The sequence below is a fragment of the Notolepis coatsorum genome (assembly GCF_963971535.1).
Source record: "Notolepis coatsorum genome assembly, chromosome: 13".
NCBI classification, from domain to species: Eukaryota; Metazoa; Chordata; class Actinopteri; order Aulopiformes; family Paralepididae; genus Notolepis; species Notolepis coatsorum.
Genome location: NC_140177.1, coordinates 8,275,586 through 8,347,674, shown reverse-complemented (window position 1 = coordinate 8,347,674; position 72,089 = coordinate 8,275,586). Strand labels below are relative to the sequence as shown.

General features: G+C 46.3%; 2 protein-coding genes across 2 annotated transcripts; one reads left to right on the top strand and one right to left on the bottom strand.

Annotated features, from left to right (window-relative positions):
• Positions 1 to 7,624: 7,624 nt before the first annotated feature.
• On the top strand, positions 7,625 to 21,775 carry LOC311238755 (NACHT, LRR and PYD domains-containing protein 3-like). The gene is made up of 9 exons (XM_084326933.1): positions 7,625 to 7,676; positions 9,237 to 10,842; positions 10,995 to 11,291; positions 11,433 to 11,606; positions 17,335 to 17,508; positions 18,744 to 18,917; positions 20,402 to 20,575; positions 20,661 to 20,707; positions 20,971 to 21,775. Exons 1-9 carry the CDS (start codon positions 7,634 to 7,636, stop codon positions 21,510 to 21,512), a joined length of 3,231 nt encoding a protein of 1,076 aa, XP_084183059.1. The 5' UTR covers positions 7,625 to 7,633; the 3' UTR covers positions 21,513 to 21,775.
• A 22,408-nt stretch (positions 21,776 to 44,183) lies between these two features.
• Positions 44,184 to 64,134, bottom strand: asb4 (ankyrin repeat and SOCS box containing 4; the record flags this gene model as incomplete). The annotated part of the gene is made up of 6 exons (XM_084327083.1): positions 44,184 to 44,372; positions 45,746 to 45,859; positions 47,390 to 47,637; positions 49,455 to 49,697; positions 51,834 to 52,133; positions 63,780 to 64,134. The coding sequence occupies 6 exons, from the start codon at positions 64,132 to 64,134 to the stop codon at positions 44,184 to 44,186; spliced, it is 1,449 nt and encodes a 482-aa protein (XP_084183209.1).
• Between the last annotated feature and the right edge of the window lie 7,955 nt (positions 64,135 to 72,089).

Here is a 72,089-nt window from a genome sequence, read left to right as displayed (position 1 = left end):
CAGCCGCTTCTTTTCACCCGACAGCGAGGAGTTTCACTCGGAGAACGTAACGCGTGCGGAGGTTCACGCTATTTCCCCCAGATCCCCTCCTGGCTGAACAGGCGCCCGACCAACAGTAGGAGTCGCTGTTGCAACGACCAGGACTCATATCCACACCGGCTTCCCACCCGTGAACACGCCAATTGTGTTCGTAGGGACGACTGACCCAGCCCGAGGTACCGCTGACGGCTGGATTCGAACCCAAAGTCTCTGCAGTGGTAGACAAGTGCTTAGATCTTTACACTACTCCGCAGTGATGTCATCCAGCATGACTTATCCATAAACAAGACACAGATGGTCTCCTAAGGGGTTTGAAAAAGATGTTTGTGTGTTGAACAAGAACATACTATCTGACTATACCAGATATGAGCCAAGTGTATCCAATTATTGTAGGCTTAATATTAGGCTTCAAAGACTTTGTACCACCGTCACAGAAACTGGGTGCAAATGCCGCTTAATATTATTTTTCAATCATTCATTTATTTTCATTTCATTAACTTTTATTTAAATTTAAACGAGGATCTCTTCCAAGAGTGGCAGCAGTACATCAGTTTCATGCAGTACACACATATGCACACTAGAGGTCGCCGTTTGTCAGGCACTACTACCTTTAAGTTCAAATCTGATGATTTGTGAAGAGCGTGGCTTCGTCGTGGAGAGGGGCGTTTCTCATCCTGCAAGACACTGCTCTCTGCAGGGAAGGACTGCATCACGGGATGAAGAGGAGCCCTGCAAACCTGCCATTAGATTCAAATGTATTGTCAATGAAAAGAAGTTTGGCAGCCAACCAGAGTGCAAATGTAACAGTAAAGTGCTATAATAATATACAATGTACAGGTGATTAAACTGGGTATAAAATATATAAATGAGTACTACTGAGTAATTATTCTGCAATCTGTTAATAAAGTAATCAATCAATCTGGCCCTGTGACGGTCACGTGTACCCATTCTGCAATCTGTTAATACAGTTTTCAATCAATCAATCAATCAATCAATCAATCAATCAATCAATCAATCAATCAATCAATCAATCAATCAATCAATCCCGCAGTGCAATACTTCAATTCAGCCATTGGGTGGGACGGTCACGTGACCCAAATCAGCCAATGGGAGCGAGGGACTGGAGAGTGTGTGTCCGCAAAGTGTCGCGGTCCTGAGAGTGTCGGTGCTGTGGTCCTGCAGCTGGATACTATTGGAGGGGGGCGTAATAGCGCGGGGTCAGTGGCCAATCAGAGCAACGCGGAAGGGCTTGTAAGGATTCAAAACGACAGAGAGAGACCTGTCGGACTTCATGTGTGTGGAACGTTAGTCAACAACATTAACAACAGAGACCCTAAAGAACCGAAACAGACGCACAGTCCTCGAGAGAACGGGCTCCTGGTTTACTGTCCCGCTCGTTGTAACCAGTAGTTAGGAGGACGCTCCCCTGTACTCTACCACGGCAGGTAATGTGGACAGTTTGGGGTTTGGTTTGGTTGCTACTGTTATTGCTTTGTACACGTTGCTGTGTGTTTGTGAAAATACCAATGACTAATTTCAATGTAAAAGCGAGTTGCTTGGTTGGATTATAGCATTATTATTTATCAGTAGAAACGGGGGGTAACCACTGCGCTCAGACGGGTGCGCAGTCTAACATTAATTAAGTTGCAAAAAAGGAGGTAGGGACGCACTCTGGGAATATCGTTGTTTTTATTTTTATGCACAAGTTGTATAATGACGCACAAAACGCTTTCAGCCGTCCGGCCTTCATCAGTGTGCAAATGACAATTGTGACAAACAAACAAACCTTAACTAGGCCGCACGTGACAACACACAGGTGGGAACAATCAGCATCAGCCAACAGGCTAGGGTGACGTCATGATCAGTAGCAGGGCTAGATCGACAGGTAGATATCATCACAGTATCACATAAATGCGTATGATGGCTTGTATGAAACGACAAATTAATACATATTACAATACAATATTTACAGACCTGTATGGAATAAAAAAGACAGTACATTGGGGGTATCAGGTTGTTAGACCGTTCATTAAACGGTGTACTAGTTTTTTGTTTATACAGTAGATAACTTAGGATAGTTTTCACCAACAGATTTGTAAATTTTATATTGTATTGACATGGGCTCAAATCTATGTATTCCATCTGGGAATGAAGAGTCTATTTTGGCTCCATTCCTTTAGGTGCTATCCTAAGTGATCTACTGTATGAGGAAAAAACGAGTACACTGATTAATGAACGGTCTAACAACCTGATACCCCCAATATACAACAACAGACAGACAGCCGGTTTCAATCACTGAGCCGTCTGTCTGTTGTTGTGTGCCTCTCTCTCCATACAGTACCAGCAGCTGCAGGTCTGACGAGCACAGAGAAAAATATTCCTCTTCTCCCCCACTACTCCTCCAACGGGTATTCAAGATATCTGGCCTCGTGCGGATCTCACAGCTGTGCCCGCACAGTGCAATACTCCAATTCAGCCATTGGGTGGGTGGCGCTGCTGAGCGGTCCTCAGAGCGCCGCTGGCTCTGCGGCTCTGCAGTTGCATGCTATTGCGTTCAGACTCCGTTGGCAATCTGCGCATGCGTATGGGGAGTAGGTGCTGAAGAGGGGACTTAGCTCGGCCGATTTAGTTCTGATCGATTTGGAATTGTTTGCGCCGTGTTCAGGAGACTCGGGCGCATAAAAGTCTATTGGATCATGTCTCCAGCACCCCCACAGCCGTAGCTGCAACCACTTACATCACGGCTCTCATCCCCATTCATTAATTTGCCCCCCCCCCCCCGCTATCTCCTCCCTGATTTCAGAATCCCGGAAGTGTTGCAGTGGTCTATACAGTACGGCTCAATCAGGGTCCCCCATTTTCAATTCATAGTGACATTTATGACATACACAACATGCATGACATTTATGACATAATAGTACTGTTACATTTGTGACATACGATAATATGCAAATATATACAGTACAGTACAGGGGGTTTGGATGGTGGCCAGTTTCAAATTGCAGCCTCCCGTAGGTGCTCTTTAAGAGCGATTTTGAATGTGGGTAGGGATTCACATCTTTTTACGGCTGTGGGTAGGGCGTTCCACATTGTTGTGGCATAATTGCGAAACGTGTTTAGTCCCTCGTTTGAGCCGAATCTGGGTTGCACATGATTTGTGGAGCTCCCTCTGGTTTTGTGGGCGTGGTATTCACTGACCTTTGGGAAGTATTTAGACATGTAGTACATGGGTACCTTAAGAACCTTGATGTAAGTGGTTGTACTAGCTACCATAGATGATCCAATATACTTTCATAATAATCTCCTGAACACTGAGATACCAATCTCAAGTCGATCGGCACTTTCTCTATTGGATCATGTCTCCAGCACCCCCACAGCCGTAGCTACAACCACTTACGTCAAGGCTCTCATCCCCATTCATTCATTTTCACCCCCACTCATGATTTCAGAAGTGTTGCCGTGCTCTATACAGGCATCACGTGACCAGTTCTATACAGGCATCACGTGACCAGTTCTATACAGGCATCACGTGACCAGTTCTATACAGGCATCACGTGACCAGTTCTATACAGGCATCACGTGACCAGTTCTATACAGGCATCACGTGACCAGTTCTATACAGGCGTCATGTGACCAGTTCTATACAGGCATCACGTGACCAGTTCTATACAGGCATCACGTGACCAGTTCTATACAGGCATCACGTGACCAGCTCTATACAGGCATCACGTGACCAGTTCTATACAGGCATCACGTGACCAGTTCTATACAGGCATCACGTGACCAGTTCTATACAGGCATCACGTGACCAGTTCTATACAGGCATCATGTGACCAGTTCTATACAGACATCATGTGACCAGCTCTATACAGGCATCACGTGACCAGTTCTATACAGGCATCACGTGACCAGTTCTATACAGGCATCACGTGACCAGTTCTATACAGGCATCACGTGACCAGCTCTATACAGGCATCACGTGACCAGTTCTATACAGACATCATGTGACCAGCTCTATACAGGCATCACGTGACCAGTTCTATACAGGCATCATGTGACCAGTTCTATACAGGCATCATGTGACCAGCTCTATACAGGCATCACGTGACCAGTTCTATACAGGCGTCACGTGACCAGTTCTATACAGGCATCACGTGACCAGTTCTATACAGGCATCATGTGACCAGTTCTACAGGCATCACGTGACCAGTTCTATACAGGCATCATGTGACCAGTTCTATACAGGCATCACGTGACCAGCTCTATACAGGCATCACGTGACCAGTTCTATACAGGCATCATGTGACCAGTTCTATACAGGCATCACGTGACCAGTTCTATACAGGCATCACGTGACCAGTTCTATACAGGCATCATGTGACCAGTTCTATACATGCATCACGTGACCAGTTCTATACAGGCATCACGTGACCAGTTCTATACAGGCATCATGTGACCAGTTCTATACAGGCATCACGTGACCAGTTCTATACAGGCATCACGTGACCAGCTCTATACAGGCATCATGTGACCAGTTCTATACAGGCGTCACGTGACCAGTTCTATACAGGCATCACGTGACCAGCTCTATACAGGCATCATGTGACCAGTTCTATACAGGCATCATGTGACCAGTTCTATACAGGCATCACGTGACCAGCTCTATACAGGCATCACGTGACCAGTTCTATACAGGCATCATGTGACCAGTTCTATACAGGCATCACGTGACCAGTTCTATACAGGCATCACGTGACCAGTTCTATACAGGCATCACGTGACCAGTTCTATACAGGCATCACGTGACCAGTTCTATACAGGCGTCATGTGACCAGTTCTATACAGGCGTCATGTGACCAGTTCTATACAGGCATCACGTGACCAGTTCTATACAGGCATCACGTGACCAGTTCTATACAGGCATCATGTGACCAGTTCTATACAGGCATCACGTGACCAGTTCTATACAGGCATCATGTGACCAGTTCTATACAGGCATCATGTGACCAGTTCTATACAGGCATCACGTGACCAGTTCTATACAGGCATCATGTGACCAGTTCTATACAGGCATCACGTGACCAGTTCTATACAGGCATCACGTGACCAGTTCTATACAGGCATCATGTGACCAGTTCTATACAGGCATCACGTGACCAGTTCTATACAGGCATCATGTGACCAGTTCTATACAGGCATCACGTGACCAGTTCTATACAGGCATCACGTGACCAGTTCTATACAGGCATCACGTGACCAGTTCTATACAGGCGTCACGTGACCAGTTCTATACAGGCATCACGTGACCAGTTCTATACAGGCATCACGTGACCAGTTCTATACAGGCATCATGTGACCAGTTCTATACAGGCGTCACGTGAACAGTTCTATACAGGCATCATGTGACCAGTTCTATACAGGCATCATGTGACCAGTTCTATACAGGCATCACGTGACCAGTTCTATACAGGCATCACGTGACCAGTTCTATACAGGCATCACGTGACCAGTTCTATACAGGCATCACGTGACCAGTTCTATACAGGCATCACGTGACCAGTTATATACAGGCATCACGTGACCAGCTCTATACAGACATCACGTGACCAGTTCATACAGGCGTCACGTGACCAGTTCTATACAGGCATCACGTGACCAGTTCTATACAGGCATCACGTGACCAGTTATATACAGGCGTCACGTGACCAGTTCTATACAGGCATCATGTGACCAGTTCTATACAGGCATCACGTGACCAGTTCTATACAGGCATCATGTGACCAGTTCTATACAGGCATCACGTGACCAGTTCTATACAGGCATCACGTGACCAGTTCTATAGGCATCATGTGACCAGTTCTATACAGGCATCACGTGACCAGTTCTATACAGGCATCATGTGACCAGTTCTATACAGGCATCACGTGACCAGTTCTATACAGGCATCACGTGACCAGTTCTATACAGGCGTCACGTGACCAGTTCTATACAGGCATCACGTGACCAGTTCTATACAGGCATCACGTGACCAGTTCTATACAGGCATCACGTGACCAGTTCTATACAGACATCACGTGACCAGTTCTATACAGGCATCACGTGACCAGTTCTATACAGGCATCACGTGACCAGTTCTATACAGGCATCATGTGACCAGTTCTATACAGGCATCATGTGACCAGTTCTATACAGGCATCACGTGACCAGTTCTATACAGGCATCACGTGACCAGTTCTATACAGGCATCACGTGACCAGTTCTATACAGGCATCATGTGACCAGTTCTATACAGGCATCACGTGACCAGCTCTATACAGGCGTCACGTGACCAGTTCTAATACAGGCGTCACGTGACCAGTTCTAATACAGGCATCACGTGACCAGTTCTATACAGGCGTCACGTGACCAGTTCTAATACAGGCATCACGTGACCAGTCCTATACAGGCATCACGTGACCAGTTCTATACAGGCGTCACGTGACCAGTTCTATACAGGCATCACGTGACCAGTTCTATACAGGCATCACGTGACCAGTTCGCCCAGAGTAGTTTCTTTGTTGTAAATGCAAAATGGGGGAGAATAATTTACTGTTTTTGTTTTTGTAAAAAAATATATACTTGTTCTATTGATAAAAATAGTCCTGATTGATTAAAGGGAAAAGTCATATATTTGTGGTTATTTGGCCACAGGCGTCACCTGGGGTGGATTTAGGATTGTAGGAGATCCGGGGCTTAGCCCAGATGGGGAATGAAATGCACACACGGCAGCGTGCAGGGAAACATTTAGCTGAGACACCACAACCGTTAACTTAAGAGGTTAACTTACCACCACCGTAAAGCGGACAAAGGGCACTACAGAACACTTATAAATCCACACACTTTAATGAAGCAAACAAATGCCTTAATAATCAAACTTTATTTGTATAGAACCTTTCATACAAGAGTTGCAGCTCAAAGTGCTTCACAGCAGTAAAAAAAGACAGGCATAAAATTGGCACAAAATTGGCCGATCAAAGAGCAATGCACAACGTGCAGACATAAAATAAGCATAGATTAGTTGATTAATCTAAACCATTAATTTACCAGAAAAATCAACAACAATTGATTATATTAGCAATTTAATATTTCAAAATGTTTAATGAGTAACACAGCCTAGGGTGTACTAGGCAATGGAGTCAGAGTTCAGAGTTTGTATGGTTGCAGACGAGCGCAAAGTGCCCATAGTGTGTATCTGTTCTATCTGTGATCGTCTGTCTTTGTTCAGGTTCCATCAGGAGAGACCAGTCTCCCCTGTACCCAGCTGTGTGTTCATAAAGAGAGACCAGTCTCCCCTGTACCCAGCTGTGTTCAGGTTCCATCAGGAGAGACCAGTCTCCCCTGTACCCAGCTGTGTTCATAAAGAGTGACTGGTCCATCAGGAGAGACCAGTCTCCCCTGTACCCAGCTGTGTTCATAAAGAGTGACTGGTCCATCAGGAGAGACCAGTCTCCCCTGTACCCAGCTGTGTTCATAAAGAGTGACTGGTCCATCAGGTTCCATCAGGAGAGACCAGTCTCCCCTGTACCCAGCTGTGTTCATAAAGAGTGACTGGTCCATGGATAAACCAACTTCAAAGATGGACACCAGTCACAAGAGAGGTCAGATCTCATGACATATTCAGTCTCAGTTCCAGATGTATTTCTATAAGGGACCAGTGCTCTGTATTCTGTACTGTTTACCATGTCTGTTTTCTGAGTTTCACATCTGTGATTGAATTGACACTTTCCTCAGATGTTGTTGATATAGTGTATTAGTAGTAGGGGTGTAACGGTACGTGTATTCGTCACGTGAATTTACGGTATGGGCGTTACGGTACATTCAGGCATACGAAGAATACGTCTCATACCACTAGGTGAAACTAGGGTTGCACATTTGACAAATGTATGCTCAATGGGCCTCATTCAACATTACTCTTATTATTTTTCTTATATTCTTGCTTACCTGTCTGTTAAGATAACAATAAGAAAAGCCACCGCCACATTCATCAAGCCGTTCTTAACGTCGAAATCTGTGCGTACCCAGGAGATTTGCATGGTGAATCCCACTCTTTCTTAAACTCAAAAGCGCGTTTGCGCTAAATTAATTTGCATACAGACACGCCCACCATCTCCTTATAAGGCGAATGAGGCTGGTGTAAAACAGCCGAGTTTCGCCATCTGATCCCGGTCTGATATATTTAACAGGAAGCGCTTTGCGATCTCAAAATGAATGTGTTCCTGTGGGTCGCTCATCGCGTGTGTTAATCTGATGACCAATAAAGACTTGTACTTATACGTATACGTACTGTATAGTGCGAAATAAATCGGTCAAAAGTAGGCTTTGTCAATACTGAACGACTGGCTGCGCGCTTGTCAAGAACCAATCGCGGCGCACAGTATACTGATATATATATGCCGCTGATCCATATGCTCTCTCCTTTCAGAGAGATGTCACCTCTCTCTGAAATGTCCGTGGAGAGATGTCATCTCTCTCTGAAATGTCCGTGGCTAAAACTATGCGCTCAGAACTTTAGGTGTGGAGACAACTTTAGGTGTGGAGTGGAGCAGAGTTTTGATTGAACATTTTATTAACGGATTGCAGAATTGGTACAATACAGTACAGCTCAATTTGTTCTTGCCTGAGAAAAAAGCAACAATAAGAAAACTTAGCTGAATCCCAGGTAAGAACAAAGTAAGAGGAAACCCCCGGTGACATAACTCCCACTTCTCCATTACAACAATAACTGTGAACCGGACTTGCATTGCTGCACTATACACTATTTCATCCATTGCAAGTCAAAAATGAAAACCGATTTATGTATAATTTAAGCAAATTCCACACCATTCCGCGATAATTTAGAATTCTGTGAAATCCTCCGTGATTCTGCGATCGCGGATTTCATAGGGCCCTACTTTACACCTGTATCACTGTACATTATAATAAAACACGAGATACTTGTGCCCTAATGATGACGATAAATTAACGCTCAATTAACGACCGAATTCAGTCGTATACATTCAAAACATTCTTGGTAAATGTATATATTCCCCAGTTAGACATGGACATTTCCAGTCGTTATTCTGATAAAACTAGATTAGTTAATGTAGGTATAAAATGCTTAGCACTCAAATCTACCATATAATTCATTAATTGATGTCCTGTTTTCTATCTTCATTCAGAAACTCTCAAATCTAGCTTGAAGACGAGGTTCCAGTGTTTGTTTGAGGGAATCGCTAAAGAAGGAAACCCAACCCTTCTGAATCAGATGTACGCAGAGCTCGACATCTCAAGGGGAGGGAGTGGAGAGGTCAACACTGAACATGAGGTCACACAGATCCAAGCAGCATCCAGGAAACCAGTGAGCCCAGAAACGCTGATTAAAAGTAAAGACATCTTTACAGCCTTATGTGGACAGGATAAAGCAAACCGAACAGTGATGACAAAGGGAGTGGCTGGCATTGGTAAAACAGTCTTAACACAGAAGGTCACTCTGGACTGGGCTGAAGGAAAAGCCCACCAGCATGTACACTTCATGTTTCCGTTCACGTTCAGAGAGCTGAACCCACTGAAGGGGAGACAATACAGCTTGGTGGAACTTCTTCATCACTTCTCCTTGGAAACCGAACAAGCAGGAATCAGCAGCTACGATGAATTCACAGTTGCGTTCATCTTTGATGGTCTGGATGAGTGTCGACTTCCTCTAGACTTCCACCACAATGAGGTCTGGACTGATGTCACAAAGCCAACCTCAGTGGACGTGCTGCTGACAAACCTAATCAAGGGTCATCTGCTTCCCTCTGCTCTCATCTGGATAACTTCCCGACCTGCAGCAGCCAATCGGATTCCTCCTGAGTGTGTTGACGTGGTAACGGAGGTACGAGGGTTCACTGACCCACAGAAGGAGGAGTACTTCAGGAAGAGATTCAGAGATGAGAAGCTGGCCAGCAGAATCATCTCGCACATCAAGACATCATGGAACCTCCACTTCATGTGCCACATCCCAGTCTTCTGTTGGATCACTGCTACAGTTCTGGAGAACATGCTGAGAACAGATGAGAGAAGAGAGCTGCCAAAGACCATGACTGAGATGTACGTCCACTTCCTGGTGTTTAAGTCCATACAGAGGAATAAGAAGTACCATGGGAGAGTTGAGACGGATCCACACTGGAATGAAGAGAGCCCTCCGACTCAGATCATTCTGTCTCTGGGAAAACTGGCGTTTGAACAGCTGGAGAAAGGCCACACGATCTTCTCTGAAGCAGACCTGACAGAGTGTGGCATTGATGTCAGAGCAGCCTCAGTGTACACACAGATCTTCAGAGAAGAGAGAGGGCTGCACCAGGAGAAGGTGTTCAGCTTTCGGCATCTGAGCATTCGGCAGTTTCTAGCTGCTCTTCATGTCTTTGTCTTATTCATGACCAGTGGTGTCAATCTAGTGTCTGAACCAGAGTCAACCTCCTGGTGGTCGAAGCTGGTAAAGCACACATCTGCTGTGAACAACTGCTGTAAACACCTGTACCGGTTCCTCTGCTTCCTGCTGGGTGATGTCTCACTGGATGACTCACTGGAGACCAATGACATGTATGACGGCTCTCTAGTGAACGAGATGCAACAGTACCTGTGCTCAGGAAGGCTCCCCACTGAAGAACTCTCCCCTGCTCAGTGGTCAGCTCTGGTCTTTGTGTTGCTGACATCAAAAGAGGAGCTGGACGAGGTCGAATACTCTGCTTCAGAGGAGCCTATTCTGAGGCTGCTGCCAGTGGTCAAAGCCTCCAATATATCTCTGTGGGTACATTTATGTTATTAATACATTGTATTCTCTTAATGCTTTTTATTATTATTATTATTATTATTATTATTATTATTATTATTATTATTATGTATTAAGAAATAATACACCACTTTTCAACAATTAATTGTATCTATTGCATATCCAGACTTGACTGTAACCTCTCGGAGAGATGCTGTGGAGCTCTGGCCTCAGTTCTCAGCTCCAAGTCCTCCCACCTGAGAGAGCTGGACCTGAGTTACAACACCCTGCAGGTTTCAGCGGTGAAGCTGCTCTCTGACTGTAGACTCTCAGAGAGATGCTGTGGAGCTCTGGCCTCAGTTCTCAGCTCCAAGTTCTCCCACCTGAGAGAGCTGGACCTGAGTAACAACACCCTGCAGGATTCAGCGGTGAAGCTGCTCTCTGCTGGACTGGGGAGTCCACACTGTAGACTGCAGACTCTCAGGTTAGTGTTCCTGGACCAGTTCAACAGACAACCATTTAAAAACATATAAAAACATCAGATTAAAAAGAAATATGTACATTTGGTGTGTTTGTTAAATATGTACATTTGGTGTGTTGGTTAAATATTATTACCCGTGTGTAGGCTGTCAGGCTGTCGGGTCATAGAGGAAGACTGTGCTTCTCTGGTCTCAGCTCTGAGCTCTAACCCCTCCCACCTGAGAGAGCTGGATCTGAGCTATAATCACCCAGGAGACTCTGGAGTGAAGCTGCTCTCTGCTGGTCTGGAGGATCCACACTGGAGACTGGATACTCTCAGGTAGGATGTGGTACTTTAGGGGTTAATGGAAAATATGCGCTCCTAACTCTCACCCCCTCTCTTCGTGAACTGTCGATGTGAAAAGGTGAATGAAACTACATAAGAACACTCCTATTAGCGCCACACCCCCGTGAGCACGCCCATGACCTAAAGTGACAGTACAACTAATAATGCACCATAAATATAATACTGAATGAGAATACTCAGACCTCCATTGCGGCGCCTACAGGGACTATGGTGTTGAACGCTGAGCTATAGTCAATGAACAACAGTCTCACATAGCCCCCCTTCTGACAGTCTAGGTGAGAGAGGGTGCTGTGCAGTACTTGGGAGACCGCATCGTCAGTGGACCTGTTTGCCTGTATACAAATTGCATAGGGTCCATATCACTGGGGAGGGAGGCACAAATGTGATCATTGACCAGCCTCTCAAAACATTTCATGGCCACAGAGGTGAGTGCCACCGGTCTGTAGTCATTAAGACCTGTTAGGGAGGATTTCTTTGGTACCGGGATAATGGTAGACATCTTGAAACAGGCAGGGACCACGGATTCCGCCAGGGATAGATTAAATATGGTGGTGAACACTGGGGCTAGCTGGTTAGCACAGGACTTAAGTATACGTCCTGTTATCCCATCTGGGCCAGCTGCCTTTCTGGTGTTCACCCGCATAAATGCTCTTCTCGCACTGTTCCGTCAATGAGAGAGTGCCCCCGCGGATGCCCCCCCTCCACGACGGACGGCGCGTCAGTGGCGTTGTTAGCCGGTGAGCTAGCATCGCTACTGTCTGCACCAAACCGACGTAAAAGGAGTTGAGCTGGTCCGCGAGAGGCGTCGGCACTGCCTTTGTAGTCAGTTATCGTCCGTAGCCCTCGCCATAAGCCTCTTGTGTCATTCTGTGCCATTTGTGCCTCCATCTTGTCAGCGTATGACCTCTTAGCAAGATTTGCAACCTTGCGCAGAGTATAGACTGTAGCCTTATACTACTCCATAGCCTTATACTACTCCATGTTTCCTAACTCTCTGCCCAGGTTGTAAGCAGTGGTGCGAGTTTTCAGAGCCGCTCGGATAGTACTGTCAACCAACGGTTTCTGGTTTGGGAAAACCTGCACCTTCTTTGTGGGGACGATATTATCAGCTAGTGTTGCTATAAAGCTAACGACAGCATCCGCAAACTTGCTGACGCCACTGGAGCTAGACTGAAACATACCCCAGTCGATGTCATCAAGTGCGTCCTGTAGCGCTGCCTCTGATTTGTCGGACCACATCTTTACCTCATGTGACACGAGAGTGTCACGTGATCTCTGCCTGTAAGCAGGAATGAGCAAGATGGAGTTGTGATCCGATGTGCTTGTGGCTCCCGCTAATCGCGGAGCCGGTGTTGCCTTGTACCCGGCTCTGAACGGGGTGTAGCAATGATCCAGCGTATTTCCTCCCCTGGTGGAGCAAGCGATGTGCTGAAAAAAGGTTGGCATCACTTTCTTCGCCTGATTGAAATCGCCGGCTACTATCATGGCTGCGTCCGTGTGTTTGATCTGGTGGATGTTGAGATGCCCCTGTAGCTCCGCCAGGGCCCTGGCGGTATTCCCTTGTGGAGGGATGTACACCGCCGTCATGATAATGGCGGTGAATTCTCGGGGGAGATGAAACGGTCGACATTGAATGGACGGATGTTCCAGGTCCGGGGAGCATGAACTGGAGAGTATCTTAATCTCCTTTGGGCTTACCCAGCCGCTGTTTGTGAGGAGACGGACACCCCCTCCAGAGCTCTTACCGGAGGTTACTGTACGATCCGCTCGGAAGACGGAGAAGGAGTCCGAAGGAGAGACGCGGTGATCCGGAGTCGCTGGTTTCAGCCATGTCTCCGTGAAGCACATGATGTTAGTCTCTCACCTCTCGCTGGAATCGAACCCTCGCCCGAAGATCGTCCATCTTATTTTCCAGTGAACGTACATTTGCCAGTAAAATGGAATGAATCGCTGGTCGGTAAGCAGAACTTTTTAGCCTAATTCTGATTTCGCTCCTCCTTCCCCTGTGTTCCTTGCTTGTCCCACCGCCGCCTTTGTCCCGCCTGATCTCCGATGGCCAATCTTGGCATAAAGTGTCTCTTAACTCCTTCAGTCCGGAGTTTAGGTCCATAAGTGACTGGCGGTCGTATGACGTCCCCGCCAGTGTAGTTTTCAAGTTCAAGTTCTTTAATAGTTGTCATACAGAAGTACAGAATACTTTCATACAAAATGCTTCTTACTGTTACGCTCCAGAGACTGTGCTAGACAAGATAGTATCAAATAACATAATAACATAATATAGCATGAATTTAGAAGAAGAAAATGAGGTCACAGTGTTCGGTATAGACATATGTACAATGTTCTGAGTTACCATATAATATACAATACACAATACTATGCAGTGTACTAATGTACAGTACTATCTAGTGCAAAGCAGAAATGGGATGAGGTACAATTTACAGTAAGGTGTACGAGTTGTAGTGCAATCCTTCATCCATAAATATAAAGTGTGGGGAGTGGGTGCTACAGTGTGTTTGTTTAAAGTGGGTGTGTGCTATAAAGTGTGTGGAGTGGGTGCTACAGTGTGTTTGTTTAAAGTGAGTGTGTGCGTGTGGATGTGTGTGCTATGTGCGTTTGGTGGTTGTTGTGTAGTGTTCATTCATTGTTCGTTTAGCAGCCTGATGGCCTGGGGATAGAAGCTAGTCTAGAGTCTTTCTGTGCTCGCCTTGAGACTCCGGTATCGCTTGCCTGACCGCAGCAGTTCAAAGAGGCAGTTGTTCGGGTGACTGGAGTCTTTAATGATTCTCTTAGCCTTGCCCTTGCAACGCTTGTAGTAAATGTTCTGGAGGGTGGGGAGCCCCCCTCCAATTGTGCGTTCGGCTGAACGTGTCACTCTTTGTAGTCTGCTTCGGTCTTTTGCAGTGCTATTCCCAAACCAGGAGGTGATGTTGCCGGTCAAGATGCTCTCTATTGTACATGAGTAGAAGTTCTTAAGGATCTTCTGGCTGACTTGGAACTTCCTTAGGCGCCTGAGGAAGTAGAGGCGTTGTCGTGCCTTCTTCACCACACTGTTAATGTGTGTGGTCCATGTCAAGTCCTCGGATATGTAGGCTCCGAGGTACTTGAAGCTGTTGACTCTCTCAACCGGTGCCCCGTCGATGCTGAGGGGGCTGTAGTCCTTGACCCCCGACCTCCTGAAGTCCACAATCATCTCCTTTGTTTTGCTGACGTTCAGGGAGAGGCTGTTTTCCTGGCACCATCCCGCCAGGACCTTGACCTCTTCCAGGTAGGCCCTCTCGTCGTTGGCAGAGATCAGGCCCACCACCACTGTGTCGTCAGCAAATTTGACGATTGTATTGCTACTCCGCTGAGCCACACAGTCGTGTGTGTACAGGGAGTAGAGGAGGGGACTCAGAACACAGCCCTGGGGGGCCCCTATGTTGAGGGTGATGGATGAGGAGGTGCAGTTGCCTGCTCTCACCACCTGGGGTCTGCCAGTCAGGAAGTCCAAGACCCACTGGCAGAGGTCATAGCCCAAGCCCAGGTCCCTGAGCTTGGCTATGAGTATGGAGGGGACTATGGTATTGAATGCCGAGCTGTAGTCGATGAATAGCATTCTCACATAGTTCCCCTGCCTCTTGTCCAGGTGTGATGCTGCTGTGTGCAGCACATGGGATATGGCGTCCTCCGTGGACCTGTTGGGGCGGTATGCAAATTGCAGGGGGTCCATGTTGATGGGGAGGGAGGAGCAGATGTAGCCCTTTACTAGCTTCTCAAAGCACTTCATGGCTATGGAGGTGAGAGCTACAGGGCGGTAGTCGTTGAGGCAAGCAGGCTTGGATTTTTTGGGTACAGGGATAATAGTGGACTTCTTCAGGCAGGTGGGGATGACAGCCTGTTCTAAGGACAGGTTAAATATGTCAGTGAATACTGGGGCCAGTTGGTCGGCACAGACTTTTAGGACGCGGCCGGGGATGCCGTCCGGACCTGCTGCCTTCCTGATATTCACTTTTTTAAAGGTCCGCCTCACCTCATGCTCTGTTACCCTGAACACTGCGCCTCCATCAGCAGCCGACCCCCCCCCCCCCCCCCATTGCCGAGGCTTGTGAGCTGGTGTTGTTATTACCAGCATCAAACCTCGCATAGAAGGTATTGAGGTCGTTTGCTAAGGAGATGTCACTGTTCAGTTTGAGGGAGGCGCCTTTGTAGTCTGTCATTGTTTTGAGCCCCTGCCACATAGCTCTAGAGTCAGCTTGTTCAAACTGGAGTTCAATTTTATCCCTGTAGCGCCGTTTGGCCTCTGACACTGTCCTCCTTACGTTGTGTCGCGCCACCTTGTGGTCATTCATGTTGCCTGCCACTAGGCCGTCATTGTATGCTTTGGTGCGCTCTCTCAGAGCTTCACGGACGGATTTGTCTACCCAGGGTTTTTGATTTGGGTAAACTTTCATTTTGGTAGTGGGGATTGTTTCTTTCACCCTAGTACAAACATAGTCCAGCACTGTCTCCGTGTAGGCATTAATGTTATCTGTGTCGCGGAACACAATCCAGTCTGTGTGGTGAAACACTGACCGGATCGTCTCTTCTGACGTCAGATCCCATTTCTGCACCTCTCGCGAGACTACGGGAGTACTTTTAATTCTCTGTTTGTACTTTGGTGAAAGAAAAATTGACGCGTGATCTGATTTACCAAAGCCACTATCAGAATGAGCCTTGTAGCCACCTTTAAATTGCGTGTAACAGTGATCTAGGATGTTACCGCCTCTGGTGTTGCAAGTCACATGCTGATAGAAGTCAGGCAATACCTTTCTCAGATTGGCGCTATTGAAATCTCCCAGTACTAAAATGGCGGCGTTAACGTTAGCCACTTGTATTCTATTTACCTCGTCGTGTAGTCTGGAGAGCGCAACCTTGTTGCTGGCTTGCGGTGGAATATACACTCCGATCAGGACGATCGCCGTTAACTCCCTCGGGAGGAAGAAAGGACGACACTTGATGGTTATATATTCCAGTTCTGGGGAGCAGTGGTTGGATAATTCCTTCACGTTCGTTGGATCACTCCAATTTTTGTTAAACATGAAGGCAATACCTCCTCCACGTTGTTTACCGGACTCTGATGACCGATCCTTGCGATGGATAAAGAAGTGATCCGCTGGTTGAATTGCGTGATCTGGAACCTCCGGTGTGAGCCATGTTTCGGTGAAGCAAAGGACATTGCAGTCCCTAACGTCTCTTTGATATTGAATCCTTGCTCGGATGTCATCCAGTTTATTGTCTATTGATTGTACATTGGCTAGCAATATACTGGGCAGTGGTGTGCGGTGGCGTCTGGATCTCAGCCTGTTACGGATCCCAGCCCTCTTTCCTCGTCGTCTTTTCCTGGGCTCTGGGAACAAAGGGTCTGGTCCTAATCTCCGGAGAATTTCTTCAGGCCATTGATGCGGTTCGGAAAGCTGATCCAGCGAGTAATCCAGTTGGTAAGTTTCCCGTAATCCAATGTCTATGAGTGACTGACGGTCATATACATTAAATGCACCAACAGTTGGTACGCACAAAACTCTAAACTATAAATATTAACAAAAGTAAACACAGTCTCGAAACATAACAAAGTATGCACAATCTTTGCAGAGCAAAACCGACGGCGACTGACCTGGGTCGCGCCATCTCAGTATTTGTAGCCATATTCTATTATATTCTCTACTGTTCTATTAATCTTCTTCAGGTTGAAACAAAACCGCCTCTCGGAGAGATGCTGTGGAGCTCTGGCCTCAGTTCTCAGCTCCAAGTCCTCCAGCCTGAGAGAGCTGGACCTGAGTAACAACGACCTGCAGGATCCAGGGGTGAAGCTGCTCTCTGCTGGACTGGGGAGTCCACACTGTAGACTGGAGACTCTCAGGTCAGTGTTCCTGGACCAGTTTAACAGACAACCATTTAAAAACATATTTAAAAAATAATATCAGATGAATAAGAAATATGTACATTTGGTGTGTTGGTTAAATACTAGTACCCGTGTGTGTGTGTGTGTGTATATATATATATGTGTCTGTGTGCAGGGTTTCCCCTATATGCATTCAGCAGCTGCTGAATTAGGACCGCCGCTGCTATGAACTAGATGTCGCTGTGGGCCCTGTATGCCAGCGCTTTAATGAATGGGGCTACATGCCGGTGTTTGCAGGGCTAAAACTATATTAAATATCATGGCTATGGATATAAAACTATTGCCCATTTGACATCGAGTATCTATTGTTCAATTTGTGAAAAATAAATATTTTTTTCATCCATACATTCCTGTTTTATACTGTGGTGAATATGAGTATAGTTTTAGAGTAATTCTGTGTAATCCCAGGAAACGCCGCTGAGCAGCGTTTAGTGCATTTCACTAAAAACCGTGCCATTCCTCACCTGGATCAACAATCGATCTGAAATCAACGCTATATTATCGGTATTATGTTTCATCATGCATGCATGAAAGGGTGGGGGGGGGGGGGGGGGGGTTCTATGCTTCGATCGTCACCAACGGCATACGCTGTGGAGTAACGTTACAGGACACACGGATCACAATGAAGGCATGCTCGGATCAACGCAAGATTGATACCATATAGCACTTACCTTGACTAGGATGTACTGCAAAAAGAATATTCCAATTATCTGATCGCCATTCCAAGTATTGATGTCGATCGTGTTGCCAACATAATCCACCAAATAACATGCATCGGCGGTGCTTGATTCTCCCCAATCCATGTGTTATAAACGTTACTATTGCCCGACTAGGAAAACCCGGACCGGACTTTTTAGATCGACGTACAGGCTGAGCCAGAGAGATTCCAAGGATGTGCAATACTGGCCGAAAGGCGTTAGGCGGCGGTATTGGACGCTTGCGATCTCAGACCCATTCCCAATGATAACATCAGGCTGGAGGGATGGATTATGAATGGAAATAGCGAATAAAAGAAATAACGACCAAAACCCGACTTTTCTCGGGTTTGGCGCTCAAGCGATGGCGAGTTAACCCGACTTATCTCGGGTCTGGCGTCCAATGTGTTAATGCATTGTATTCTCTTAATGCTTATGTATTAAGAAATAAATAATATCACTTTTCAATATAATTAATTGTATCTATTGCATATCCAGACTTGGTGACTGTAACCTCTCGGAGAGATGCTGTGGAGCTCTGGCCTCAGTTCTCAGCTCCAAGTCCTCCCACCTGAGAGAGCTGGACCTGAGTAACAACGACCTGCAGGATTCAGGGGTGAAGCTGCTCTCTGCTGGACTGGGGAGTCCACACTGTAGACTGCAGACTCTCAGGTCAGTGTTCCTGGACCAGTTCAACAGACAACCATTTAAAAACATCAGATTAAAAAGAAATATGTACATTTGGTGTGTTGGTTGAATAATAGTACCTGTTACAAAGGATCAGATTAAACCGAATATATATATTTATTTATTTATTGATATATATTGCATAGTATTTGTATATCGTTTGATATTCCTTGTATATTCCTTGTACATATACACGGAATATCCCTTTAGCCCAGACCATAATATTTCATTCTCCTATTGGACAGCGGTCCACAGGCGCCAGAGCCGTGCCTCCAGAGTCAGGTTCAAGGCCACCGACAAGACATGTCTGAACATGCCCGGCCTTGCCCAGGGCTACGAGACAGAAATGAGGTTGGCACTAGTTTGTTCACCGTGCGTATAAATACGGCGCAGGTGAATACAGAAGCACTTAGTCTTACTTAGTCAGAAGTCAAGAGTTACCCAATAAGTTGAAGCCTCACCCACGATACAACGTGCGGTGAAGTATGGCCTGTTTGGCCCCAGAATAGAGCATTGAGACCACGTGCGAATTAATAACTGAATTGTCAGAGTTTGGCGCTATACCGTCGAGTGCGACATATTTCTATTAAGTCAGTAATAGTCTATTTGTGTATAGTGTATCGTGCGGCTAAAGTTCTACAGTGACCAGCATCACCAACGCTTCCTCGTATTAGCTAGAGTTCTTATCCAGGCTGGGCTGCTTTCATGGCGCTTTCACCCGAGGAGACCTAGACGAGAACCGTGTGGACATGTACACTGGATTAATCTACCCGACGACTACATAGCCCTTTGCGGCTGGATTATATTTGCTTTGGTCCTGTGATTTATGGAGCGGAGAATCGCCGACGCTTACACGTGTTGGATTTACCCCGCGAGGAGCCAAGTCGAGTCGGCGCCTCAGAGAGCCTGAGGCCGGCTAGCTTTCTTCACTGTGGAGCTACAGTCTACGGAGAACAGCTGTATTCGTCTGTGGATCAAGAGGCTATTGCACCGTCTCCTGTACTTGGAGTCTCCTTAGTCATCGTTGACCAGACTCTACTACCGACAGATCCTCTACCCCTGCTGGCTTACAACCAGGGGGACCCTTCCAGTATCTCCCGCTCTATATTACTAGTGTACCATAGATATAATTCCCTAAGATTCAGGTTGTATAATTACCTCCTGCGTAACCAGAGAATGGACATTCATTGTTGATTTGCCTACGCACATTCCTTTGCCTTATAAGCGCATCCAAAGTATAATAGAGAAGTATATTATGTACCTTTTGCTGCAATAAATACTTGATTATACCTTTGTGTGGAACCGATTCAATGTGGGAAGTGTTCATCATATTTATATATCATGTACTGTATGGCCAGTAATTAAAGTACATAAAGCGGTAGTGGTTTAATGATACCATACTTATCAATACAGTCAGGGAATTGTACCCCTCAGTTACAGTACCGGTGTATCTGAATGTGTGTGTGTAGGCTGTCAGGCTGTCTGGTCACAGAGGAAGGCTGTGCTTCTCTGGTCTCAGCTCTGAGCTCCAACCCCTCCCACCTGAGAGAGCTGGATCTGAGCTACAATCACCCAGGAGACTCGGCAGTGAAGCTGTTCTCTGCTGGTCTGGAGGATCCACACTGGAGACTGGAGACTCTCAGGTAGGATGTGGTACTTTAGGGGTTAATGGATGGTTCTGTGTGTGTATGTGTGTCTCAAGGTCTCTTGTGTCTACCTCTCTTAAAGTGTTGACCATGGTGGAGAGTGTTGGTTGAAACCAGGGCTCAGGAAATGTAAGTTGAGCTGGTTCTTCACATTTACAGACTGAGCTCAGTTGATCAATTATACAATAATAGAAACGGGTTTATTCAGTTGATTAAGTTAAAGCTGCATTAACTGTTTTTGAAACGAGGACCATGTAGACTCAACCACATGCAAATGATCTTCTACATGATCCTCGTGTCAGAAACGGTTGATGCAACTTTAAACATTCTAATGTGAATGAAGATTATTATGATGTGTTGTGTGATAAATCGTGTCATGTTCTCTCCATCAGATGCCTGTGAACTCACACTGGACCCAAACACGGCACACAGCCACCTCTCTCTGTCTGAGAGGAACAGAACAGTAACATGGGGCCAGAGTCAGTCGTATCCTGATCACCCAGAGAGATTTGACTCCTACTGGCTACAGGTGTTGTGTAGAGAGGGTCTGACTGGACGCTGTTACTGGGAGGTAGAGTGCAAAGGATGTGTTTATATAGGAGTTACATATCGAGGCATCGGAAGGAAAGGAGCTTTCTGTTTTCGTGAGAATGACATTGGATTTAATGAGAAGTCCTGGTGTCTGGATTGTCATGATGATTTTGATGGATACACTGCCTTGCACAACTCGCGAGGCACAGACATACCTGCCCCCCCCTCTGGCTCCACCAGAGTAGCAGTGTATCTGGACTGTCCTGCTGGCACTCTGTCCTTCTACACAGTCTCCTCACTGACCCACCTACACACCTTCCACTGCACATTCACTGAGCCCCTCTACCCTGGGTTTAGGGTTTTCGGTGAAGGCTCCTCTGTGACCCTGTGTCAGATAGACTAGAGAAGCAGCCGTGGTGGTGGATACAGGGAGTAGTTAGAAGCGGGGGTAGCTACCGGGAGCGCTCTGGATCATACAGCTATGCTGCACACGAGAAACTCTCCCCGATTCAAGATCATCCATTGACTGGCTGTATTTAAAAGATGTGCTCCCTTAGGAAATGTCCATGTGTTGTTGACCCGATTCTCTTTGTAGTTCTATTATGTTGCAGCTCAAGCATCGTGCAAATGTAGCCATAGTTTTGGCCATTCATTGACAAACTATGTTTAAACACAAGTTGAAGATTTTTTTCCCTACTTTGAGGGCAATTGTTCACACAGCTCTTTTTTTCTAACCTCACACCTATTAACTAAGTACAATATCTGATTTGATTGGTGCCATTAAATGAGAAATTGTAAAACTCTGAAATCGGAATTTATCTAGCTGCTTTTTCTTTCTTGATCAGCCAGGATTTTGAAGCACCAGTCCTACCTTGCACAGTTTCTTTTTTTAATTATCTTTTCCCCTGTTTTTCTCCCATCCCAATGTTAGTCGTTATGCTAATTTCCAATCCCCTTCCTGGTCGTTGCGCACTCTACCCCCTACCTTGCACTGTTGAGCAGCTCCTGTTTCCCCTGGATGTAGGGGAAGTTCAATAGGGCTGTTTTACTTTTGTTTGAGTTATCCTCATTTTAATGCTTGTCCAACCTACCTCCTGCCAAGTTATTGAATGAGAAATCCATTTAGTAGCTCAAACAGGCTTTTGGGCTTCGTAGTACATTCCTAAGTGTTGCTAGGCAGCAATGCCTCAGCCACGTAATTTTTTAATCTTAAATATAGATGAGCAGAGGGTCCTGTGTATTCAGTTTCCCAAAAGTGAATTCCTTCCAGACTGGTGAACTACACGCCTAATGTGGTCGGCTGTTCAATGTGTTCTTTTGCTTTGCTCAACGTCTGCATTTTAAATGTGCTGTTAGAATGGACTGAACTGAACGTGTATACGTGATCAACGTCCAACTTCTCTCACAGATTATAAAACTCTTGAGAGCATTTTTGTACTTTCTGTTCTTTGTATCAACATTAAAGTTTATTTTTTATATTCGGTCATTGAGCCTACTAAACGATTCATGGAAAATAAAGTCTCAACACTGTTTGATTTACAATGTTACTTACTCTTAGCTGCCAGAGTCGTTCCCTTCCTGCTGACTTGTTTTTGTGGATAAAAGCGTCGGCTAAATGTAGGAGTGCAGTTCTCGACTATTGTCTCTTGCCTGTAGTTGACGTCTAACAGCCAGACCTGTAGAGTAGCTTCCTGTGTCAGTGCCCCCCCCCCCCACACACAGGAAAGTGAGAATATTGATGTGCATATATGTAAAAGGATTTACTAAAACTTATTTTTTTACTTTCTAAATAATGTAAGCCCATTAATAAAGCCATTTTAAAATTGTAGAGCTGCCTTGGATCTCAACTTTTCTTCTATATTGAGTTTACTACTTATTTTAAGACATATATTTTGAAAATGTAATAAATTAGATGTTTACAGTGTATTGACAGAATCCAGTTATTGTTGTTCAGCTGAGTGTTCATGATATTTGTGATTGACTGATTAAAATATATTTTCTTTCAACCTTTGTTTTATTTGGTATTTTTCACCCAAGTATCTCTTTATTTCTAGAATAGTTTCCCATAATTACACGTTTAAAATAACAGAATGAACATAACGTTTACCTACTCATAGCTGGATGTGAAGTTTATGTGAATACATACCAGAGGTGGGACCAAGTGTTTACACTCGAGTCTCAAGCAAGTCACAAGTCTGAAACGTTGGGTTTCCAGTAGGGATGCTCGATATTGGCTTTTTTACCGATATTCCGATATTGTCCAACTCTTAATTTCGATACCGATACCGATATCAACCGATACCGATATATGCAGGGTTTCCCCCCAAAAAAACGGAATAATTTCAGGTAATTAATAATTTCACTGGATGCATTCAAAAGGCTTTCTAAATGTAAGCATTATCTGTGCAAAATATGATAATTAAAAAAGTAAAAATTAACATTACATATCTCTTGTTGTTGAATTAAACCAACATGCATACTTTTGACAATAAATAAAATAAGAATTGGTTCTTACTTGCTTGCCTGGGTAAATAAAGGTTAAATAAATGTAAACATTTTTTTTTTTTACCGATATTTTCCGAAATGAATGAATGAATGAGAACTTTATTCAACAGATTGCAGAATGGGTACAATACAGTACGGCTCAATACATACAATTGTTAAGGGGATGCAGACCTGAGAAAGACGTTTGTCTTGTTTCCATCAGGGTCCCCCATTTTCAATTCATATAGACATTTATGACATACACAACATACATGACATTTATGGCATAGGGACATATAGGTATTTAGTACTGATACATTTGTGACATAGGCGGTATTCAAATATACAGTACTGTTACCCCTAGATCCTGACAGAGTATATACATATGATGGGGAGGGGACTGTACATTAGGAGGGGGTGGGTGGGTGGGAGGGAAATATACATACGGCGGGGAGGGAATATATACATCCGGTGGGGAGGAGTCTATTAGGAGGTGGTGGGGGTTTTGGGCATTTACGGTGGCCAGTTTCGAATTGCAGCCTCCCGTAGGTGCTCTTTAAGGGCGGTTTTGAATGTGGGCAGGGATTCACATTCCTTTACAGCTTTGGGTAGGGCATTCCACATTGTTGTGGCATAATTGCAAAACGTGTTTAGTCCCTTGTTTGAGCCGAATCTGGGTTTAACATGATTTGTTGAGCTTCCTCTGGTGTAGTGGTTGTGGTATTCACTGACCTTTGGGAAGTATTTTGACATGTACATGGGCACCCCGGTCGTATAGTGTATCTTGTAGACCAGGCCCATTGCAAGTTGCTGTACTCTGTCGTCTACTCTAAGCCATCCTAGGTTGGCAAAGTGGGCAGGGGTGAGGTGGGTTCTGGGGTTCAGGTCAAGTAGTAGTCTGACCAGTTTGTTTTGTGATGTTTGTAATTTTGTTTTAAGCGCCTTTGAGGTGCTTTGGAACCATGAGGTGCACGCATAGTCATAGTACCCTTGAATGAGTGCTCCTGCCAGAGTCTTCAGGGTATTCTTGTTTACCAGAGAGGAGATCCGGTACAAGAATCTAGTTCGTTGGTTGACTTTTTTTATTACATTGGATGCCATTTTGTCACAGGAAAGATTTGCCTCTAGGATGGAACCCAGGTAGGTAATTTCGTCTTTCCTTGTGACAATATTGTCACCCACTGTAACTGAGAATCCGTCGGTCTTGCTGAGTTTGTTATTTGAACCGAAGAGAATGGACTCTGTTTTGCCCATGTGTAATGATAGTTTGTTATCAGCGAGCCATATGCAGATTTTGCCTAGTTCCGTGCTGAGGGTTTTTTCAACCTGCAATTTGTTCTTGTCAGAGACCAGCAGGGCTGAGTCGTCCGCAAACAGGAATAAGTTGCAGTCACAGGCTGACGACATGTCATTTGCATAAATTACTGCCGATATCGGCCGATAATATCGGTCGGCCGATAATATCGGACATCCCTAGTTTCCAGTCCTAAACAAGTCCTAATGCATTCTTTACAAATGTAATGCCATTTTCCAAACGGTAAGGTAAATTTGTATAGCGCTTTACAGGCAGTAAAAGGTTAATCAAAATAACATAACTACAATATGTTACACGTTACATCACATATAATATCAATTGAAAACTTGTAAAAAATACTTTACAATAAGTTAATTAAAAACAACCACATACACAAATGTTACACCAAATACATGATCAATTATAGGCCTGACTATATCGAAAGGTTTTAAGACTCCGTTTAAAGGACTCCACACTATCGGCAGACCTCATTCCACAGTTTAGGTGCTACGGCTGAAAGAGCCCGGTCACCTTTGGTCTTAAGTTTGGTCCGGGGGACAACGAGCACCCCTTGGTCTGAGGAGCGGAGAGCCCCACTGGGGCAGTAGGGGGTCATGATGAGCTCACTAATGTAGCTTGGAGCTTCACCCTTTAAAGCCTTGTAGGTGGTGAGCGCCATTTTAAAGCCAACAGAGTAATAGTTAGTTAGTATATCGAATGTAAATGATTCTGCATTTATTCACAACTTCCTTCTCTGCTCACGCTGCAGCCTGATTGGCAGCTAGTGGATTGGTCCAAAGTGGAACTGTAATCAGGGACATCAAGTTGACTAGCGTTATACTTATGGCATAATTAATTAACATTTTGGGCTTAGGGAGAGTATGGAGTCTTTCAAGTCTCAAAGAGTCAACAACTACACATTCATCTGTAGTGGTCATTAGGGTAATAGCTAATGAACCGTTTGTACCACGTTGAAATAAACAACACTGATATGTGCTTTAGTCTGCAGTTTCAACCCTCCTTTCTCAACATACTTGAGACAGTGACTCAGGAGGTAGAGCGGTTGTCTGGTCATTAGAAGGTTCCCGGTTCGATTCCCGCTCCTCCTTGAGCGAGACACTTACCCTAATTGCTCCCGATGTGCAGGTCGCCTCCGCCGGCGAGTGAATGTGTGAATGTGAGGAACAAATTGTAAAGCGCTTTGGATAAAAGTGCTATATAAATGTACCATGTACCATTACATACTTGTGTATAAAATAGATACAAACTATTTCTCTCAATGATCATATTAAATAGATACAAACAATTTCTCTCGATGATCATATTAAATGGATACAAACTACTTCTCAATGATCATATTAAATAGATACAAACTATTTCTATCAATGATCATATTAGATACAAACTACTTCTCAATGATCATATTAAATAGATACAAACTATTTCTCTCAATGATCATATTAAATAGATACAAACTACTTCTCAATGATCATATTAAATAGATACAAACTATTTCTATCAATGATCATATTAGATACAAACTACTCCTCAATGATCATAAAATGGATACAAACTTTCTCTCAATGATCTTATTAAATAAATAGATACACAAAGGCGGTCAGGTGGCGTAGCGGAGATTGCGTTCGTCACCAACGCTGGAGACGCTGGGTTCGCGTGTTCGAATCCAGCTCACAGCTCCGGGGTCGTCACCAGCTTGGCTGGCCGTTCACACTAATACAATTGTCAGTATTAGGGGGTGGGGAAAGCTGGCGGGTGGGTCCTGGGCGTTGTGGACAGCGACCCCTACAGTTTGGTCGGGGCGCCTGCTCAGCGAGGGTAGGATCTGGAGAGAGGTAGTGTGGCCTCCCACATGTTACACTCTCCCGGTGAGAATCTGCGCTGCCAGGCTGGCTGCGCATGATTAACGTTTAAAATATATATATATATTTTTTTAACTAGACTTCACTCAGGTGTATTATTGATACTCTCATTGATACTATGTTTGTTTCTGACTCAAAGAGAGTGTTTGAGGGGAGTTCTCCTCTTACTGTGTTGTTGTTAGCAGCCTCTTGGGGGTTGATGTTGGCCTAGTTAGCATAGCCAGTCATTAGCTCTCTCTCTCTCTCTCTCTCTCTCTCTCTCTCTCTCTCTCTCTCTCTCTCTCGTTCATTCCAATAGCTATTTTCGTCAGTTACTAGTTTTCCTTCTGTAGCTGGAGCTAGTATTTTTTTAGCTGGTACCGCAGTATCTGGGGCTAGTGTTAGCTTAGCTGGGGTTAGTGTCGTCTGTGATTGATTGATTGAAAACGTTAACAGATTGCAGAATGGGTACAATACAGTACGGCTCAATACAAACAATTGTTAAGAGGATGCAAACCAGAGAAAGACTTTCGTCTTGTTTACATCAGGGTCCCCCATTTTCAATTCATATCGACATTTATGACATACACAACATACATGACATTTATGGCCTAGGGACATACAGGTATTTAGTACTGATACATTTGTGACATAAACGGTATTCAAATATACAGTACTGTTACCCCTAGATCCTGACAGAGTATATACATATGATGGGGAGGGGACTGTACATTAGGAGGGGGTGGGTGGGTGGGAGAGAAATATACATACGGTGGGGTGAAGACTGTACATTTGGAGGGGGTGGGTGGGTGGGAGAGAAATATACATACGGCGGGGAGGGAATATATACATGCAGTGGGGAGGAGACTGTCTATTAGGAGGTGGTGGGGGGTTTGGGCATTTACGGTGGCCAGTTTCGAATTGCAGCCTCCCGTAGGTGCTCTTTAAGAGCGGTTTTGAATGTGGGTAGGGATTCACATTCCTTTACAGCTTTGGGTAGGGCGTTCCACATTGATGTGGCATAATTGCGAAACGTGTTTAGTCCCTTGTTTGAGCCGAATCTGGGTTTAACATGATTTGTTGAGCTTCCTCTGGTGTAGTGGTTGTGGTATTCACTGACCTTTGGGAAGTATTTTGACATGTACATGGGTACCTTAGTCGTATAGTGTATCTTGTAGACCAGGCCCATTGCAAGTTGCTGTACTCTGTCGTCTACTCTAAGCCATCCTAGGTTGTCAAAGTGGGCAGGGGTGAGGTGGGTTCTGGGGGTAAGGTCAAGGCCTTTGAGGTGCTTTGGTACCATGAGGTGCAAGCATAGTCGTAGTACCCTTGAATGAGTGCTCCTGCCAGAGTCTTCAGGGTATTCTTGTTTACCAGAGAGGAGATCCGGTACAAGAATCTAGTTCGTTGGTTGACTTTTTTTTATTACATTGGATGCCATTTTGTCACAGGAAAGATTAGCCTCTAGGATGGAACCCAGGTAGGTAATTTCGTCTTTCCTTGTGACAATATTGTCACCCACTGTAACTGAGAAGCCGTCGGTCTTGCTGAGTTTGTTATTTGAACCGAAGAGAATGGACTCTGTTTTGCCCATGTGTAATGATAGTTTGTTGTCGGCGAGCCATATGCAGATTTTGCCTAGTTCCGAGCTGAGGGTTTTTTCAACCTGCAACTTGTTCTTGTCAGAGACCAGCAGGGCTGAGTCGTCTGCGAACAGGAACATGTTGCAGTCACAGGCTGACGACATGTCATTTGCATAAATTAGGAACAGTAGCGGTCCTAGTATGCTTCCTTGTGGAACACCACAGCTCACTGGGAGGGGGGGGGGGGGAGGGGGGTAGGGTACCGTTCACCTCTGGTCTGCATCCCCTTAACAATTGTGTGTATTGAGCCGTACTGTATTGTACCCATTCTGCAATCTGTTAATAAAGTTTTTAATCAATCAATCAATCAATCAATCAATCAATCAATCAATCAATGTCTTCTCTTCTCTGCTTGCAGGAGCTGTTCGTGCAGTACTTGGCTCTGGCCTCCTTCAACAATGGCTCTGCGAAGGACACCAACAGGCTGGCGTACAGTGATCTGGCCAACACCGCAGAGGAGCAGGACACTTTCCAGTTTCTCATAGGTAGGAACTAGTTCCAGGCTAGTATATAGACTACTTACATCCTGGCGTTGGTAACGTTGCCTAGGTTTAGCAACAGGGCTGGATGCAATGACACCTGATGTTTGAGACAGCTCACATCACCCCTGTACTTGCCTCCCTCCACTGGCTCCCGGTGCGCTTTAGAATAGACCTCAAGGTCCTCTTATTGGTCTACAAAGCCCTTAATGGTAAGGCCCCTGCTTACCTAGCAGACCTCCTCACCCCCTATACCAACGCCAGGGCCCTCAGATCGGCTGACAAGGGTCTCTTAACCACCCGTAGGTCTAACTTCAAGTCTAGGGGGGGCCGTGCTTTTGCGGTCGCAGCCCCTGACCTCTGGAACAGCATCCCCGTGTCCATCAAATCTGCCCCCCCCTCCATCGAGTCTTTTAAATCGAAACTCAAAACCCACCTATACCGCCTGGCCTTCCCTGACTCACTCGGACTCTTGCCTTGTTTGTTGACGTGTTGTTCTGTTTTTCCTTTGTCTATCCGTTGGTTTTTTTTTCTGTATATTCTATACGTTTCTTTTTTTTTTTAACTTTATTTTTTAGCGTTTATCGCTTTTTCTGGTCAAGCATGACCGACAGAAACAGGTTGAATGGGATGTAGAGTAGGGGAAGACACTGAGAAAATACGGCGGGTCCGGGAATCGAACTCGTGTACCCCAGATCCGTGACGAGCACGGTTGTCCCCGACGCAGAAATAGCGCCGAGATACGCGGTGAGCTACGGGAGCTCGCCCTATTCTATACGTTTCTTTGTTCTTAGCTATGTGAAGCACTTTGGTTGACAAGCGTCATGTCTAAATGTGCTATATAAATACATTTGATTGATTGATTGACATACCAGATTAATAACTTTACATACCAGATTAATAACTTTACATACCAGATTAATAACCTTACATACCAGATTAATAACTTTACATACCAGATTAATAACTTTACATACCAGATTAATAACTTTACATACCAGATTAATAACTTTACATACCAGATTAATAACTTTACATACCAGATTAATAACCTTACATACCAGATTAATAACTTTACATACCAGATTAATAACCTTACATACCAGATTAATAACCTTACATACCAGATTAATAAAGTCTTTTAACTCTTTCCTCCCTGCTCTGTGCGAGAGTGGCCTGATGACCCTTTCAATGATTCATTGAAAATCACAATCGATAAAATGCAGAGTGACCCAGCACCGTTAGATGGAAATTGTTGAATGATTGACATCTGACAGAGTGTGAACAAGTGAAGAACACCCCGGTGGGGGGGGGGGGGGGGGGGGGGCGTCCCGGTGGCTCACAGTGACAGAGGGCCCAAAACACGAGACACATACCATATAATCACAACGTCCTGCGTTCCAGTCCGGCCCAGGACCTACCCCCCTTCTCTCTCCATCCCCAATCTCCTGTCACTCACTCACTGGCCTATTCAATAAAGCAGAAGTACCCTAAAAGAAAATTCTTTAAAACAATAAATAAAAGAAGATACCCTCGGGGGCGTCTGGGTAGAGTAGAGGTCTAAGAGGTCTGTCTCGTGGGGGGCGTCTGGGTAGACTAGAGGTCTAAGAGGTCTGTCTGGTAGGGGGCGTCTGGGTAGAGTAGAGGTCTAAGAGGTCTGTCTGGTGGGGGGCGTCTGGGTAGACTAGAGGTCTAAGAGGTCTGTCTGGTGGGGGGCGTCTGGGTAGACTAGAGGTCTAAGAGGTCTGTCTGGTGGGGGGCGTCTGGGTAGAGTAGAGGTCTAAGAGGTCCGTCTGGTGGGGGCGTCTGGGTAGAGTAGAGGTCTAAGAGGTCTGTCTGGTGGGGGCGTCTGGGTAGAGTAGAGGTCTAAGAGGTCCGTCTGGTGGGGGCGTCTGGGTAGACTAGAGGTCTAAGAGGTCTGTCTGGTGGGGGCGTCTGGGTAGAGTAGAGGTCTAAGTTTCAAGTTAAAGTTTCAAGTTTCTTTAATAGTTGTCATACAGAAGTACAGAATACTTTTACACAAAATGCTTCTTTCTGTTACGCTCCAGAGACTGTGCTAGACAAAAGATAAGTATGAAATAAAATAAAATAGTATAGCATGTAAAAATAGAAGTAAAAATAGAAGTCACGTACGTAGACACAGTGTTCAGTATATACATATGTACAATGTTCGATGCAGAATAGAGTAACTGAGTTACCATACAATATACAATATACTATGCAATATACTAATATACAATACTATATAGTGCAAAGCAGAAATGGGATGAGGTACAATTTAGGTACAATTTACAGTAAGGTGTACTGAGGTATGGGTTGTAGTGCAAATTCTTTACCAATAAATATAAAGTGTGTTTAGGTGTTCTAAAGTGTGGAGAGTGGGTGCTGCAGTGTGTTGTTTGTTTAAAGTGAGTGTGTGCGTGTGGATGTGTGTGTTGTGAGTGCATTTGATGGTTGTTACATAGTGTTATTGTTCGTTGAGCATCCTGATGGCCTGGGGATAGAAGCTTCTTCTGAGTCTTTTTGTGCTTGCCATGAGACTCCGGTATCGCTTGCCTGACCGCAGCAGTTCAAAGAGGCAGTTGTTTGGGTGGCTGGAGTCCTTGATGATTCTCTTAGCCTTACCCCTGCACCGCTTGTTGTAAATGTTCTGAAGGGTGGGAAGCCCCCCTCCAATTGTGCGTTCGGCTGAACGGGCCACTCTCTGTAGTCTGCTAAGGTCTTGTGCGGTGCTATTCCCAAACCGGGAGGTGATGTTGCCAGTCAGGATGCTCTCTATTGTACATGAGTAGAAGTTCTTAAGGATCTTCTGACTGACTTGGAACTTCCTTAGGCGCCTGAGGAAGTAGAGGCGTTGTCGTGCCTTCTTCACAACACTGTCAATGTGTGTGGTCCATGTCAAGTCCTCGGATATGTGGGCTCCGAGGTACTTGAAACTGTTCACTCTCTCAACCGGTGCCCCGTCGATGCTATGGGGGCTGTAGTCCCTGACCCCCGACCTCCTAAAGTCCACAATCATCTCCTTTGTTTTGCTGACGTTCAGTGAGAGGCTGTTCTCCTGGCACCATCCCGCCAGGACCTTGACCTCTTCCAGGTAAGAGGTCTGTCTCGTGGGGGCGTCTGGGTAGACTAGAGGTCTAAGAGGTCTGTCTGGTGGGGGCGTCTGGGTAGAGTAGAGGTCTAAGAGGTCTGTCTCGTGGGGGGCGTCTGGGTAGACTAGAGGTCTAAGAGGTCTGTCTGGTGGGGGGCGTCTGGGTAGAGTTAGAGGTCTAAGAGGTCTGTCTGGTGGGGGCGTCTGGGTAGACTAGAGGTCTAAGAGGTTGTCTGGTGGGGGGCGTCTGGGTAGAGTTAGAGGTCTAAGAGGTCTGTCTGGTGGGGGCGTCTGGGTAGAGTAGAGGTCTAAGAGGTCTGTCTGGTGGGGGCGTCTGGGTAGACTAGAGGTCTAAGAGGTCTGTCTCGTGGGGGGCGTCTGGGTAGACTAGAGGTCTAAGAGGTCTGTCTCGTGGGGGGCGTCTGGGTAGACTAGAGGTCTAAGAGGTCTGTCTGGTGGGGGGCGTCTGGGTAGAGTAGAGGTCTAAGAGGTCTGTCTCGTGGGGGGCGTCTGGGTAGACTAGAGGTCTAAGAGGTCTGTCTGGTGGGGGGCGTCTGGGTAGACTAGAGGTCTAAGAGGTCTGTCTGGTGGGGGGCGTCTGGGTAGAGTAGAGGTCTAAGAGGTCTGTCTCGTGGGTGGCGTCTGGGTAGACTAGAGGTCTAAGAGGTCTGTCTGGTGGGGGGCGTCTGGGTAGAGTTAGAGGTCTAAGAGGTCTGTCTGGTGGGGGGCGTCTGGGTAGACTAGAGGTCTAAGAGGTATGTCTGGTGGGGGGCGTCTGGGTAGAGTAGAGGTCTAAGAGGTATGTCTGGTGGGGGGCGTCTGGGTAGAGTAGAGGTCTAAGAGGTCTGTCTGGTGGGGGGCGTCTGGGTAGAGTTAGAGGTCTAAGAGGTCTGTCTGGTGGGGGGCGTCTGGGTAGACTAGAGGTCTAAGAGGTCTGTCTGGTGGGGGGCGTCTGGGTAGAGTAGAGGTCTAAGAGGTATGTCTGGTGGGGGGCGTCTGGGTAGAGTAGAGGTCTAAGAGGTCTGTCTGGTGGGGGGCGTCTGGGTAGACTAGAGGTCTAAGAGGTCTGTCTGGTGGGGGGCGTCTGGGTAGACTAGAGGTCTAAGAGGTCTGTCTCGTGGGGGCGTCTGGGTAGAGTAGAGGTCTAAGAGGTCTGTCTGGTGGGGGGCGTCTGGGTAGAGTAGAGGTCTAAGAGGTCTGTCTGGTGGGGGGCGTCTGGGTAGACTAGAGGTCTAAGAGGTCTGTCTGGTGGGGGCGTCTGGGTAGACTAGAGGTCTAAGAGGTCTGTCTCGTGGGGGGGGTCTGGGTAGACTAGAGGTCTAAGAGGTCTGTCTGGTGGGGGCGTCTGGGTAGACTAGAGGTCTAAGAGGTCTGTCTGGTGGGGGCGTCTGGGTAGACTAGAGGTCTAAGAGGTCTGTCTGGTGGGGGGCGTCTGGGTAGAGTAGAGGTCTAAGAGGTCCGTCTGGTGGGGGGCGTCTGGGTAGAGTAGAGGTCTAAGAGGTCTGTCTCGTGGGGGGCGTCTGGGTAGAGTAGAGGTCTAAGTCAGAGGTCCGTCTCGTGGGGGGCGTCTGGGTAGAGTAGAGGTCTAAGAGGTCTGTCTGGTGGGGGCGTCTGGGCAGAGTAGAGGTCTAAGTCAGAGGTCCGTCTCGTGGGGGCGTCTGGGTAGACTAGAGGTTTAAGAGGTCTGTCTGGTGGGGGGCGTCTGGGTAGAGTAGAGGTCTAAGAGGTCTGTCTGGTGGGGGCGTCTGGGTAGAGTAGAGGTCTAAGAGGTCTGTCTCGTGGGGGGCGTCTGGGTAGAGTAGAGGTCTAAGAGGTCTGTCTGGTGGGGGGCGTCTGGGTAGAGTAGAGGTCTAAGAGGTCTGTCTCGTGGGGGGCGTCTGGGTAGACTAGAGGTCTAAGAGGTCTGTCTCGTGGGGGGCGTCTGGGTAGAGTAGAGGTCTAAGAGGTCTGTCTGGTGGGGGGCGTCTGGGTAGAGTAGAGGTCTAAGAGGTCTGTCTGGTGGGGGGCGTCTGGGTAGAGTAGAGGTCTAAGAGGTCTGTCTCGTGGGGGGCGTCTGGGTAGAGTAGAGGTCTAAGAGGTCTGTCTCGTGGGGGGCGTCTGGGTAGAGTAGAGGTCTAAGAGGTCTGTCTGGTGGGGGCGTCTGGGTAGAGTAGAGGTCTAAGAGGTCTGTCTCGTGGGGGGCGTCTGGGTAGAGTAGAGGTCTAAGAGGTCTGTCTCGTGGGGGGCGTCTGGGTAGAGTAGAGGTCTAAGAGGTCTGTCTCGTGGGGGGCGTCTGGGTAGAGTAGAGGTCTAAGAGGTCTGTCTGGTGGGGGCGTCTGGGTAGACTAGAGGTCTAAGAGGTCTGTCTGGTGGGGGCGTCTGGGTAGACTAGAGGTCTAAGAGGTCTGTCTGGTGGGGGGCGTCTGGGTAGACTAGAGGTCTAAGAGGTCTGTCTGGTGGGGGCGTCTGGGTAGACTAGAGGTCTAAGAGGTCTGTCTCGTGGGGGGCGTCTGGGTAGACTAGAGGTCTAAGAGGTCTGTCTGGTGGGGGGCGTCTGGGTAGACTAGAGGTCTAAGAGGTCTGTCTGGTGGGGGGCGTCTGGGTAGACTAGAGGTCTAAGAGGTCTGTCTGGTGGGGGCGTCTGGGTAGAGTAGAGGTCTAAGAGGTCTGTCTGGTGGGGGGCGTCTGGGTACACTAGAGGTCTAAGAGGTCTGTCTGGTGGGGGGCGTCTGGGTAGAGTAGAGGTCTAAGAGGTCTGTCTGGTGGGGGGCGTCTGGGTAGACTAGAGGTCTAAGAGGTCCGTCTGGTGGGGGGCGTCTGGGTAGACTAGAGGTCTAAGAGGTCTGTCTCGTGGGGGGCGTCTGGGTAGACTAGAGGTCTAAGAGGTCTGTCTCGTGGGGGGCGTCTGGGTAGAGTAGAGGTCTAAGAGGTCTGTCTGGTGGGGGCGTCTGGGTAGACTAGAGGTCTAAGAGGTCTGTCTCGTGGGGGCGTCTGGGTAGACTAGAGGTCTAAGAGGTCTGTCTGGTGGGGGGCGTCTGGGTAGACTAGAGGTCTAAGAGGTCCGTCTGGTGGGGGCGTCTGGGTAGAGTAGAGGTCTAAGAGGTCCGTCTGGTGGGGGGCGTCTGGGTAGAGTAGAGGTCTAAGAGGTCTGTCTGGTGGGGGGCGTCTGGGTAGACTAGAGGTCTAAGAGGTCCGTCTGGTGGGGGCGTCTGGGTAGACTAGAGGTCTAAGAGGTCCGTCTGGTGGGGGCGTCTGGGTAGAGTAGAGGTCTAAGAGGTCCGTCTGGTGGGGGCGTCTGGGTAGAGTAGAGGTCTAAGAGGTCCGTCTGGTGGGGGCGTCTGGGTAGAGTAGAGGTCTAAGTTTCAAGTTAAAGTTTCAAGTTTCTTTAATAGTTGTCATACAGAAGTACAGAATACTTTTACACAAAATGCTTCTTTCTGTTACGCTCCAGAGACTGTGCTAGACAAAAGATAAGTATGAAATAAAATAAAATAGTATAGCATGTAAAAATAGAAGTAAAAATAGAAGTCACGTACGTAGACACAGTGTTCAGTATATACATATGTACAATGTTCGATGCAGAATAGAGTAACTGAGTTACCATACAATATACAATATACTATGCAATATACTAATATACAATACTATATAGTGCAAAGCAGAAATGGGATGAGGTACAATTTAGGTACAATTTACAGTAAGGTGTACTGAGGTATGGGTTGTAGTGCAAATTCTTTACCAATAAATATAAAGTGTGTTTAGGTGTTCTAAAGTGTGGAGAGTGGGTGCTGCAGTGTGTTGTTTGTTTAAAGTGAGTGTGTGCGTGTGGATGTGTGTGTTGTGAGTGCATTTGATGGTTGTTACATAGTGTTATTGTTCGTTGAGCATCCTGATGGCCTGGGGATAGAAGCTTCTTCTGAGTCTTTTTGTGCTTGCCATGAGACTCCGGTATCGCTTGCCTGACCGCAGCAGTTCAAAGAGGCAGTTGTTTGGGTGGCTGGAGTCCTTGATGATTCTCTTAGCCTTACCCCTGCACCGCTTGTTGTAAATGTTCTGAAGGGTGGGAAGCCCCCCTCCAATTGTGCGTTTGGCTGAACGGGCCACTCTCTGTAGTCTGCTAAGGTCTTGTGCGGTGCTATTCCCAAACCGGGAGGTGATGTTGCCAGTCAGGATGCTCTCTATTGTACATGAGTAGAAGTTCTTAAGGATCTTCTGACTGACTTGGAACTTCCTTAGGCGCCTGAGGAAGTAGAGGCGTTGTCGTGCCTTCTTCACAACACTGTCAATGTGTGTGGTCCATGTCAAGTCCTCGGATATGTGGGCTCCGAGGTACTTGAAACTGTTCACTCTCTCAACCGGTGCCCCGTCGATGCTATGGGGGCTGTAGTCCCTGACCCCCGACCTCCTAAAGTCCACAATCATCTCCTTTGTTTTGCTGACGTTCAGTGAGAGGCTGTTCTCCTGGCACCATCCCGCCAGGACCTTGACCTCTTCCAGGTAAGAGGTCTGTCTCGTGGGGGCGTCTGGGTAGACTAGAGGTCTAAGAGGTCTGTCTGGTGGGGGCGTCTGGGTAGAGTAGAGGTCTAAGAGGTCTGTCTCGTGGGGGGCGTCTGGGTAGACTAGAGGTCTAAGAGGTCTGTCTGGTGGGGGGCGTCTGGGTAGAGTTAGAGGTCTAAGAGGTCTGTCTGGTGGGGGCGTCTGGGTAGACTAGAGGTCTAAGAGGTTGTCTGGTGGGGGGCGTCTGGGTAGAGTTAGAGGTCTAAGAGGTCTGTCTGGTGGGGGCGTCTGGGTAGAGTAGAGGTCTAAGAGGTCTGTCTGGTGGGGGCGTCTGGGTAGACTAGAGGTCTAAGAGGTCTGTCTCGTGGGGGGCGTCTGGGTAGACTAGAGGTCTAAGAGGTCTGTCTCGTGGGGGGCGTCTGGGTAGACTAGAGGTCTAAGAGGTCTGTCTGGTGGGGGGCGTCTGGGTAGAGTAGAGGTCTAAGAGGTCTGTCTCGTGGGGGGCGTCTGGGTAGACTAGAGGTCTAAGAGGTCTGTCTGGTGGGGGGCGTCTGGGTAGAGTAGAGGTCTAAGAGGTCTGTCTGGTGGGGGCGTCTGGGTAGACTAGAGGTCTAAGAGGTCTGTCTCGTGGGGGGCGTCTGGGTTTTTCGTTCGTTTTTTTGTGTTCTTTTTTTGCGTTCGTTTTTGTTTTAGTTCGTTCATTTTTTGCGTTTATTTTTTTGCGTTTTCGTTTTAGTTCGTTCGTTTTTTTGCGTTCGTTTTTTAGCGTTTTCGTTTTAGTTCGTTCGTTTTTCAGGTCAGCAGTAGAGAGAGAGAGAGGAGCAGGTCTCAGGTCAGCAGTAGAGTAGAGGTCCGTCTGGGTAGACTAGAGGTCTAAGAGGTCTGTCTGGTGGGGGGCGTCTGGGTAGACTAGAGGTCTAAGAGGTCTGTCTGGTGGGGGCGTCTGGGTAGACTAGAGGTCTAAGAGGTCTGTCTGGTGGGGGGCGTCTGGGTAGACTAGAGGTCTAAGAGGTCTGTCTGGTGGGGGGCGTCTGGGTAGACTAGAGGTCTAAGAGGTCTGTCTGGTGGGGGGCGTCTGGGTAGACTAGAGGTCTAAGAGGTCTGTCTGGTGGGGGGCGTCTGGGTAGAGTAGTAGCTCTAACAACGGGATCAGGGGTCCAGGGGGTCCGAGGGTTCAGGGGCCCCCCCGTTGTGATCCTCAGAATATTGAAACCCAGGAAACGTGCAAAAAAAAAAATTCATGAGCACAAAGAGATGCGTACTCTGAATCATTTTGTACTTAAAAACTAATCTTGACTTTTAAAACCATCCGTTCTCTTTTGTTCATACCCCTTTGTGACTTTTCAAAATGACCTCTTTAACATTCATTCCACGCAGTGTCTGGTTATTAGACGGAAGACGAGGAGGGGGGTAAAGGAGCGAGGCGAACTCCTGAATCCATATCCATTGTCCCCCGTTCTATTCAAGCCCTCGTTACGGAAAGTTAAGAAACCTCTTTCCTCTGACGTGTTCAAAGGCCGCCCGCTCCGGTTAATTCTCTGCTCTTTGGCGCCTCCCCACAACAAAAGAGACTAATAGCTCAAGACACCTCTCTCTCCATTCAGCCTTGGTCTCCAGAGAGAGTCTCTCTCTCTCTCTCCCTCTCTCCCCCTCTCTCGCTCTCTCTCTCTCTCTCTCGCCGGCGTCATTATCCACCCCTGTAAAAATAGAACCAAACACCTGGATGAAATAGACAGACACTCCACTCCATTATTAATGCCATCCCGTCTCCACGGGAACGATGACACGGGGTAACTAACATTCACTGTATGGATCTAGACCCATTTCAGACCTTTCAGTGTGATCTGAAGTATATCAATCTTGCTATAATTGAGAATGAGTGGTTTGGAGAGACCATTTACTGTACTGCTTTTTTTTTTTTTATCTTCTTCTAAGTACTTTTGAAAGTATACGGTATAGGTACAGGGGAGAACGAAGTTCAAAGACCATTATTTGGTGTTGATTTAGGTGTATTTAGTTTGGTTTAAGTGCTTTGTTGTGTTTTGACCAGTTACTCAAAGCAATAGTTAATCAGCTATTGCTTATTTCACATATAAGAAATATTAGAATAAAATTAAATATCAGTTTAGCTATCAGCTAATTGGAAGTAATTGGATTACTAAAAAATCTAACCCTAACTAACCTCACTGTCATGCACTTGTCCTAATATACTAACCTACACTGTAGCACTTTGATGAACATTGTTACTCAGCTGATAGAGTTGTGCCCTTCCTGATGACTTGTCGTACAGAACTTGTAAGTCGCTTTGGATAAAAGCATCAGCTAAATGACTAAATGTAAATGTAGTCCAATGGATTACATTCCTGATTAGAGTGGTATGTTACTATCATTTAAAAGTAACATTCCTAATCCTACTTCTAAACTGTGTGGGTATCAAGCAGGAAGAAAGACTGTCAGGTTTGTTAGATTATGGTATTTACAGCTTCCTCGTCGATCATTATCAGCCTTCATCGCTTCTCCTGGCCATGTGTTATTTGTTGATGTAAGGCAATCGTTCGTTGGAAATCGGTCCTCCCCCGTACTGGCTGTAATCACTGTTTCACCCCGTTAATGCATCCAGACAAAATAATGTATTGTAAACGTCTCTTTATCATTAACTCTTTGGACGCCACGCAGTTGAGCATCGCTTGTACAGTACTTACCACGCCGATGCTCTAGATTCTAAAAGATAGGAATAAGTGGCGGTGTTTGTAGAGCTATAACTATATTATATATTATAGCTATGGATACAATACTATGGCCCATTTGACATCAACTATCTATCGTTCAATATGCATCCATATGCATCCATACATTCCCGTTTTATACTGTGGTGAATATGAGTATAGTTTTAGATTAATCCTGTCTAATCCCAGAAAACTACGCTATGCAGCAATACGTGCATTTCACTAAACACGTTGCCGTTTCTCGCCTGTACACGCTACTATTTTGAAATCACATCTATATTATCGGTATTATGTTTCATCATGAATGCATGAAAGGGTGGGGGGGGGGGGGTCGTTTTTTGATGCTTTGATCGTCACTAATGGCACACGTTGTGGGGTAACGTTACACACAAATGTTGTGATCGAAGTGAAGTCAAGGTTGTATCACAGCAGGATTGATACCATATAGCCCTTACCTTCACTAGGATGTACCCCAAAAAGAATATTCCAATTATCTGATCGCGAGTCCCAGTATTGGTGTCGATCGTGTCGCCAACATAATCCGCCACACAACATGCACCGGGAGCATTTCACGCTTCTCAATCCGATCACGACAACCGCTCCACTTGCGCGACAAAGAAAAATCTGACCGGAGACTTTTGATCGACGCAGAGGCCAAGATATAATGTTTCAAAGGGTGCTCGATACTGCCACCTGGGTGGATGCGGCCGGTATTGCACTTTGGCATTCTCAGGATGATTCCCCATGTTAACCACGAGTCCGTGTGCTTGTAATGAATGGAAATATCGAATAAAAGAAATAACGATGAAAACCCGACTATACTCGGGTCTGGCGCTGAACGGTTGGCGAGTTAACTCAACTTTACTCTGGCCTGGCGCTGATTGAGTTAAAGGATGTTTATTTTCCATAAACATAGCATCTCGTACAGTATCAACGTGCAGGGCTTGACATTAACACCCGCCAAATGTGGGTAGAATTCGGCAGTGGCGTGTAACTCTGTCACTCTTACCAGCCACTTTTGGCGGGTGAAGTTTTTTCATTTCCCCATCACCGCGAATCCGCACCTCAATTAATATTCCATTCCACGTTGCGCAAAACTTTCCCCCCTGACGTTTTCGCTGATGGAAGGTTATTGGGAAGTTGTAGAACCCACCGAGATCTACCCCCGTGAATATCTTCGTGGGGATCGGAATGCGGGCGTGCGTGTGGGAGCCCGCCCAACATCACAGTTGCCCCTCCTTTGGCTACCTTAAAGGAACACGCCAACTTTTTGGGACATTTTGTTTATTTGCCATCTACCCTGAAGTTAGACGAGCAGATACATACACTTTTCTTCTCTCTGCATGCATTAGGCTTGGGGAACAGCCGCACCGTTAGCCTAGCCTAGTCATTCACTGGAAGTAGCCAGGTGTGTCAGTGTAGCCTAGTTATTGAAAAGCCCTGTTCAAAAGCCCAGTTGTTCAAAATACAACAGGGCTTTTGAGGTGATGAAATCACTGCAGTGGTTCGGCAAAAAAACAAAATGTAAAAAAAAAAGAAGAAAAAAATCTCCACGTGGTAAATACACAGGTCACAACATGTTTACAGGAACGTTTTGGAGTTCTATTTGGAGTGTATTTCGTGTAACTGATGGACCCCAAGTAACTGATGGGTACTTCAAATAAATGCAGTGGAGTAAAAGTACAAAGTTCCCTAAAGTGAAAAAAAACAAGTAAAGTACAAGTCCCTGAAAACTTTACTTAAGTACAGTGCTTGAGTAAAAATACTTTAATAATACAAATAAATAAAAATACAGGGAAAGTCTGACAAAACATGAAAGAAAGTAAAAAAATTTTAATAACAATAATGTTGCAAATGAAACACTGTTTTGAAAATATAATTTTTTTTATATAAACACAAACACAAATACTTTACAAAATATAAACTTTTGCTTCACTGAAAAGCTTCTACACGGTAAATTTCGCAGAGTAAATTTTACTCAAACGGACTACATTGAACTCAAACGGAGTAAAATTGTACTCAGTTTGAGTCAAATGTACTCAGTTTGGGTAAATTTACTCTGCGAAATGTTCTGTGTCCTAAACATTATGTCTCTCTACTACGGAGCCGTTTCTACTACGGACTCTCCTCCGAGCGGCCAGGCTGGTACGTCCGGTGTCCATCAGGGAGGAGGAGGCTGTGGAGCGGAGTGGCTTCTCAAGTGTTTGTTCTGTGCAGATATAGAGGAGCAGAGAGGAAACAATAGCTGTGATGATGGGAGGATCAATAGAAAAAGGGGGGGGGGGGGTTGAGATGGGTCAATTAGAGCAAGATCGGTTGCCGGGTAGATCTGAAAGAGAGACGATTATATTGATGAGTCATGCTAAGGGGGGGGGGGGGCAACAGTTGTGATTGGAGGATCAAGAAAAGAGGGCGGGGCTTGAGATAGGTCAATTATTGTCGATCAGTCATGTAGATACGGCGATGAACTTGGAACTATTGATCCCGTTCAGCACGTGAGGCCAGAAGCCACAGGACCCCGTTCAGTGAGTCAGCAGCGGTAGTTGCCGACGTACACTTTGAGAGTGTATGTTTGATGATCTATGATGGCCTGTAATAGCCTGAATATATATATCCTGAATAATATATATTATCATTCAGCACTAATCACTGACTGAAACCTTTGGCCAATGTGTCACCACCGGAGTCAGTCAAACAGGGTCATTTGACCATATTTAAGGCCCATGGTATCCTTGACAACTCAATGTGTTGTAGACCGTGTGTAAATAACTGGACAGCCTTGACCAGTCTGTGGGTGATTTCCTCAGATCGAACAGAGTCGCCGGGTCGTTGTGTAACGTTCCCTCTCACTTCACCCCTCGACGTCTGCGGTGAACGAGGGAGGTGAGCGTTGAGTAATAAAGGGGGACAGATACCCTGTCGTCTGCCTTCAACAGACATGTCAGTAGAGTCCAGCAGAGTCCAGTAGAGTCCAGTAGAGTCCAGTAGAGTCCAGTAGAGTCCAGCAGAGTCCAGCAGAGTCCAGTAGAGTCCAGCAGAGTCCAGTAGAGTCCAGCAGAGTCCAGCAGAGTCCAGTAGAGTCCAGTAGAGTCCAGTAGAGTCCAGCAGAGTCCAGCAGAGTCCAGCAGAGTCCAGTAGAGTCCAGCAGAGTCCAGCAGAGTCCAGCAGAGTCCAGCAGAGTCCAGTAGAGTCCAGTAGAGTCCAGTAGAGTCCAGCAGAGTCCAGCAGAGTCCAGCAGAGTCCAGCAGAGTCCAGCAGAGTCCAGTAGAGTCCAGCAGAGTCCAGTAGAGTCCAGTAGAGTCCAGTAGAGTCCAGATCCGCTGTGTCTGTCCTTCTACATCAATGTCTTAGTTATTTTTTCAATGACCAAGAACCAAGAACATCTCCAAGGTTCCCCTCCGGCTCCTCCATGACGTCATCTCTCCTCCAGCGAGACACTTAACCCTTAACGAGCTGGTTGTCCTCCAGCGAGACACTTAACCCCTAACTGTCCTCCAGCGAGACACTTAACCCCTAACTGTCCTCCAGCGAGACACTTAACCCTTAACGAGCTGGTTGTCCTCCAGCGAGACACTTAACCCCTAACTGTCCTCCAGCGAGACACTTAACCCCTAACTGTCCTCCAGCGAGACACTTAACCCCTAACTGTCCTCCAGCGAGACACTTAACCCCTAACTGTCCTCCAGCGAGACACTTAACCCCTAACTGTCCTCCAGCGAGACACTTAACCCCTAACTGTCCTCCAGCGAGACACTTAACCCCTAACTGTCCTCCAGCGAGACACTTAACCCCTAACTGTCCTCCAGCGAGACACTTAACCCCTAACTGTCCTCCAGCGAGACACTTAACCCCTAACGAGCTGGTTGTCCTCGAGAGAGACACTTAACTCTTTCACCTCCTCCACGTGCCCATTATCACCTGCTCACAGATGAGCTGACCTCTGACCTCCACTGCACACTTGCATGTGGGGTCAGTTCAGGACCAGTGACCAGTTCAGCATGTGGTCAGTTCAGGACCAGTGACCAGTTCAGCATGTGGGGTCAGTTCAGGACCAGTGACCAGTTCAGCATGTGGTCAGTTCAGGACCAGTGACCAGTTCAGCATGTGGTCAGTTCAGGACCAGTGACCGGTTCAGCATGTGGTCAGTTCAGGACCAGTGACCGGTTCAGCATGTGGTCAGTTCAGGACCAGTGACCAGTTCAGCATGTGGTCAGTTCAGGACCAGTGACCAGTTCAGCATGTGGGGTCAGTTCAGGACCAGTGACCGGTTCAGCATGTGGGGTCAGTTCAGGACCAGTGACCAGTTCAGCATGTGGGGTCAGTTCAGGACCAGTGACCAGTTCAGCATGTGGGGTCAGTTCAGGACCAGTGACCAGTTCAGCATGTGGTCAGTTCAGGACCAGTGACCAGTTCAGCATGTGGGGTCAGTTCAGGACCAGTGACCAGTTCAGCATGTGGGGTCAGTTCAGGACCAGTGACCAGTTCAGCATGTGGGGTCAGTTCAGGTCCAGTGACCGGTTCAGCATGTGGGGTCAGTTCAGGACCAGTGACCAGTTCTGCATGTGGGGTCAGTTCAGGACCAGTGACCAGTTCAGCATGTGGTCAGTTCAGGACCAGTGACCGGTTCAGCATGTGGTCAGTTCAGGACCAGTGACCAGTTCAGCATGTGGTCAGTTCAGGACCAGTGACCGGTTCAGCATGTGGGGTCAGTTCAGGACCAGTGACCGGTTCACACTGGACTCTGATATCGGCCACATTATGTTACATTAACAGCCAAACAACAACAACAAGAAGAAGATCAGTATTGAGCACCAAGGCCTGCACTGTGAACGAGGCCTTTACAGCCAGACGAAGCCAAGGCTCTGGAGACGCCGTGCTCAGGGGTCGAAACGCAGGAAGGAACAACTGTCTCATCCACGACCTCGCCCCCCCCCCCCCCCCCCCCCCCCCCCGGGGCCCACTGCGAGGCGTCGACACCACCGTGCCCACGACACACGTGTGGGATAGAAGCCTCCTGTTCCGTCAGTAGATAACGCCCTCCGGCTCCAGCAGCAGGTATCTCTTGGTGGCGGGCGGCAGGGGGAGCTGGCTGACGCCCGCGTGGCAGCGCCTGCCCAGACCGCCACGCACGGCACACCTGGCCAGGTGCAGGAGGGTGCGCGGGGCGTCGCTGCACGCGGCGAAGAGGGAGTCGTAGAAGTCCTTGTGCCGCTGCGGGAGAAGGAAGAGAAATATTAGATTGGCCGACATTAGATTAGATTAGATTAGCCGACATTAGATTAGATTGATTGATTGAACATTTTATTAACAGATTGACAATACAGTACGGCTCAATACACACAATTGTTAAGGGGATGCAGACCAGAGAAAGACTTTCGTCTTGTTTACATCAGGGTCCCCCATTTTACATTAGATTAGCCGACATTAGATTAGCCAAAATTTTATTCGATTAGATTATATTAGCCAACATTAGATTTGATTAGATTCAAGATTCGAGATTCAAGAGGTTTATTTATCACATACATACCACAACGATTGTGCAAGAACACAATAGTAAATAATAGTAATAGTAAATCAAATAAGTAGAATAGACATGATAAAATAGACATGTTAATAAATCCTGAGATAATTGCAGTACAATGTTGAGCTACGACTTAAAGGCACTGGGTCCTATGTACACTACTATCCAATATTCGATAGATTATTGAATTATATTCGATAGATTATTGATTACTATTGATTCGATTTGATTCGATTAGCCAACAATTAGATTAGATTCAAATGAGGTTTAGCACAAATGAATGGAAGCAGATGAGTAGCGGCGAGCCTAGGTGTTGGCCAATGAATACCTCTCCCAGAGTTTTAAAATAGCCACTTCTCATCTACTTCAATTCATTTATGCTAAGCTAGGCTAGCGTGCAGCCGGATAGCTTTCTACTGAGCGCACAGAGAGGAATCTGGTATCTTCTTGTCTCACTCAGCAATGGCATTGTAAGCATTATTATAATGATTTGTCAGGAATACAGCACAAACTCAATCAATCATAAAGATTTAGATCAGGGATGGGACTTTCTAGCAAAAGTGCTATTTGAAAATTCGTGTTTCATAATATCGAATATTCTAATATTATTTATATTAATTATTTTTATTTTTATTTATTTTTTATCAGCTGACCGGCAATAAATCAAAATGACACCATTCACCATCGTAGCCTATAATAATAACAGCATTGCATTGGCCTATCAACCGGCTTTAATAAGCAAACAGAAACAGTAGCATGTGCATCTTTTTGATCAATTAGGCTATGAAAATTAGGCTGCCTCTAAATATAAAAAGGAATTAAATAAGAATGTTTGCTTCAATAAAAAAAAAATCATTTTATTTAAAAAAAGAAAATGTATACAATTTTTTTTTTTTACAATTATTCTTTTCTTTTTTACAAAACGAATATTCGATTGTAAAAAAAATTAAATCGATCTTAATAACAGAAACGACTATTCGAATTTTTCGAATATTCGGTCCCATCCCTAATTTAGCTCAGTTTAAAAAGGGGTTTACACTCTTATTATGGTCTGTGTGTTTACCTCGTAGCAGTCGTCAGGGATGGCATGCCTCCACTTATTGGTGGGCTTGATTCTTTCATACGAGTTGATGAGGATCTCCACGGCTCTGGGGAAGTCGTGACAGGCCTGCAACACCTGGGAAACAACACACAACAAGCTAGCAAAGAGTTTCGACGTCTATCTCTCTGCTACTATAAGACCAGCTCATATCTTTGATGGCTGGATTACTGACTGGGCGTAACGGGCCGAAGCCCCGGGGGCCCCAGACCACGAGGGCCCCCCCCTGAGCACTGGGATGGGACACATGGTAAATGGTGCATTTTACATAACAGCTGTAAAGGAATGTGAATCACTACCCACTTTCAAAACCACTCTCAAAGAGCACCTACGGGAGACTGCAATTCGAAACTGGCCCCTGTAAATGTCCTAACCCAATAATACACGAGACCCTCTTCTTGGGACCAAGTAAGGCTTCATGGATAATCCAATGTACAGTTACCCCCACCTGCCCAACCCCACCCCACCACTACACCAGAGGAAGCTCAACAAATCATGTCAAACCCAGATTCGGCTCAAACAAGGGACTAAACACGTTTCGCAATTATGCCACATCAATGTGGAACGCCCTACCCAAAGCTGTAAAGGAATGTGAATCCCTGCCCACATTCAAAACCGCTCTTAAAGAGCACCTACGGGAGGCTGCAATTCGAAACTGGCCACCGTAAATGTCCAAACCCCCCACCCCCACCCCCTCCTAATGTACAGTCTCCTCCCCACCGCATGTATATATTCCCTCCCCGCCGTATGTATATTTCTCTCCCACCCACCCACCCCCTCCTAATGTACAGTCCCCTCCCCATCATATGTATATACTCTGTCAGGATCTATGGGTAACAGTGCTGTATATTTGAATACCGCCTATGTCACAAATGTATCAGTACTAAATACCTGTATGTCCCTATGCCATAAATGTCATGTATGTTGAGTATGTCATAAATGTCTATATGAATTGAAAATGGGGGACCCTGATGGAAACAAGACAAACGTCTTACTCTGGTGTGTATTGAGCCGTACTGTATTGTACCCATTCTGCAATCTGTTAAATAAAGTTTTTCATTCATTCATTCATTCATTCATTCATTCATTCATTCATTCATTCATTCATTCATTCATTCACCACCTCCAATGTACACCTACCCGGTCATGTCCGCTTCCATTCATTGTGCTAAGCTAGGCTAACGTGCAGCCAGATAGCTTTCTACTGAACGCACACAGAGAGAGGAAACTGGTCTCTATCTTCTTGTCTCTCTCTGGAGAAGACGGTGAGCTAATTTCCCCAAAATGTCGGCGTGTCCCTTTAAGTAAAGGAACCGCGTTCTTCCACCACTGCGCTCCCAGCTGGTGGCCTAATGGTTAGAGAAGCGGGTTTGTGACCGGAAGGTCGCTGGTTCGATCCCCCGGACCGGCAGGAAAAATCTGGGCTGGGGAAGTGAATTAATAACCCTCTCCTATCACCTTAACACCAACCTCAGTGCTCAGTGGCCAACGGTGTCAGACTGTGGTTGTACTGGGCATGTGAAGCAGGGCGTAGCTGAAAAAGAGCATCCGTGCTCAGAGAACCTACCCTGGGTAAATAAAGGTTAAATAAAAAATAAATAAAAATACCTTGTGGAACTGGGGCGGGTAGATGCGCGCGGCGTCGTGGTTGAGAAGCAGCTGGTAGCAGAGCTCCGGCACGCCCGTGGCCCTGACGCTGGTCACCTTCAGCAGGTACTGGATGGGCGCGCAGCCGTTGATGTCCATGGAGCGCGTGTGCGCCCCGGCCTCCAGCAGCATCTGCATCAGGACGTGGTCGCAGTTCCAGGCCGCCTTGTGGAGCGCCGTCTTGTGGTCCTCCTCCTGGAGGTTGGGGTCTGAGGACGGAGGCCGGAGCTCAGTCACAACAACTAACGTCACGGTGACCCAATCGCAGCCACTCTTAGGTCGCTTTCACATATAGTTCTGGTGGACTTGGTGTGGTTCTGGTGGTGAAGTTGCAACATTGTTGCATTCTTCATTTGGTTCGCCTGCGTTCACATAGCAATCTGTCAGGCGCACCGAACTTTCTGAACAATGTCACACGGTCGAAAAGGGCGCTCGTCTATTGGACAGTGGAAATGTGTGTGTGGCTGCGAGCCCGTGTGTGCGCGCGCGCGTGTGTGTCTGTGTGTGGACTGCGAGCCCTCCAGATCAGCGGAGGCGAGTTTTGACGTGGCATTGATCCATTGTTCTATTGAAGCCCATTACCACCATCCTCTCGCTAAACAACTTGTACACCACGTTGTTTTTATGAGTGCCCACAAGTAGCTGTTTTATTTGGTCTTCTGCCCATATGTGTACAGTGTGCTTGTTTTGCAGTGAATGCTGTGCGCCTCGGTAATAATATAATAAGCCGCGTTTTTTCTTCCTTCTTCCCAAGATGCACAGTTAGATAGATAGATAGATAGAGAGATAGATGCAGTGTGCTTGTTCTGCAGTGAGTGCTGCGAGCAGTGGTAATAATAAGCACTTCCTATATTTGGTTCGTGTTTGGTCCGATGAAGCGAACCGAGACCTACGTTTTCAGGCGGACCAGAGTTCGCCTGTTTGGTCCGCGGACCGAGTTCGACGCGCATTCACACAAACCCCGAAAAACCGGACTATCGAATTCTGGTCCGATAGTCCGGACCAAACAGCCCCTGTGTGAAAGCGACCTTATTGTCTGGGACCAAATACGGCCACGCCCCATTCCCAGTAAAAAGTGGGAATATCTGGGTTTCGGGCGACGCTGTATGCGGAAGTGGCTCTCAAGGTGACGATTAGACAACACTTTCTGTTGTCAGTAGATGGCAGCATTGGTTTAAAATTAAAAGGTGAAAATGTTGAAAACTACATGAATACATTTCCCAAGAGCGTTAGCAGCACAGGTCACATGTCACTGGGATGTGTCTATATTCTTCGACATGATCTGAACAGCGGTAAACTATTACTGTGACCTCGGTATAGCGACCGCGAATGGTAAACTAATGATCTTAACAAAAGTGCGCTGGTAGCGTTACATATGTTGTCTACTCTAAAGGGGGACATATGGTACAATTTGAGATTCTAATGATAATCGGCATATAAAGGACAACATAGAGCATCGTTAATTTATAAGAAACCTCAATGAAAACGGTAATATTCGCTATTGTTATGAAAATGTGCTAGAATCCTATAAAAATGTGGACGCATTTGGTCTACGTTCCGTTACAGTATAATTTGTAAATGTTGGTTGCACTGAAAAAACTCAATAAACAGATATATATATAAAAAAGATATTTGAGGAGTAGGGTCACCATCCTAAGGACCAATCAGAACAGGTCTTGCTTCCGAACAGAGTCCGCGCTGGCAGGTGAAGAGAGGTTGCTGGCTGTCTCCTATGTGACGGAGGAAGCATCTGATAGACTTCAGGACTCCCTAGACCGACCAGTGGGGGGCACATGCGAGCAACGACCAGGAAGGGGAGGGGGGAATTGGCATAACGACAAAAATTGGGATGGGAGGAAAATACAATAAAAATAGGAGGAGAAAAAGTGGATAAAAAAAGCACATAAAATTTGTAAATGTTGGTTGCACTGAAAAAACTCAATAAACAGATATATATATATAAAAAAAAAATATTTGAGGAGTAGGGTCACCATCCTAAGGACCAATCAGAACATCACCCCCCCACCTGCGTTGTGGTCCAGCAGGATCCGGCAGACCAGGTGGTGGTCTTGGCTGTAGACCAGCTCCTTGGTGTCCAGCGCCCAGAAGGCCGCGGTGAGCAGGGGCGTTTCCTGGTGTGTGTTGACCGTGTCCACAGAGGCTCCGTGGGTCAAGTAGAGAGACACCAGCTCTGGGATCCCCAGCCGGGCCGCCGTGTGCAGCGGGGTGTCCTCGTCCCCGTTGTCCCCGGGCAGGTTCAGGTCGGCCCCTGGGGAGGGGGAGGAGGGAGGCCCCAGGGTCCATGCTGTCACTCAGTGTACAATCTGCTGTATATATACATCCATTTATTCTGTTTAGGGATGTTCGATATTGGCTTTTTGACCGATATCCGATATACCGATATTGTCCAACTCTTAATTTCCGATACCGATATCAACCGATATCAACCGATACCGATATATGCAGGGTTTCTTTCCCCCCCAAAAAACGTAATTAACATTACATATCTCTTGTCGTGGAATTAACACAACATTACGAATACTTTTGACAATAAATAAAATAAGAATTTGTTCTTACTTGCTTGCCTGGGTAAATAAAGGTTAAATAAATGTAAAGAAAATAAAACGATACCGAAAACGATACAGATAATTTCCTGTAGTATACGCCATCCATCCTTCCATCCATCCATCTGGCCATCTATCTATCTATCTATCCATTCTGTTCTGTTCTTCTGCATCCAACCACTACTCCATCCATCCATCCATTCATTCATCCATTTATGCGTCCATCCAGCCATCCAGCTAGAAATCACCCATTGTCATGCTCATCCATCTATCCTCCTCTCCTTCCACTTCCCTTCTATTTCATCTATCTATCATCCATCTATCATCCATTTTGCTAACCCTTTTTTACACAGGATGTACCTTCTGGCAGGGGGACTGCCAATGGAAATGAGCCTTTTGGCTAAAATTGGGTGCATTTACGTTTTTTAAATGTTTATTAATGTACGCTGTCCCCCTTGAACAAATAAAGTAAACCTAAACCTAACCTAATCTATCATCCACCTCCTATCATCCATCTATCCTCTTTTCCTTCCACTTCTCTTCACCCCCCCCCTCTCCCTCCCCCCGCCCCCCTCCCTCTCATCTCCCCCTCCCTCTCCTCCCTCCCCCCTCCCTCTCCCCCCTCCCCTCCCTCCCTCCCTCCCTCTCCCCCCTCCCCTCCCTCTCCCTCTCCTCCCCCCTCCCTCTCCCCCCTCCCTCTCCTCCCCCGCTCCTCCCCCTCCCTCCCCCTCCCTCTCCCCCCCCTCCCTCTCTCCCCCCCTCCCCTCCCTCCCTCCCTCTCCCCCCTCCCCTCCCTCTCCTCCCTCTCCCTCTCCTCCCCCCTCCCTCTCCTCCCCCCTCCCTCTCCCCCCCTCCCTCTCCCTCTCCCTCTCCTCCCCCCTCCCTCTCCCCCCTCCCCTCCCTCCCTCTCCCCCCTCCCTCTCCCTCTCCCCCCTCCCCTCCCTCTCCCTCTCCTCCCTCTCCCTCTCCTCCCCCCTCCCTCTCCCCCCCTCCCTCTCCCTCTCCCTCTCCTCCCCCCTCCCTCTCCCCCCCTCCCCTCCCTCCCTCTCCCCCCTCCCCCTGCCCCGCTCCTCCCCCTCCCTCCCCCCCCCCCTCCCTCTCTCCCCCCTCCCTCTCCCCCCCTCCCTCTCCCTCTCCCTCTCCTCCCCCCTCCCTCTCCCCCCTCCCCTCCCTCCCTCTCCCCCCTCCCTCTCCCTCTCCCCCCTCCCCTCCCTCTCCCTCTCCTCCCTCTCCCTCTCCTCCCCCCTCCCTCTCCTCCCCCCTCCCTCTCCCCCCCTCCCTCTCCCTCTCCCTCTCCTCCCCCCTCCCTCTCCCCCCCTCCCCTCCCTCCCTCTCCCCCCTCCCTCTCCCCCCTCCCTCTCCCTCTCCCCCCTCCCCTCCCTCTCCTCCCTCTCCCTCTCCCTCTTCCCCCTCCCCTCTCCTCCCCCCTCCCCCTCCCTCTCCCCCCTCCCCTCCCTCTCCCTCTCCCCCCCTCCCCTCCCTCCCTCCCTCTTCCCCCTCCCCTCTCCTCCCCCCTCCCCCTCCCTCCCTCTCCTCCCCCTCCCCCGCTCCTCCCCCTCCCCTGCCCCCTCCCCCCCCCCTCCCTCCCTCTCCTCCCCCTCCCCCGCTCCTCCCCCTCCCCTGCCCCCTCCCCCCCCCCTCCCTCCCTCTCCTCTCCCTCCCCCGCTCCTCCCCCTCCCCTGCCCCCTCCCTCCCCCCCCTCCCTCCCTCTCCTCCCCCGCTCCTCCCCCGCTCCTCCCCCTCCCCTGCCCCCTCCCTCCCCCCCCCTCCCTCCCTCTCCTCCCCCTCCCCCGCTCCTCCCCCTCCCTCCCCCCCCCCCTCCCTCTCTCCCCCCTCCTCACCTTTGAGGATGAGTTGCTCGGCACAGTCCACGGACCCCCTGGTGGTGCAGTGGTGCAGGGCCGCGTGTCCGCTCAGCGACAGGCTGTCGACCTTGGCGCCGTGGGCCAACAGCAGGGCCACGCAGTCGGCGTGGGCGGCCTCGCAGGCCACGTGCAGCGGCGTCTTCCCGTTGGGCATGCGGTTGATGGCGGCGCCCCTCTCCAGCAGCACCAGGGCGGCCTCCAGGGCGTCGTACATCACACACACGTGGAGCCCCAGGGCCCAGGACTTCTCCAGCGTGTGGCCGGGCAACCAGTAGCCTGAACCACACAGAGGGTGTGAAACATAAACACAACTTCAACGTCAACTTCAAATAACTTTACTTCCCTTCCGGACCCCTGCAGCGTTTCATTGTAGACTTGTATGCCGTGACAAATAAAACTCTTGACTTGACTTGTGCCGAGTGGTTAAAAGACAAACATACAGTCACAATACATAGACACTCGTCACCACTATATATAAAAAAAAAAACACCAGCTTTGTTAAAACTGCGGTAAAAAAGACCACTATATAAATAAATTAAAAAAACCAACTACATTAAAACTACAGTACTTAAAGCATGATATATTCAAGTATGTACAATAAGAAATACAAATAAAAATAGCTGTATGATGAGAAGTTGAGAACTATATATAGTGTGTGTGTGTGTGTAAATGGCTGCATTTATATAGCGATTTTATTCAAAGCGCTTTACAATTTGTTCCTTACATTTTCAAATTTCCCTCTGGATGTTTAAAGTTTTTTTTTTTTTTTATTATGTTTTTGGTAGATTTTTATTGTTTTTTTTTTTACTACCAGGCAGTCCGGTAGAGAGAGAGAGAGAGAGAGAGAGAGAGGAACGGGAGATAGACGGGGGGAAGACATTCGGCAAAGGTCGCCGGGTCCGGGAGTCGAACCCGTGACGGCCGTGTTGTGACGCACCGCAGTACGTGGTGCGCTACTTGAGCGCCCTGATTAAAGTGTTTCTATTATATTCTATTTACACGTTCACTCACACATTCACACACCGACGGCGGAGGCGACCATGCGAGGTGCCAACCTGCTCATCGGGAGCAGTTAGGGGTTAAGTGTCTTGCTCAAGGACACTTTGAGACGCTGCACCGGGAATCGAACCGGGAACCTCTGGATTACCAGACAACTGCTCTACCTCCCGAGCCACTGTCGCCCCCCTGTGTGTGTGCATGTGCGTGCATGTGTGTGATCACTTTAAAGTACAGTATGGCTTTGGCTACGTTCACACTGCAGGCCTAAGTGCTCAATTCTGATTTATTGCTCATATTTTACAATTGATTGCGATATTTTGTTTGTTTGTCTGTGCACATTATTAAAAAAATTTGCATAGTGCCTCGCACACCTACGCGGCCACACCGGGTTCGCCTCCCGCTCCCGGGGGATAATTTGTCGCATGTCTTCCCCACATCTTCTCCCGTTCACCCTCTCCTCCTCTGTCGGTCATGTCTGACCGTGAAAAATAGCTGGAAAAACGCTAAAGATTAAAACGTTTTATTTAAAAAATGATTTGGCCAAAATCAGATCCCAGTGTGAACTGGTGACACTCCTGAACTGACCCGCATTATGTGCAAATGATTAAATTAACAATAATAAAGATGGATGTAAACACGGAGGACGCTGAAGTCACCGTTTCCAGAGTGACGTAAAAGTTGCATGAATTGTGATATGAATCAGACTGAGGTCGCCTTGCAAAGAAATCCGACCTGTATCTGATTTAGGACCACATAATGAAAGTGAAAGATGAAAAATCTGATTCGACAAGGTTCACACCAATCACACTATCACGAAAAGAACAGATCTGTGTCACATATGAGCAAAATAAATCAGATTCAGGCCACTTTTTTGCCTGCAGTGTGAACGTAGCCTTTGTGCCTTTTCTTAACAGAAGGGCCCAGTTTCCCAAAAGCCTCTTCATCGCCGGGCCTGGAACAGAACCAATCTGAGAGGTAAGATTCCCTCTGGGAAACAAACCCAACGCTGGCTGACAGAAGAAGACGAGGTCGGGACGATGTTCGGAGATAATGAAATAAAAGGGGAGATCGAATGGCAGGATGTCAACATAACTCCACTCCAGTTACCTGCCCACGGCTCCCTCGCGTCAGTGTCACCAGTGGAAGTATAGCACCACCTAGTGGCTACTGAAAGTATATACACAGTACTCCTCTGGAGATTGATTGATTGATTGATTGATTGATTGATTGATTGATTGATTGAACATTTTATTAACAGATTGCAGAATGGGTACAATACAGTACAGCTCAATACACACAATTGTTAAGGGGATGCAGACCAGAGAAAGACTTTCGTCTTGTTTACATCAGGGTCCCCCATTTTCAATTCATCATAACATGACACACACGACATACAGATAGACAGTACTGCTACATCTATACATTTATGACATACCAGATTTACAAATACAGTACTGTTTGTGATACGAAAATAGTCTAAAAAAGAGAGTATATACGTTTGACGAAGAAACTGTACATTGGAGGAGGTTGGGTTGGTGGGGTGGAGGGGGGTAACTGTACATTGGATTATCCACGAAACATTACTTGGTCCCAAGAAGAGGGTCTTGTGTATTATTGGGTTAGGACATTTACTGTACATTGGAGGGGGTTGGGTTAGGACATTTACAGGGGCCAGTTTAGAATTGCAGTCTCCTGTAGGTGCTCTTTGAGAGTGGTTTTGAAAGTAGGTAGTGATTCACATTCCTTTACAGCTGTGGGTAGATATTATGACAGTCATCTGGGTTGTGCGTAATAAAGGTAAAGGGGGGGGGGGTTTAGACATTTACAGGGGCCAGTTTCGAATTGCAGCCTCCCGTAGGTGCTCTTTGAGAGTGGTTTTGAAGGTGGGGGAGCGAGCCAGGTGTAGATTCTCCATAATCATCATTGTTCCAACGTAGAACACACCACATGCAGTTAAATACATAGATACATAAATACAAAAACCACAATATCACAATTATGTCCGTAACATCAGAGATTGTTATAGAGAGTTCAGTGTCCGTATGGCAGTGGGGTCAGAGATAAATCTTTCTTGCTCTTCTTATTGTACTTTGGCGGTGGAGTGATTCGAGTGACGGGAGGGGGGTGCGGATTATTTTGGAGGATTTATTGATTATTCTTTGCAGTTTGTTTTTGGAGTGAATGTCCAGACTGCTGTACCAAACTGTTATGGAGAAGGTTTGATTGATTGATTGAACATTTTTATTTAACAGATTGCAGAATGGGTACAATACAGTACGGTTCAATACACACAATTGTTAAGGGGATGCAGACCTGAGAAAGACTTTCGTCTTGTTTACATCAGGGTCCCCCATTTTCAATTCATTTTTTTTTATCCACTTTTTCTCCCATTTTCTACATTTTCTCCCATCCCAATTTCGTGTCATCCAATTCAACCCTCCCCTGTCACAAACGCTGTTTCTTGCCTCCCACAAGCCGGCTGCAATGTGGACTAAGTCATACATAGCACAAGTCCCCTCCGGTACTTGAGGTAACAGCAGTCGCATCTTTTCACCTGCGCAGCTCGATCTCTCAGTGGCGAGGAGTAACGCGTGGGAGGCTCACGCTGCCCTCGACACTTCCTGATTCTACTGCGCAGGCGCACCAACCGACCTGTAGGAGTCGCTGTCCACAACGCCCGATCCCCACCCATCAGTTTCCCACCCCCTAATACGGCCAATGTGTATTAGTACGGACGACCAGCTAAACTGAAAGCAATGTGGAGTGCTGGGCGAGCCCAGCGTCTCCGCATTAGTGGCGAGCGCCTTGCCCACTACGCCACGTAGCCGCCCCCCATTTTCAATTCATAATGACATTTATGACATACACAACACAACATACATTTACATTTTACATTTAGTCATTTAGCTGACGCTTTTATCCAAAGCGACTTACAAGTTCTGTACGACAAGTCATCAGGAAGGGCACAACTCAGCTGAGTAACAATGTTCATCAAAGTGTTGAGTGCTACAGTGTAGTTTATTAGGACAAGTGCATGACAGTAAGGTTAGGTAGGGTTAGATCTTTTATTTATTTTTTCATTATTTTAGATAATGGTTGAAGAAGTGCGTCTTTAGTCGACGGCGAAAGATTGGACGGGATTCGGCTGTCCTAACATACAGATATACAGATATAATAATCTAATCTAATCGTCTAAACTAATCTAATCATGACATTTAGGACATACAGATATACAGTACTGTTACATTTGAGACATACAAGATATGCAAATATACAGTACTGTTAAACAGATCCTAACAGTAAATATATACATACAAGGGGGAGGAGACTGTACATTGGGAGGGGGTGGGTGGGGGGGAGGGGGGTGCAAGGTGCAAGCAGAGGGAGGGGGGGGGGGTTTCGAATTGCAGCCTCCCGTAGGTGCTCTTTGAGAGTGGTTTTGAAGGTGGGGGAGCGAGCCAGGTGTAGATTCTGCCGATTCTGGTGCAGGTGAGGATGCTTTGTATGATGGCCTGGTAGAAACGGAGCAGGAGATGTTTTCTGATTCTGTACTTCTTGAGCTGGCGGCGGAAGAAGAGTCTTTGATTGGCTTTTTGTAAATGTGGTCTGTGTTGGTTTTCCATTTGAGATGATTGCTTATGTGGGTGCCAAGACATTTGAAAGAGTCTGTGGTGATTATGAGTTCGCCGGAGATGAATACGGGGGTTTTGGGGTTTGGCTGGCGTCTGAAGTCGATTTCTTGGGTTTTGGATGAGTTGAGGAGGAGGTTATTGTCTGTGCACCAGGTAACTGTTTGGTTGATATGTGCATGGTATTCTGTTTATATTATTGTCTGTTGCAGATTTAGTTTAAAAGCAGTGAGCGACGTGAGGGCAGTGAGTTTAAGGGTGTTTTGTAAGGTGTTCCAGTCAGATGCAGCAGCACATCGGAAGGCGTTGCGGCCAGACACTGTACAGGCTCTGGGGACGGTGAGTTTGATGAAGTTGCTGGACCTTAGGTTGTAATCAGAAGTGGAGCCGTGCAGAAGGGAGGAGAGTTAGAGAGAGGTGTTTTACCAAGTATGGTTTCATAGATGACTTGAACCGTGTCAAGAATGTTATGTTGTTCTTAGGGATGCACTGATGTTTTTGAGGTGGATATCAATATTATAACTAACTCCCATTGTCACAAACAAAGGTCTAATAATAACATAAATATACCTGGGCCCTGTTCCTCGTACCTGGCTAACTGAGTTAGCCGGATCATTTTCAGGATAACTTGACATAAGTCAGACTTTTCGGTTCCCGGAAGCACGTTTGTCTAAATCACTATGGCAACAGATCAAAAAGTTTGAACCTGCTCCAGTGCAGATTTAGTTAAGTTAGCTGGATAAACTGGGCACGCCCTCGCAAAAATATGCCAGCTCCCTTCCTCACAGATCCCATTATATACCATTCTGAATTATGTTTTTGTGCTTAATTTTTCTAGAGGGGGCTTTTGAAATGTAAAATAATAGACCTAAAATTCTGATAATAAATCATATTCAGCCTATGGACTTACTTTGTCCTAAATAATGCACGTCATAGCTATACGGCGCTCGCGAGTCGCGACACGCACTATGTGGTTATTTTAATAACTGAGCATTGCAAATTCACTTTTCTCAAGTCACGTCCACGTCATCAAGTCCGTCAAACAGTGCATCTCCTCAGACATTTTAATCCCAGTTACAATATCACAATAACGTGTGACAGACAGTGATACAATTCAACAATCCACAGATTCAGATTCCTCGTAATTCACATCCACAATCCACGCGTAAAGACGCTTCAATTTATGCTTGAATGAAACACAATCCGGGCGCTCCATTTAAGCAAATACACCCACAGCGGAGAATATGAAACGAATCAGAGCCAAACGCCCGATAGGATCCAAGTTTCATTCATTAAAAATATCGCAATGCTCCGTTATTAAAAGAAAATTGCATTATTTAGGACAAAGTAAATCCATAGGCTGAATATGATTTATTATCAGCATTTTAGGTCTATTATTTTACATTTCAAAAGCCCCCTCTAGAAAAACTAAGCACAAAAAAAGTATTCAGAATGGTAAAATGGGATCTCTGAGGAAGGGAGGTGGCATTTTTTCGCGAGGAAGTGGCCAGTTTATCCAGCTAACTTAACTAAACCTGCCCTAGTGATTTAGACAAACCTGCTTCGTGGAACCGAAAAGCCTGTCTTATGTCAAGTTATCCTGAAGATTATCCGGCTAACTTAGTTAGCCACGAACGGGGCCCTGGGCCGGATAATCTACAGATAATGTAAATCAAATCAAATCAAATAAAATGTATTCGTATAGCCCGAAATCACATGGCATTGCCCCCACAGGCTGTACAGGTCAAGAAGAAACATCACAATAGATCCAGAACAAAAAGCACCATAAAATCCACATATAAAAAAGATTATATGCAGGTATGTAGAGACAGATGTGAATGTATAATATACGGTAAGAATATATATATATATATATATATATATATATATATATATATATATATATATATATATATATATATATATATATATATATATATATATATATATATATATATATATATATATGTATATACAGGGTTATATGCAGGTGTATAAGTAGCCTATGTATATTATTAATGAGTCTCGTTTTAATTTAATTTAATTTCAAACCTTTATTTAAACTCGAAAGGCAACTGAGGTTTCCCTCATTTACAGTCACGTCGAGTTTACTGTACACACAGAGTTAAGCAAAACTAAAATCTGATAAAATCACACAGCATATAAAATCATAACAATAAGACAAGTAAGGATAACAAATCAATAATAACTTTATAATAACTTTATTTGTATAGCACTTTTCATACAGAAGTTGCAGTTCAAAGTGCTTCACACTCAGCAGTAAAAAATACAGGCATCAGCGAGCATAACAAAGATAGAGAGGTAGCTAGGTGAGGTAAATCACAGTGTTTCACAGCATGTATATATTCCCTCCCCGCCGTATGTATATTTCTCTCCCACCCACCCACCCCCTCCTAATGTACAGTCCCCTCCCCATCATATGTATATACTCTGTCAGGATCTAGGGGTAACTACTGTATATTTGAATACCGTTTATGTCACAAATGTATCAGTACTAAATACCTATATGTCCCTATGCCATAAATGTCATGTATGTTGTGTATGTCATAAATGTCTATATGAATTGAAAATGGGGGACCCTGATGGAAACAAGACAAACGTCTTTCTCAGGTCTGCATCCCCTTAACAATTGTATGTATTGAGCCGTACTGTATTGTACCCATTCTGCAATCTGTTAAATAAAGTTTTCATTCATTCATTCATTCATTCATTTCACATTAGGATCTAGCGTCCCAATAGGCCTCTTTGTTTACAGTTTCATTCAGTAATAACAATCAATTATAAAATAGAATAGACGGAGTAAAAAAGTGCAGTTTGATTCAGTTTCAAAATAGGCTAAAAAATGATCAACGGACAGTAAAAAGTGTGATAAAATAGTTCAATGAAAATATAACAACAGAGCAGTGCGTCGCTCTTAACACTTTGAGTTTCTTTACAAAGTACAGCAGTTCTAAATGACCTTATAGAACAACAGAGCAGTATGTCTCTCTCAACTTAACAACAGAGCAGTGTCTCTCTCTCAACTTAACAACAGAGCAGTGCGTCTCTCTCAACTTAACAACAGAGCAGTGTCTCTCTCTCAACTTAACAACAGAGCAGTGTGTCTCTCTCTCAACTTAACAACAGAGCAGTGTGTCTCTCTCAACTTAACAACAGAGCAGTGTGTCTCTCTCTCAACTTAACAACAGAGCAGTGTGTCTCTCTCTCAACTTAACAACAGAGCAGTGTCTCTCTCTCAACTTAACAACAGAGCAGTGTCTCTCTCTTAACTTAACAACAGAGCAGTGTGTCTCTCTCTCAACTTAACAACAGAGCAGTGTGTCTCTCTCAACTTAACAACAGAGCAGTGTGTCTCTCTCTCAACTTAACAACAGAGCAGTGTCTCTCTCTCAACTTAACAACAGAGCAGTGTCTCTCTCTCAACTTAACAACAGAGCAGTGTGTCTCTCTCTCAACTTAACAACAGAGCAGTGTCTCTCTCTCAACTTAACAACAGAGCAGTGTCTCTCTCTCAACTTAACAACAGAGCAGTGTGTCTCTCTCTCAACTTAACAACAGAGCAGTGTGTCTCTCTCAACTTAACAACAGAGCAGTGTCTCTCTCTCAACTTAACAACAGAGCAGTGTGTCTCTCTCTCAACTTAACAACAGAGCAGTGCGTCTCTCTCTCAACTTAACAACAGAGCAGTGTCTCTCTCTCAACTTAACAACAGAGCAGTGTGTCTCTCTCAACTTAACAACAGAGCAGTGTGTCTCTCTCTCAACTTAACAACAGAGCAGTGTCTCTCTCTCAACTTAACAACAGAGCAGTGTGTCTCTCTCAACTTAACAACAGAGCAGTGTGTCTCTCTCTCAACTTAACAACAGAGCAGTGTGTCTCTCTCAACTTAACAACAGAGCAGTGTCTCTCTCTCAACTTAACAACAGAGCAGTGTCTCTCTCTCTCAACTTAACAACAGAGCAGTGTGTCTCTCTCTCAACTTAACAACAGAGCAGTGCGTCTCTCTCTCAACTTAACAACAGAGCAGTGTGTCTCTCTCTCAACTTAACAACAGAGCAGTGTGTCTCTCTCAACTTAACAACAGAGCAGTGCGTCTCTCTCTCAACTTAACAACAGAGCAGTGTGTCTCTCTCAACTTAACAACAGAGCAGTGTGTCTCTCTCAACTTAACAACAGAGCAGTGTGTCTCTCTCTCAACTTAACAACAGAGCAGTGTGTCTCTCTCTCAACTTAACAACAGAGCAGTGTGTCTCTCTCTCAACTTAACAACAGAGCAGTGTGTCTCTCTCTCAACTTAACAACAGAGCAGTGTCTCTCTCTCAACTTAACAACAGAGCAGTGTCTCTCTCAACTTAACAACAGAGCAGTGTGTCTCTCTCTCAACTTAACAACAGAGCAGTGCGTCTCTCTCTCAACTTAACAACAGAGCAGTGTCTCTCTCTCAACTTAACAACAGAGCAGTGTGTCTCTCTCTCAACTTAACAACAGAGCAGTGTCTCTCTCTCAACTTAACAACAGAGCAGTGTGTCTCTCTCTCAACTTAACAACAGAGCAGTGTGTCTCTCTCAACTTAACAACAGAGCAGTGTGTCTCTCTCTCAACTTAACAACAGAGCAGTGTGTCTCTCTCAACTTAACAACAGAGCAGTGTGTCTCTCTCTCAACTTAACAACAGAGCAGTGTGTCTCTCTCTCAACTTAACAACAGAGCAGTGTGTCTCTCTCTCAACTTAACAACAGAGCAGTGTGTCTCTCTCTCAACTTAACAACAGAGCAGTGTGTCTCTCTCTCAACTTAACAACAGAGCAGTGTGTCTCTCTCTCAACTTAACAACAGAGCAGTGTGTCTCTCTCAACTTAACAACAGAGCAGTGTGTCTCTCTCAACTTAACAACAGAGCAGTGTGTCTCTCTCTCAACTTAACAACAGAGCAGTGTGTCTCTCTCTCAACTTAACAACAGAGCAGTGTGTCTCTCTCAACTTAACAACAGAGCAGTGTGTCTCTCTCTCAACTTAACAACAGAGCAGTGTGTCTCTCTCAACTTAACAACAGAGCAGTGTGTCTCTCTCTCAACTTAACAACAGAGCAGTGTCTCTCTCTCAACTTAACAACAGAGCAGTGTGTCTCTCTCAACTTAACAACAGAGCAGTGTGTCTCTCTCTCAACTTAACAACAGAGCAGTGTGTCTCTCTCAACTTAACAACAGAGCAGTGTCTCTCTCTCAACTTAACAACAGAGCAGTGTCTCTCTCTCTCAACTTAACAACAGAGCAGTGTGTCTCTCTCTCAACTTAACAACAGAGCAGTGCGTCTCTCTCTCAACTTAACAACAGAGCAGTGTGTCTCTCTCTCAACTTAACAACAGAGCAGTGTGTCTCTCTCAACTTAACAACAGAGCAGTGCGTCTCTCTCTCAACTTAACAACAGAGCAGTGTGTCTCTCTCAACTTAACAACAGAGCAGTGTGTCTCTCTCAACTTAACAACAGAGCAGTGTGTCTCTCTCTCAACTTAACAACAGAGCAGTGTGTCTCTCTCTCAACTTAACAACAGAGCAGTGTGTCTCTCTCTCAACTTAACAACAGAGCAGTGTGTCTCTCTCTCAACTTAACAACAGAGCAGTGTCTCTCTCTCAACTTAACAACAGAGCAGTGTCTCTCTCAACTTAACAACAGAGCAGTGTGTCTCTCTCTCAACTTAACAACAGAGCAGTGCGTCTCTCTCTCAACTTAACAACAGAGCAGTGTCTCTCTCTCAACTTAACAACAGAGCAGTGTGTCTCTCTCTCAACTTAACAACAGAGCAGTGTCTCTCTCTCAACTTAACAACAGAGCAGTGTGTCTCTCTCTCAACTTAACAACAGAGCAGTGTGTCTCTCTCAACTTAACAACAGAGCAGTGTGTCTCTCTCTCAACTTAACAACAGAGCAGTGTGTCTCTCTCAACTTAACAACAGAGCAGTGTGTCTCTCTCTCAACTTAACAACAGAGCAGTGTGTCTCTCTCTCAACTTAACAACAGAGCAGTGTGTCTCTCTCTCAACTTAACAACAGAGCAGTGTGTCTCTCTCTCAACTTAACAACAGAGCAGTGTGTCTCTCTCTCAACTTAACAACAGAGCAGTGTGTCTCTCTCTCAACTTAACAACAGAGCAGTGTGTCTCTCTCAACTTAACAACAGAGCAGTGTGTCTCTCTCAACTTAACAACAGAGCAGTGTGTCTCTCTCTCAACTTAACAACAGAGCAGTGTGTCTCTCTCTCAACTTAACAACAGAGCAGTGCGTCTCTCTCTCAACTTAACAACAGAGCAGTGTGTCTCTCTCTCAACTTAACAACAGAGCAGTGTGTCTCTCTCAACTTAACAACAGAGCAGTGTCTCTCTCTCAACTTAACAACAGAGCAGTGCGTCTCTCTCTCAACTTAACAACAGAGCAGTGTGTCTCTCTCTCAACTTAACAACAGAGCAGTGTGTCTCTCTCTCAACTTAACAACAGAGCAGTGTCTCTCTCTCAACTTAACAACAGAGCAGTGTGTCTCTCTCAACTTAACAACAGAGCAGTGTCTCTCTCTCAACTTAACAACAGAGCAGTGCAACGTGCTCAATGTACCACATGGTTGGAGATCGAGGTTTTAATAAACTCTGCAACAGAGGGGAGAATCTCGAGCTTTAATGCAAATAACTAACATGATGATGAATAGTTTATTTTCGGTCTTTGTTTACAGATCAATCAAAAACACACGTGTGTGGACTTTCAAAAGGGAAAGAAAAAAAGAAAAAATCACAAATGTACATATTCAAAGTAAGCTCACACACAAAATCCAAACATACAATTCTTAAAAACTAAATATACTTTAATATAAGAAGGAAAAACTTAAAATATGCTGCAAGATATAATACAAGAAAAAATAGTATTTTTTTATGTTTTACTCAAAACTGTACTCCTGAATTATTTTATCCTTTAGGGCCTTTTTAAATCTCCCCTGAGAGGTACACAACTTCAACCCGTCACCAAGGCTATTCCACAATTTAACTCCCAAAATTGAAACACATCTATCTTTTACATTAGTTCTTACCTTTTTACATGTTTTAAGAATACACAACCCTCTTATAAATGATACTTTCCTTCTCGTGGTCGAAAGAGACATTGAATACAAGCTGGTAGGTTCTTACTCTCAGCACGGAAAAATTATCTCAGAGGTTTTTACGTAAACCATATCTACAAATGTTAATGTGCAGCAGGACTTTATGAATAATGGATGTAAATAACAACCCAGTCCTACCTTGCTTGTAGGAGGCCAGCACCATGCTGCGATCCTCCACCTCCAGCACCGTGTTGACGTCCAGCTCTGTGCTGCTGAGGAGCCTCTGCACCTCCTGGCCATCGTTGCTCTCCAGGGCCCGCAGGAAGTCGGCCTTCAGCTGCTTGGCTGCCAGCCTCCTGGGACTCACACGCTTCTCCGTGAGCTCCATGACCATGAGGCCCGGGCCCGGGCCTGGTCCAGAGGAGGAGCACTGTCCCGCCAGCGTAGCCTGCTGCTGCGACACGGGCACCGGCGGCAGCGCTCTCAACACGGCGTGCAGGAGACTGAGGACGAGCTCACAGATGGCGGCGAGGAAGGAGGTGGTGGTGAGCATGACCACCACTAATGGAGATCTAGTTTTAACGTCATGGGATATAGGAGAGGGGGGGTCCGGACGGGGAGGAAGGAGGAGACGGCGGGGGGTCCGAGCGGGAGGGAGGGAGGGAGGGGTGTGATCCAGCAGCTGATCTGTCACCCCCACCCCAACTCACACGTCCCACGCAGCCTGGCAGCAGGAAGACACGTCCCCAGGAAAAACCCATGGAAAGGAAACGGCTCTATATTAAGAACACACCAGCGTGGCACACGTCCACAATGTACTCTTTCAATTATGTATTTACTATGAGGGCCATAAATCACTCCATATCTACCTAGGCAGGTTGTTTGTATATTGTTTTGTATGTACTCTGCCGACTTTGGAAACACATTCAATGAAAGACCTCGTGGTGTTTGGGCTGTATAAACAGGGGGGAAAGCACATTTCTACTCGGTGAGCCAGTTGCACTGAACTCAATGAGGGTGAGAGAGTGAAATAGAGCCCTAGAGTAAATTTAGACAGGGTGGAAATAGAATGGAGGGAGGGGCGGGGGTTAAACAGGTAGCTATAGGCCTGAGCCTGGTAGACTCCAGGGGGATCATACTACTACTAACTGAGCTTCCCAGAGTATAGGCTGCTGGTCTGGGATCAGTGACCAGGGACGCTGAGCTTCATGACCTTATTCAAACTGAACACACTGAAGCTGACTCTAGATCAGTGCTCTCCCACTTTGACAGGCTTGGTGACGATATGGCCCAGGCCAGACGCTCTCTTTATCCTCCATCGGGCCCACGGTGACAGGAAGGCGTCACGCACACATGGTCAGGTGATGATGATAACAAGGGTTTAAATAATAGGCCCAGGAACGGCACAAAAAGGGTTTAAATATAAATCCAGGAAGGGCACAATCTATATAAAAATTAGTGCTGTCAAACGATTAAAATATTTAACTTGATTAATCGCATGATTGTCCATAGTTAACTCGCGATTAATCGCAAATTAATCGCATTTTTATTTTTACTTTTTTTTTACCTTAAACAGATTTTTTTTCAAGTTCCAAGTTTTAATACTCTTATCAACATGCGAGTCAACAAATGCTTGCTTCATGCAGCCATTTAACACAAAAGGATGACCCTCATGCATTGCAAATTTGCATCAAATTCAAAACAGAGTGATGCACAAAATAACTTAAAAGAAAATAATAATTTAAAACAATGAATAAAGTGTGCATGAAATAATAGGGGAAAGAAAACGTTAGGAACTTGTTACATTCACCCACACAAGGGCTGATTAATCACCCCCCCCCCTTCTCTCTCTCACACACACTCACACTCTCCCAGCTCTTTTTCTCTCTTGCCCCTTCCTCATCTCTCTCACCCCCCTCTCTCTCTATATCTCTCTCACACACACACACACACACACACACACACACACACACACACACACACACACACACACACACACACACACACACACACACTTCAGAAACAAACATAGTATCAATGAGAGCATCAATAATACACCTGAGTGAAGTCTAGTAAAAAAAAAAAAAAAAAAAAAAAAACTTTTTTTTAGTTAATCTTGAGTTAAAAAAATTAGTGGCATTAATAGAATCGGGAGTTAACGCGATATTAACGCGATATATTTGACAGCCTTAATAAAAATATATAGTAATCCTGTGTGTATGTAGTAATGCTGCTCTCTATATATGTTGTAATCCTACTGTATATATATGTAGTAATCATATTGTGTATATATATATAAAGTAACCATACTCTATATAATAATAATAATCCTACTGTATATATATACTGTATGTAGTAACCATACTCTTTATATATGTAGTAATCCTACTGTAAATATATATATATGTAGTAATGCTACTCTATATATATGTAGTAATCCTACTGTATAAATATATGTAGTAATCCTACTGTATAAATATATGTAGTAATCCTACTGTATATATGTAGTAAGTAACTCTACTGTATATATATGTAGTAATGCTACTGTGTATATATATATATATGTAGTAATGCTACAGTTGTGTTTTTAAAGGCCCTTGTGAAAAGCAAAAATACACTGACTGATTTGCATTAAATTCCGACTTCCTACGAGGACAAATCAAATACGACGCGTCAACTTGGGAGTTCCTCGTCGCAAACCTGGGTACAATTTCCCAACCCCCAGTTCAAGCCTCGCCTCGGCGTCATTTCCACATCTCACATCGTATAAACGTTAATGTTGTTATTAGCTGTTTATTTTTGTAAGTACATTTGTAAGTGTAATGGAGGTACCGCGAGTATATCCACAGTCACCATGGACTTCAAGTGTTGTGAAGTGACTGGGACACATAGCGGTACTGCAAGTAAACTCACTCACCCTTTTTTTTAATCTACTTTTTCTCCCCATTTTTCTATTTTTCTCCCATCCCAATTTCGTATTATCCAATTCTTCCCTCCCCTGTCTCGAACGTTGTTAGACCATGCCTCCCACTGGTCGGCTGTAGTGAGGACAGAAGCCTTGCATCACATGTCCCCTCCGGTACACGAGGAGGCAGCCTGTCGCATCTTTTCACCAGACAGATTGATCTCTCAGTGGCGAGGAGTAACGCGTGGGAGGCTCACGCTGCCCCCGATACTTCCTGATTCTACTGCGCAGGCGCACCAACCGACCTGTAGGAGTCGCTGTCCACAACGTCCGATCCCCACCCACCAGCTTCCCACCCCCTAATACTGCCAATTGTGTTAGTATGAACGACCAGCCAAGCCGGAAGCAACTACGAGAGCTGGGCTCGAACCCAGCATATCCTGCGTTAGTGGCGAGCGCCTTGCCCACTGCGCCACTTAGCCGCTACTCACTCCCCCTTAAAAAGGCATCCAGACACATTACCAAGAAGTGACTCACTCGTGGGCAATCCCTTAACAGGGGTCGAACTTTAACACAACGCAGAGCTATATTGCACCGGTCACATAAAGTACATTAGCTATATGTCGTTGTGAACTGTCTTTGTGAGTTGCAGTTCATGCAAGACCATTTGTAAGAAAGAAATTGCCCCAAAAAGTTGAACTCGATGTGTTTTTCCCGGGCTTCTTAGCTGGAGACGACACGTAGGTCAGAGACGACGCGTTTCCCAACTGTAAACAAATGCAGCACAAGGCATGATGGGAGGAAAAAGAGGCAACAAAAACAAACCACTGACAGGGACTCTGTTACATTTTATTCAGTGTGACAGTTAGCTGCCCTTTAAACTTTTCAGAATGCAAAAAAAGAGAGAGAGCAAGGAAATGACAAAAGGAGGAGAAGAAGCGTATAGCTTGTTATTTCTTTTTTTTTAAGAGTGACCGCACACACACACCGAGCAATCCGGTGATTATCTTCCGCTCTCTACACATTCCTACTATGACAAAGGAAGATGGACGCCCAGTGAACCAGACACACAGTAGCTGGGAGTTCAAGGTGCCCTCTGTGATGTTCGGAGGAGAGAGATTTGAAACTCAAAAGAGAGGTGGTTAAAAACTGTCCCCTCAGATGAAGACTACCCCTGGAAGACTGTTTGAAGAAGACTGTTTGAAGAAGACTGTTTGAAGAAGACTGTTTGAAGCTTAAAAAGCCACCTGATAGGTTACTGTGTCACTGCTGGTGTTTACAAAGGCAGGGCCCTCAACTATGTTGACATTTTTATATATATATATATTAATATATATATATAATTGCAGACTCTACAAATGTAAACAAATGTCTCTCCCCAAACTACATGGAAGCACCTTTAAAAATAACTCTGAGCGTTTGAGTGTTTGATCTTGCCTGCCAGGTGCACGACAAGATGGGTGGGCGTTTGCACCGTTTCAGATGAATCCAATGGTCTCACGTCCACAGACTCTGCATCGACGTGCCACACAGAGCAGGTCTGATCGATCACAACGAAGAAAGAAGGATTTGGAACTACATTTTGCCCCCGACATTTGTCCTATGGGCTAGCCGCCGGTAGCCCCAACAGGCTAGCCGCCGGTAGCCCCAACAGACTAGCAGCCGGTAGCCCCAACAGACTAGCAGCCGGTAGCCCCAACAGGCTAGCAGCCGGTAGCCCCAACAGACTAGCAGCCGGTAGCCCCAACAGACTAGCAGCCGGTAGCCCCAACAGACTAGCAGCCGGTAGCCCCAACAGGCTAGCAGCTCATAGCCCCAACAGGCTAGCAGCTCATAGCCCCAACAGGCTAGCCGCCGGTAGCCCCAACAGGCTAGCCGCCGGTAGCCCCAACAGGCTAGCCGCCGGTAGCCCCAACAGGCTAGCAGCCGGTAGCCCCAACAGGCTAGCCGCCGGTAGCCCCAACAGGCTAGCAGCTCATAGCCCCAACAGGCTAGCAGCTCATAGCCCCAACAGGCTAGCCGCCGGTAGCCCCAACAGGCTAGCCGCCGGTAGCCCCAACAGACTAGCAGCCGGTAGCCCCAACAGACTAGCAGCTCATAGCCCCAACAGGCTAGCAGCCGGTAGCCCCAACAGGCTAGCAGCTCATAGCCCCAACAGGCTAGCAGCTCATAGCCCCAACAGGCTAGCCGCCGGTAGCCCCAACAGGCTAGCAGCTCATAGCCCCAACAGGCTAGCCGCCGGTAGCCCCAACAGGCTAGCCGCCGGTAGCCCCAACAGACTAGCAGCCGGTAGCCCCAACAGACTAGCAGCCGGTAGCCCCAACAGGCTAGCAGCTCATAGCCCCAACAGGCTAGCAGCTCATAGCCCCAACAGGCTAGCCGCCGGTAGCCCCAACAGGCTAGCAGCTCATAGCCCCAACAGGCTAGCCGCCGGTAGCCCCAACAGGCTAGCAGCTCATAGCCCTAACAGGCTAGCCGCCGGTAGCCCCAAAAGGCTACTAGCCGGTAGCCCCAACAGGCTAGCAGCTCATAGCCCCAACAGGCTAGCAGCTCATAGCCCCAACAGGCTAGCCACCGGTAGCCCCAAAAGGCTACTAGCCGGTAGCCCCAACAGGCTAGCCACCGGTAGCCCCAACAGGCTAGCCGCCGGTAGCCCCAAAAGGCTACTAGCCGGTAGCCCCAACAGGCTAGCAGCCGGTAGCCCCAACAGGCTAGCCGCCGGTAGCCCCAACAGGCTAGCCGCCGGTAGCCCCAACAGGCTAGCCGCCGGTAGCCCCAACAGGCTAGCAGCTCATAGCCCCAACAGGCTAGCAGCTCATAGCCCCAACAGGCTAGCAGCTCATAGCCCCAACAGGCTAGCAGCTCATAGCCCCAACAGGCTAGCAGCTCATAGCCCCAACAGGCTAGCCGCCGGTAGCCCCAACAGGCTAGCAGCTCATAGCCCCAACAGGCTAGCAGCTCATAGCCCCAACAGGCTAGCAGCTCATAGCCCCAACAGGCTAGCCACCGGTAGCCCCAAAAGGCTACTAGCCGGTAGCCCCAACAGGCTAGCCGCCGGTAGCCCCAACAGGCTAGCAGCCGGTAGCCCCAACAGGCTAGCCGCCGGTAGCCCCAACAGGCTAGCAGCTCATAGCCCCAACAGGCTAGCAGCTCATAGCCCCAACAGGCTAGCCGCCGGTAGCCCCAACAGGCTAGCCGCCGGTAGCCCCAACAGGCTAGCCGCCGGTAGCCCCAACAGGCCACACACGGCACGCTGACAGGATAGAAAACAAGGCTCTAAAGGGGTTAATACAGCATATAGCTTTCAGTGTTGTTTTTTTATACCAAAAGTCATAAGAGTCCTGTCCATCGATTGACTAACAGGGGGTGGGGGGGTATTCACAGGAAGGTAGTAGTGTTATAAAATATTCCATCGTTACCAGGTTACATTATTGGAGTAGCACTTAAGTCAGTAGTTCTGAGAGGAAAGGCTACAACTACAAGCACAACAGGAAAAAGGGCGGGAATCTTCCCCCCTCTTTTCATTCAAAACGGGTTCACGTACAAACTTTGAAATAACCAGCAATCGTTTTGATTTGACGATGACCATTCCAATCTTAAAAATCAACTTTCTTTTTCCGGGAACATTTTTAATCGTTTTTTTTTTCTCCTTTTTTTGGCAAAAAAAAGAGAAGTAATCATACAATTCTGGATAAATTATAACGAGGAGTTAATCATAATAATAATAATAATAATAATAATAATAATAATACTCTAATGTTGCATACGTTATCATAAAACTAAAAATAAGTCTGATAGCTTCTTAAATATACAGAAATAATAAATAAAAAGTATTAACACATTTGAATCATAATACCAGATGTCTCGTGGCGTCGGGAGTTAAAAACACGTGTTGTAACCCATGCAGCTCTTGTTCTTAACCCTCGACAACATCCCAGGTACAGTAGGTACAGTGTAGACCAGTGCCTTTTAAGACATTAGGAATCATATCCCGAGCTGCCTTCAATACCAGTGTAGTGACACCGCTGTCAGTAATAAATACCAAGGTAGGACATTTCATTAAGTGATTAAATAAAAAATAAAAAAAATGTATTCACTTACATTTTTTAAGTGATTAAAACTTTTTTTTTTTTTTTGCTTTTTAACAGGACAGTTACATCAGAACCCGTGTTTTCAGTGACCGCAGTAAAGAGATGATCTGTCACGTTAACGTGAGACAGATGCCTCCCGTCTGTGTACAGTAAGCAGGGGAAGACCGTAACATCTCAGGGGCCTTGATGTCCTTGATTTCAGGGGGTATTTTCTCTCAACCCTATAATCTCTACTTTCATGGACATTTCTTTATGGATCCTCAGGGTCGCTGTCTTTAGCCCCGGAGAGCCTCTCGTTAATTGCCTTCCCTGGTTTAACAGGTGCGTTGCATGTAAACATTATGGAATGATTCTTGGGCGAAATCATGAAATTACAAGGAACAGGAGTGAGCTCTGTAATCACAAGACAAGAATTGCATAAACCAATTACGGCAGTCAAAATTCTGTAAATCAAGGAGATAAAAAAAAATTATAATAAACTAAAAAAACAAATAAAATCTAAACAGTTCAAACCTTACTGTACCAAGTTCACGACAGAATTAAAACCGACTATATTGCGTGTTTTCTAGTGCAATTCTTAATTCTATAACTGCCATCATTTGCAACGCCTAAATCAACAGTACCGCGACGCGTTCCAACAACCGGTCTCAAATAGAATTATTTCGAAGATCGTGTCTTCTTCTTCTTCTTCTCCGATACTGCATTACGTAAGCCTTCCTAACGACGACCACGGACGAAACCAGCCAAAGAGGCGACGTCACTTCCAATTCAACGGAGATTCAACGGCTTTAAAAACAAAGGATGTTCTGAAGAGATCATGAGCGCTGATGAATCAAATCAAAAACGAGCAGACGACACGGATGTTGAACAGAATTCCCCAAAAAAACAAAAAGAAAAGAAAAGTCTAATTATCAACGGGCGACTGTGATCCGCCATCGTAGTCCAACGCTCGTATACGCCGGACAGGAAGTCCAGGGGGGGAAAGAAGAAAATAAAAGTCTACACTACAATTTCTAAAGGCAGCAGTTGGGTATTACTTTGTTACTGAATACAAAAGGAGGTCATAAGCAGGTTACAGGCGGAGTTCAAAGCAACTTTATGCATAATAAGCAGGGCTTTTTTTTCTTCGTTTTTTCTCGTTTCGTTCATCCTGGGTTTTTTTGGAGTTAGGTTTGGTTACATCGTTAATACAAAGCCATGTTTACATTGTACCTGCAATCCATCAAGAGCCAAATCGGTCCACTGAATAATGTCCTTTTTTTTATCATTCATATATTTTCTTTCGGGTGGAGGGGGGGGGGAATACGATGCAAGGAGAATCCGACGAGTCAGTGCAAGTGGATATACTTCCAGTGTTTGTTACTTCCAGTGTTCCCAGTATAACTTCCCAGTATAACTTCCTCGCCTCTCTCTCCAATAAAACTTGGTTCTTCTCATCTCGCTCCAAGCTCCTATTCCCAGTGTTTCCAGGGTTGCCGTTCGTCCATTCATTCCTCCATCAGCAGTGAACAT

What these genes read in the sequence shown, in the direction of transcription:
- LOC311238755 (XM_084326933.1), top strand. Translation starts at nt 7,634, where the DNA reads ATGGATAAACCAACTTCAAAGATGGACACCAGTCACAAGAGAG. An exon ending in TGTAGACTGCAGACTCTCAG is followed by an intron (nt 11,292 to 11,432) that starts GTTAGTGTTCCT and finishes ACCCGTGTGTAG; the next exon opens with GCTGTCAGGCTGTCGGGTCA. An exon ending in TGTAGACTGGAGACTCTCAG is followed by an intron (nt 17,509 to 18,743) that starts GTCAGTGTTCCT and finishes TTGCATATCCAG; the next exon opens with ACTTGGTGACTGTAACCTCT.